The 72,089-nt window shown below is 46.2% G+C and overlaps 1 protein-coding gene and 1 non-coding gene across 2 annotated transcripts; one reads left to right on the forward strand and one right to left on the reverse strand.

Annotated features, from left to right (window-relative positions):
* Positions 1–11,663: 11,663 nt before the first annotated feature.
* On the forward strand, positions 11,664–11,793 carry LOC150009268 (small Cajal body-specific RNA 4). The gene has a single exon (XR_016511553.1).
* A 7,496-nt stretch (positions 11,794–19,289) lies between these two features.
* On the reverse strand, positions 19,290–24,486 carry RMI2 (RecQ mediated genome instability 2). Its single transcript, XM_090279149.1, has 2 exons — positions 24,139–24,486; positions 19,290–20,428 (listed from the first exon to the last, which is right to left on the reverse strand). Exons 1-2 carry the CDS (start codon positions 24,437–24,439, stop codon positions 20,280–20,282), a joined length of 450 nt encoding a protein of 149 aa, XP_090135275.1. The 5' UTR covers positions 24,440–24,486; the 3' UTR covers positions 19,290–20,279.
* Positions 24,487–72,089: the final 47,603 nt, after the last annotated feature.

Consider the following 72,089-nt stretch of genomic DNA (forward strand, 5'->3'; position numbering starts at 1 on the left):
TGGACCTTGGGTCTTGCGTTTGGCAAAGAAAGAATTCAGAGCCAGGAACTCAAATTGTAAGAGAAAGTTTATTTAGAAAGCTACAAAGGTAGAAGGAGTGAGCTAGCTGGGCTGTGTAGGCTCAGGAAACAAGTTAGAGAGGCAGAAAAAGGGTCCTTGGAGCTTAGGAGAAAGGCAAGGGTAACACGCCTGAGGGAAAGGAGAGGAACGGAAAGGCACAGGTGTGCTCCCAAGGAGGAGAGCACCCCTGGGTCCTTCATCTTGAGGCTGGGAGTCCAGGGGAGGTCTTAGGGAAGGATCTCAATAGAATATTCATCAGCTTTAAGCTGATGTACCAAAATGAGATTTATTCCCCTGACTTCATTCCTCCTTGGGTGTGGCTGGCACTAATGGGTTTCTGTTAGCTATCTCCCTCAGTAGGGTGATTTAAGCTATTTTACCCTCCGGCTAGGGAGGAGAAATATAAGCCATTTACTCTTAGGTGTCCTTCATTAGGGAAGATCGGATTTTGTGATGGCTGTAAACGCCTTAGCCTTTTAACTGTCTCAGTTTCCCTCATCTGCTTGTCCTGGCTTACTAGCCTGTCTCAACAGCTAATAGGTATGGAGTTTCTTTTTCAGGGAGAGATGAAAATATTCTGGAATTAGAATGCCTCGTGCCTACCACAAACCACTGAATTATATACATTAAAGGGGTGAATTTTATGCTATATTTCAATTCTTTAGAAAAGACTAGTAAAAAAGGAAAGCATTGCAAATAATATTTTTGTTTTGATAAGGAAACTCAAGAGTTAAAGATTTTAGCTGTCATTATAGTTGACAGGCTTAAGGGATTAATGCAGGTGGAAAGCTGTCATACAAGGAACTGGAATGCATGACCTAGGTGACTCCAGCAGGTCACCAAGCAACATAACCTTTGTGCCCCGGGGATTTTGCATGGTACCTGAGCCATTGTGTTCCAGGGAGGGAATGTCAGTGACACAGATAAAGAGCTGTTGATCAGCAGATAAAGGAGTACTAAGAAAATTGCTGCAGGACTGCAACTCTTAACTGATTAACCTTTTTTCTTTTCCCCAAACCCCTTACCTACCCTTTTCTTCTCCTTATAAAAATGTCGTCGAGATGGTGTGTTAACATGGTTTTTAGGGTATATGACCCGCCGCCTTCTCAGATCACCAGCATCTGAATAAAGCGCCCATGAAGATTCAGTCCTTGTCTCTACTTATTGGTTCTGGTGGTGACAGGCAGCATGAATGCTGACTTTCCTGGCTTCGTTTTCATAATAAAACGAGAGGTTATTTTCCCCAAGAAAAAGATAGAAAAAGAAATCTCTGCAGACTTCTTCAGGCCTGCATTCACTTACCCAGACAATCTTTTGTCAGATTTGCCTTTTAATTTGGAGCTTGGCAGGTAAATGAGAAAGGACCCCCCAAGTAAAAGGAGTCCTGCATGGATCTGAGCCTCCCACACTCCATGACTCACTTTACCCAGTCACAGGCTTCCCTTCCTGTTTACCATCTGTGAGAAAGAAGAAAGTGGCACTTGTTTTTTTCTTTTTTTGCCAGTAATTTATATAAGCCAAACTTTGCAAATAATGGTTTCCTTAGCAACCTCTGACCCATTCTCTTCAAATACAAATTGACTGTCCTTTTCCAGCCCACAAAAGTTCATTTTAAAATCTCATTTAAGAAAGAAAAGTTTAGGTTTTCACCAAGATTGGCCATGGGCAAAGCATTTGTAGGAATGTTGGTCTTCTGGGTTTTACTTTGAACTCTGTGACAGATGACCATGTTGGGTAGCCGTGCTCAGGGACCTCCTGTTCTAGAGAAAAGATGCTGCCTGGAGCCCTGTATGCCCTGTGCCGCCTCCCTCCGCCCCTCGTCACTGCCCATCACACTCAGCCAGCCTGTCAGCAGGGACCACAGCAAGCCCTGCTCATGTCACTAGCCTCAGTCAGTCAACAGTTTAGAAAGAAGTACGTCAAGTCACCCAAAGGGGAGGGTGACCAAATCGATCTGCCTGCCTTGAACTCCCCTGATCAGACGTCATGGACAGCCAGGGCCCTGCATCAGACAAGCCCCTACACTTGTCTGAGTGCTTTGCTGTCACCACCATGAATCTTAATTTATGAATGAGGGGTCCTGCATTTTCATTCAATACTGGGTCTGCAAATTATGTACGTAGTCCTGCTTCATAGCCACTTAACACAGGTTCTTAGGTTCTTACCAGAAAGGGGACCTGACCCCTGAGCAGGTCTGCCAAGGGCTGGCTGGTAGTATGTGCGTTCTTGACTTTGTGCAGATTTCACTACATGAATCCAGGTAATTTTTAGAGACATTTATTAAAGCTGGGGACAGTGAGCCCTGGATGATGAGGCTCAGTGAGTGCTGGTCTGTGAACCAAAGGGTCACTGGTGCGATTCCCAGTCAGGCACGTGCCTGGGTTGTGGGCCAGGTCTCCAGTTGGAGGCATGTGAGAGGCAACCATACATTGATGTTTCTCTCCCTTTCTCCCTCTCTTCCATTCTCTGTAAAAGTAAATTAAATCTTTAAAAAATATTTAAAAAACTGGGGACAGTGGAACAAGGAAGGGCCCAAGATAGAAGAAGCGACAGACGAGGGAGGTACTAAGTGGGGAAAGAAGCCTAGGCGGGGCTGCTTTAGCTCCCTAAAAAGTCAGAAAAAAGGGGGCCTTAGGGACGGGGACAGGGGGTTACCCCAGGATGAGCTGCCACTGCCCATTGCTCCCTGGTTGCAAGTCTCATGGGGTCCCTTAGAGTTTAGGAGACGTGTGTCTGTGGGGGAAGAGGAAGAGGGAGGAAAGGCGTGGGCTCGCCCCTCAGAGGGAGAGTGAGCGCTGGGACCTTCCTTCTGAAGGCTTTTAAAGGGTCAGGGGTTTAGGGGAGGTCTTGGGGAGGATCTCAATAGAATATTCATCAGCTTTATGCTGATATATTAAAATGAGATTTATTCCTTTAACTTCATCTGTCTTTGGGTGTGGCTGGCACAAATGGCACTAATTTGATTTCTGCTATCTCCCTCAGTAGGGTGATTTAAGCTGTTTACCCTCTGTTGGAGAGAAGTATAAACCATTTACTCTTAAGTGTACCTGGCTACAGAAGATAGGATTTTGCAATTTACCAGACTGCAGAGCGCTTGTTTATCTGTCTCAGATTCCCTATTCCGCTGGTCCTGGCTTACTAACCTATCTCAGGTGACAGGAGAGGTCAGTTTCCATAAAACAAGGGACTGGTTATCCATGGAGTCTCAGAGCCACTTCCTAATGCGGCCTTCAATGGCTTGGGGAACTGCCCCCACTATTTTAATAACTGGCAGCCCCCCTCGGCCAGAGCAGGTCCATTTCATATAACTGTGGAATTAATAGTAAGAAGAGGGGCGAGTGCCAAAGGGCTGGGGCCTGTTGTAGGCATTCTGTGCTAAAAATTCTTGGGAGGCACAGCACCCAGTCGGTCCTCATACTATAAGTGGCCTGTCCAGAGCACAGCAAGACCCAACAACCCTTTTTGTCACTGTCGGAGCACCTCCATGAGAAGAACCAGCCTTCTGCGCCTTGGTGGCCCTGGTGGGTGTAACCCACAGCCCAGCCCAGCCCAGTCACCCTGGGCTCTAGCCAGCCAGACTAACTCAGGACAGCCATTCCCAGCTGTGCTCTGGGATCTGAAAGTCCCTCCCTTTCCTGAGAAGCCTCTTTTGGGATTTCAGAAAGGAAGTGGAGGCAAGAGGAAACCAAAAGCATTTAAAACTCTAATAGCAGTATCATGTCCTGGTCCGTGGCTCCCTGCTGGAGGTGGTGGGAAGGGGGGCTCCAAGCGCTGCTGTTCGTCCTGAAGCCAGCCTGGGGAGGGAGGGTGTTGTTCCCCCATCTATGACACCACAGTAGTGCCGCTCTGAGATGCGGCGCAGTGACTGAGACCAATGCAAAGCTGGAACAGGGACACAGCGGTCTCTTTGACCTGGGGGCCTTAGCTCAGGCATTTTACTTCTACAGCACCTGGACCAGAGGAGCCCGTGGTGTCAGCCAGGGCGGCGTTCCCTCTACTGACAGAGGTTTCCCTGTTAAGGACACTGGTGGGGCCATGGCCCAGCCACCTATTTGTCCCTAGGATTATTTTCTTACAGAGAAACCCAATGAGGAAGAGAAAGCAGGAGCAGGACTGTCTGTTTTTTGCTTTTCTAAAAATAACTTTGTAAAAGGATGGAAAGACCCAAACACTGCTTATTATATTCAAAGAGTTAAAGTCCTCAGCTCAGTAAAAACATAAATGTTGGCTGCTTCCTTTTCCTGCCTGAGTCCCAAACTCTGCCTCCAGAACTTTTAGTTCTGAAAGCCAAATTTAAAGCCAGAATGAATCTCTTCTCTGCTATGCCTATCACCTACCTCTTTGCCCTGGCCAGGAAGCCTGGTGACAGACCCCATGCCTGCTGCCCCAGACTGAGCTGGCAGCACCTGAAGGACCCTCACATGCAGGCATGAGCTCTTTGCCTCTCATGTCACCACCCTGGGAGCTGATTACACCCCTTCAAACCTTCTGGGAACACTTAAGGCCCAGGCCCTGCAAAAAGGATTAAGGCAACTGAGAAGAGACATGTGTTTCCAATTAGCTATAAACGACCCATGTTGGAACTTTTGCAAAACTGGCTGCTTGCGTCCACATTACCCATGATTCCTCATGCTTTCTTTCCCCATTAATAAGTTCACAAAATTTTCAGGCAAACTGGGTACAAAGGCCCAAAACCATGGAATAAACAGGATTCTCATGGCAAAATGTCTCCCCTAGACACAATGCCAAGGGTCTCATCTTTCATGAGCTGTGAAAGGAGTGGGTGGAAATTAACTTCAGCCTACCAAACACTGCCTACCTTGGGCTCATTCACACACACCAACGAGTGCAATTATGTTTATGTTGCAATTGGATATACATTTTACTACATGCATACTTTTTTTTTTTAAAGATTTTTTCCCACTGACATTTCCTTCCCATGCCAAGTCTGGTCCAGCCTGCCAAATTGGGGAGTCTGAGATCCCAACGCAGTGAGCTCATGCTCCTTAAAGAGCCTTGACATGAGCCAGAAAGGTGGAGAATGTGGGGGAAACTGAGAAAATCCTATTCTCACGCCCGTGAAGACAAAGCTAGGCAGCTCTGGCCACAGGAAACTGAGAGGAGCATCAGTCTGTTAGGTACAGTCCACATCATAGGCTTAACAAGGTCATTCTCCCATTTGCATGCGAGGTAACAAAGGGTCAAGACGGCTGTGTGCTCCAGGCCACCCGCACCGGGAGCGGTGGTGGTGCTGGGGTTTGAAATCATGTTGTCCGTCTCTAGAACCTGCTTTACTCCTCATGCTCTTGCGTCTGCCAGGTCATTGTGGAGGTTAGCTCTAAGCTGCTCCCGCCAAGATTCCCACCCTGGTGAATATGCACCTTCTCAACCCAACACTAATGTAGGTGTTGCTGTGAAGGGAATTTGGAGGTATAAAGTCCCAAGTCAGCTGACCCTAAAGTGGGTGGGCTTGACCTTATCATATGAGTCCTTTAAATTGGGGCCTGGAGGACAGATGAGGGAATCAGAGATTAGAAGCTTAAGAATTTGATGCTGTTGCTGCTTGAAGATGGAGGGGGATCCACGGTAAGGAATGAAGGTAGCCTCCGGGAGTTAAAAGCAGTCCCCAAAATACAGATAGCGAGGAAATAGGAACCTCAGCCCTGCGATTGGAAGGAACCGAATTCTGCCAACAATCGGAAGGAGACTGGAAATGGACCCTTCCCACAGCCTCCTGAAAAGAGCTCAGCAGGTCAACACCTTGATTTTAGCCCAGTGAGGCTTGAGCAGAGACCCCAACCCTGCTGTGTTGGACAGATTGCCAGGTTTGTGCCGACTTGTTACTCAGCACTATGGTCGCTGACCGATGGCCTCGAGCACCAGTCCTAGGCGTCACAACCACCAGGCTGTGTCCTCATTGCATCTCCAGACTTCCAGGAGACCCAATGCTGCCATGCTGGGCTCCTACAGGCCCCTTAGAGCACTGTTGCTTCTCTGCAGGAACCGGGTTAAGTAGAATTAGAAGATTCTGAGCAAGTCTAGAACTTCTCAGGGTCTCAGTTGTCTAACCTGCTTTCTTAACTGCTGACCTGAAGGCAAGCCAGACAGCTCTGGCCACATGCAGATGTTTAAATTCAAATTCAGATAAAATATAGGATTTGAATTTGAATTTCAGATAAATGGACAATATTTTTAGTAGAACTAAGTCCCAAATATTGCATGCGACATGCTAAAAATGTATTAGTTTATGTGAAATTCAAACTTAACTGAGCAGCTTGCATTTTTTAATAAAATTCATTTTTCAGAACAATTTTAGATCTCCAGAAAAATTGTGGCAAGAGCACAGAGTCCCCATATACCTGACACTCAGTTCCCACTGTCGTTAACATCTTATATTAGTATGATAAATTTGTTACAGTCAATGGACCAGTGTAAATTATTATTATTATTATTATTAACTAAAGGACATACTCTACTTCAGATTTCCTAGTTTTTTCTAGTCCTTTTTCTACTCCAGGATTGCACATTACATTGGGCCATCATGTCTCCTTAAGTGCCACCTAATTTAAATAGCCACATGGGGCAAGTGGCTGTGGTATTCGTTAGCACAGATCCAGTTTGCCCTGACTGTGACGATTTCTCAAGCTTCCTTTGTTTTTGATGACCTTGACAATTTTGAGGAATACTAGAGTTGGGTATTTTGTAGAATTTTTCTCAATTAGGATTTGTCTGATGTCTTTCTCCCGAGTAGACTGGGGGTTACGGGTTTGGTACAGGTAGATCACAGAGGTAAGGTACCTTCCTCATCACATCACATGAAGGGCATATACTATCAGCATGATCTATAACTGTTGATGTTGACCTGGATCACCTGACAGATGTGTTTGTCAGGTATCTCCATTGTAAAGTTACTCTGTTCACTAGGCCTTTCCACGGTGTTCTCCTTGGAGGGAAGTCGCCATGCACAGCCCATGCTTAAGGAGCAGGAGGTATCCTGTACTTTTATTTACTAAATTGGGTAACACTAACAGTGAGCCAAGTACTCAGAAGCTACACAGGCTAGTGGCTACCGTTTCGGACAGTGCAACCATACTTTAGAACAGTGATTTTCCACTGGTATGCTGTAAGAATTCTTTAAAACATGCAATACATAACTGTTTAGTCAGGGGCACTGACCTCTTTTCCTTCACATTGTCAAATTTAAAAACTGACAACAGGCAACATAATAGCTGTCTGATGTGAATGCCCTGTCTTGAACCATAAATATATTGGTCATATAGTAAAGTTGCATCTTATTGGTCACCTCGCATAATAAGGTTGCACCTGATTGGTAAATTCTTGGTAATTTCTTGGCACTAGAAATCCTTATATACAAGTATAGGCACTTGATTTTTTTAAAAAGTCACTTTGGAGCAAAAAGTGTAGGTAATTACTATTACTATTTCTGTAAATCAATCAAAATTATACCTATTTTTGGTCAGATCAGCAAAGAACATTTTTTTGGTGAGCCACAGAATTTTAGTAATTAGTTTATGTGCCAAGAGATGAAAAAGACTGAAAATTGCTGTTCAAGAACACCAAGTAAAAGTGAACCGTCTACCCAAACATAGGTCATTCATGCACTACCCATACTATTTTTCACTTAATATTTTCCTTTAAGTGGACTCAGTTTATAAAGAAAGAACCTGATATCTCTACCTTGCATTGATTGCCCTCAGCAGCAGCCCAGCACCAAGGAAGGTCGAGGCTGGCCCGGAACAGCTGGTGGGTGGTCTAGCCCAGGTCCTTTGAGCTTTTCCATCCAGTTTCTCTTCCTGCTCAGGGAAGCTGGAGCACAAGTGGTCCCTTGGTCTTGATCCTAAGGGCTCCTGCGTTCTTCATTTGTCCTTCCTCTGGCTAAGGCCCAGTTCCTCAGAACTCCAGGGTCCCCATCAGAGGAGAGAAAGGGCTTAGCAGTCATCCAGCGCTGGGGCAGCTCTGACTCCTGGTCAGTTGCCTCCAGCCAGGAAACTGTAGCTAAATTGCTGCTACACCTGGTTGGTTATAAGATTCACCTGGAGAGCTTTCTAAACACTTAAGATTTTTCTGAGCCCACCTGCACAGATTTTAATTAAAGATAGGGTTGAGACAAGGTTGAAGCCTCCCAGGTGGGGCTGGAAACCAGCCACGCCCCCTCCAGGCCCGAGGCCCACGTGCAGGATGGCCAGGCTCAGTGGTATTTTGGGGAAGTATGCACCCAGAGGCAGCAACGTTGTGCACCTTAAGACTTGAGTCTTATTTACTTTCCAAAACAGACACTAAATATTTAATGAAAACTCTGACTCTGCTCTTTCCTCATCTCAATGAATAGGCGTAGGTGCTAATGTCACAGAGCGAAAGGGGGCTCTTTCACGTGGCGCGTTGGTGTAAAACCCAACAACTAGTGTTGAGGAAAATAGGTCTTTATTTACCATATTCCAACCTGGAACTAAGCGACGAGGGGAGGGCAGTGAGCACAACAGCTCAGAGCCCTGTTCTCCCATGGGACCCAGCACTTCCCTTGCTCCCCAAAGAGCTACAAACCAAAACCATGCCCAGAAGTTCCCCCTCCCTTATCTGCCAGCTCTCTCCTTCAGGATCTGGGGTACGATGTCATCAGCCTCCATATAATGGCCTGGTCCAGGAAAACACGTGCCTTGTTGCACTGGATCACGCATGGTTCTCCCTGCCCTTTCAAAGCTGCATGGATCTCTTCTAAAACCGCCATGTCGCTCTCTTTCTACTTCCTTGCAAACCACATGGAGTTCCCTCTACTTTCAGCAAACTTGGTGGATCTCCCTCTCCTATCTCTCTCTCAAATGGCTGCCGCCTTATTTTTAAGTCCCTGACTGTGGCCTGTGATGCAGTGGGCAGGGTAACTGGTTCTGACCCTTCACAGAACCTTGCACAGGCCCCTATGCTCTTTCCTCACTATTCTGTGGTCAAAGCCCCTCCCATCTCCTTGGGGCCTTGGAAGAACCAAACTCTTTGCATAACTAAGACACTAGCTACCAGCCATAGATATGCAAAGGCATCTTGAAAGCTGCCCCCTTCCCCCACCCCCCAACCACAGGCTATGGGGATTTGGGGGAGGTACCTGCTCTGTATGTAACACTAACAGACTGGTCTGAGAAACTCCTTTCCTTCTATGGTTTGCTCAGGAGGAAAGGAAACTTCATAGTTCGGTATTTCAAGGCACTAAAGCCTCATTACTTCTTCATCTTTCTTGCTCATATCATGTTTCTGGTCCCTTGGATCAGGGACAGAATCAGACTGCACCCCCTCTAGTTTGCCACCATTATATTTTGGTGACAGATTAATTTATTTCTTGAGTTCCACAGGTTCACAGGTGGATTATATCTAGACCCCGCCCACTCAGAAATAGATAATTTAGATGAAGAGATATGGGTCCTCTGTGGAGATGATGAGATTTTGGACTTTGAGTTGATGATGTAAATGGAATGAGAACTTTGGGGATGGTGGACAGGGTGAATGTATTTGGCATCTAGGATGGACCCGCATCTTTAGGGGCCAGAAGGCAGGCTGGGTAAGTAGAATGCCTCCCTCCCAGAGATGTCCACATCATCCATGGAACCTATGAATATGGTACCTTCTGTGGCAAAAGGGGCTTTTGTGATTTGATGTGATTATGTTACAGAAACAGGGGAGTCCAAAAATCCCCAGAGCTTGCAGCTGGGGGATGGGGAGAAGGAAGCAGCTTTTGGAATGCCTCCACATGCCTGAGGCTGGTGGCTAGTGTCTTTCTTGTGCAAATGGCTTTAATGCATCCAAAGCCTCAGGCAGATGGGAGGAGTCTTGAACCAGGGGACGGTATGGAAAGCACACAGAGCCTATGTAAGGGTCTGTGAATGATCAGAACTGTTTGCAACGCCCACTGCGTCAGATGACGCAGTCAGGGACATATAAGCAGCTGCAGACATTTTAGCTCAGACTCTCTCGCTCTCTGACTCGGGCTCTCACTCGCGCTCGCGCTCTGGCTCTGGCGCTCTGACTCTCTCTCTTGCGCTCCCGGGCTCTCGCTCTCAGGGTCTCGCTCTCTTGCTCCCTCCACGTGGCTTGGTGAAGGGGCCTTCTCCATGTGGCTTGGAGAAGGGGTCTCCAGGCTGCTTTAAGAGGCTCTCGCCATTCGGTTTTTGAGGAGAGGAGATCTGGGCGGTTTGCAGGAAGAAGGCAGTTTGCAAGGAGGCTGAGAATCCAGGCAGTCCTGCATTGAGAGCTGGAGGGCACCACAGCACAGAAAGGACCTCCCCAATCAGATTGAATGATTGGCAGCTGCTGGTAAAGCTGAACTGTGTTTGGAAAGTAGGGAAACAGTTTCTCTGACTTTCCTAAAACTAGCCTGGTTTGGAAGGGGGGGAGGCAAGGATATGTGTTTGTGGGTGTTTTAAAGAGCATAAGACTTAATAACAGAAATCTGCAAATAACTAAATCTATATAACTGTTAAATAATTCTTTTTCTTTTCACCAAACTCTGGTATTGAGAGTTATAATTTTGGCGGCGAGCAATCGGGCCCCTAACTAAAGAGCCCGTGGGTTTGTTTTCAATTGGAGCAGCCCAGGGGTTCTGTAACAATTATATAAAGGCCCTTGAGCTGGGGAGATTATCCTGGTGAGTCCAATCGAATCACCAGTCCTTAAGAGCAGAGACGAGGTTGTAAACAGGAGAGATGACACAGATTGGGAGGTCAGAGAGATTTGAAGGGTAAGAAGACACCGCGTTTCACAGGGAGCAGCCATGTGTCTTTTTTTTTGGTTCACTGTGTGTGTCCCCAGGGCCTGGAACCCAGCAGGTGCTGAGGAAGTGCTTGGTGACAGAAAGACCAATAAAGTGGACATTTTTGAGCACCTAATATTAGGGTGGCTGGTGATGTGGGCTGTGAAGGAATTCATAAAGAAAGTGTAGAGACACACCAGCACTGAGGGATAGGGGCTTTGAGCTTTTATTGGGTTATAATTGGATTAAAAAAGGGTGGTGGGTTGCTGTTGTGTGGCCCCTGGGCTGTTGGGGAGAGGCTATTTTATCTTCTGCCTGTGGCTGCGGTTAGTCACATTCTGTTCTTGCTTTCCAGTAATTTCCAGTCCTGGGGACAGAAGCTCAGAAGAGCAGAGCGGCAGTCGTGCTTGACAAGGCCATAGCCTGCTCAGCAAATGGTGCTGGTGCTGTCCTTTCGCCTGAGACTGACTGGATTCCAGTTAACAGCCATGTAGACAAGCTACTTCACCTCTCTGACTCCAAATCACCCCTCCACTACAGAAGACAGAAATAAGGCTCCGAGAGAGGGGAGTGACCCTCCTAAGGTCACTCTATTAATAAACAGTAGGGCTGGGGCTCAAAACAGGACCATTGGAACACATCTGGTTGTCCAACCCAACGCCATCCCCCAGCCCCTCCCCTCATGATGGGCTGGCCACAGTGGGCAACACCCCTGGGGTGAGCAGCTGTGGAGCCTAAGATGCTGTTTTGCTCCTTTGCTTCTTTCTGTGGTCCCCAGCTGCCACCCCATTTCGGATGGCACGGGCCAGCAGGGGGTGCTAGCACCTAAATGTAAAGACCCGGAGCTCTCACTGGAGGACTAAGAAGGCTGCTGAGTCTGAGGAAGCAAGGCTGCTGATACAATCCTCCTAGAAAAAAGCACCGGAGACAGCAGCCCTTACGGGAGAATATCACAGGGCTCACTGTACTACCCAACATTCTAAAGGAAGAAAAGAAAGGAAAAAAAGACCATGAGCTTCCAGAGCAGGTCTGAAGCGTTTCTCCATAAGAGCCATCTCAGAATGAAGGCCCTGGCCACCACCCCTGCAAGGAGGGACACCAGCTGGCCTGAGACCTGTCTCTGACACAGCCTCCCGGCCGGGTGCTGTTGGGCAAAGGACTATCCCCTTGGCTGCCGTTCCCACGGCCACACAGCGCCGGGGCGACAGCGCTGTGACGTGAACCCACACAGGGGGGCGTCTAGCAGGCCCTGGCACAGAGCTCTTGGTTGAGTTTTCATTCTTTATCCAGAGATGGTTAATGACTCCTGATTTTTGTTTGTTTGTTTGTTTGAACTCAGCTGTGTCTCTCCTTTTCCTCCAGACTTTCCTGTCTTTACCCAGTCGTCCTTATCCTTATCTCTACTCCAGAACACTCTAACACAGCTGTTCTCAACCTGTGGGTCGCGACCCCTTTGGGGGTCAAACGACCCTTTCACAGGGGTAGCCTAAGACCATCGGAAAACACATACATAAATATTGTTTTTTGTGATTAATCACTATTCTTTAATTACGTTCAATTTGTAACAATGAAAATACATCCTGCATATCAGATATTTACATTACGATTCATAACAGTAGCAAAATTACAGTTATGAAGTAGCAATGAAAATAATTTATGGTTGGGGTCACCACAACACGAGGAACTGTAGTAAAGGGTCGCGGCATTAGGAAGGTTGAGAACCACTGCTGTAAAACATTCTAGCAAGCACCCTCAGCCTGGTTACAAAATTCCCCGGGGGTACTTGACCTAAAAGGTACACTTAGGCATGGACTGCAACGGCTGCTTTCATTTGAAAGCTGTGTGTGCCAAGTGTAAATTCAAGAACATTGTGCCTGTGCTTGTATATTTCCTGTCTTCCTACCTATAAAACAACCATTCACTGAACATTTACTCACCGCCCATATATGTTACACAGGCCTGATGCTGGGTGGAGAAATAAATAAGCCACAATCACATCAGTGGAGGTCCCTCCGATGTAGACAGAGAATGTGCCCACCTACACACAGAGGTCTGCACTGACAATGGGATTCTAATCCTGTTTCCATGAACCCAGCAGGTACCATTCTGTGGACAAATTATCTACATTTCAGAGACTGACCTCCAAGCCCAGGGAGAGTCAGGAAAGGACCAGGACCGAAGCCTGGGTGTGGCTAAGTCTCTCCTTTACCCTAAGCAGGTAGGGGCCCTACAAGATGTCGTTTTCCACAGGCTACAAGATGTCTACTAAATGTAGGTCACTATGGCTGAAAATGCATTTTTTTCCCCTTATTCTTTCAATAAAGCAGCTTTTCAGTGACTTTGGACTGTGGCCTGAGTTTTAGCAACATCAACCTGGGCAACACAGGCCATCTGGTAACCTGACAGAAGTGGCAAGCAAGATGTTTTTAGAGGGTCCTTGAGCAAATATTTTGGAAATTGTAATAGTTATGACATTGTTGTTAATGAAAATGGAAATTAAAACATACTAACACATCAAACATGGGGTTTAGTAAATTTCATTGTTTAGTACAGGAGTCAGCAAATGTTTTCTATGAAGGATTAGGTAGCAAATATTTTCAGATTTGTCAGCCAGGCAATCCATACTCTACTGTTGTAGTGTGAAAGCATCCATGGATAGTACGGAATGAATGGGCATGACTGTGTTGAACATGACAAAAACAGGTGGAGGGCCAATCTGGCTAGAGGGCTATAGTTTATTAATCCCTGGCTTAACAGGCAACTAAGTAACCTATTAAGGACCACGCTGTCATGGCCAGTACCCCCGGGATTTGGAGATAACCACATAGAGTGCCTTCCACGTCCTTCTTCTCCCTGACCATTAAATCATACACAAACAGAACAGGAGGCAAAACACAACTAGTTCACATGGTCATTCTTTCCTCTTCCTGCTTCACTTGATACATAAGATTTTTGTGGTAAAACATAAGCTTTACAAGAATACGCAACAGAAAGAACTAGGGAACTCAGATCCAAAACCAGCTAAATGAGGGTTTTCTTTTTTTCTTCTTCTAATGTAAAGCAATTCTAAGAAAAGTGAAGTCACAGCCTAGGGTGCTTATTTTCAGTTCTTAGAAAAGAGCCAATTTCAAAAGGGAAGCAGCTCAGCCCGAGCACACAGCCTGCCCTTGTCTGGCGAGGGTGCTTGGTGATAAACCGACTTTGATTTGGCACCAGAACACTAAAACCTCTACCCGAGACGCGTTTTCATTTGGTGATGTCAATGAGGAAATGCTAGCCGAAACAGTGAGAGTTATTAATATTCAGGGAAACCACAAGAGCTCAGCTAACATGCTGAGGCGGCACACTTCCAGCACGAAGCCACTGGGGGCCACTGGCAACCTGTGGGGACTGTCAGCAAAGCACAGGGCACCATCCTTTTCCTACCTACCACACTCCTGAGTCATTCACTGCTCAGGAAGCAATGCCAGCCCAATTAGCAATTTCAATCAGGTGTTATTTACCAGAAGTTAGGGGGAACAAATGGGTAGGATATGGTGCAGGAGATCCTTGGCAGCCTGGCTCAGTTTTCTAGCAGAAAAGGTTTCAAGTAAGGGGAACCTCAGCCTGAGGTCTTAAGAGGCCTACCAAACACCCAGTGCAAGGACTACTATTGGGAACTCTATATATTTTGGAATAAAGCTTTAACCTAAGAATCCTATAACAGGTCCCATAGACTACATCAAAATTAAATGTCAATGTAATCAAAGCAAGTGACAGACTGTCCCAGTCAGGAGGAGCCTAAGAAGACATGACGAGTGAATGTAACGGGTTATCCTGGGTGAGATTCTGAAACAGGAAAAGGAAATTAGAGGGGAAAAAACTAAAGAAATCTGGACTTCCAGCCAAGATGGAGGCTTAGACAGACACCCTGCGTCTCCCTCCACAACTAAGAAGGAATATAACTACCTTAAAACTAGAGACAACCAGAAGTTTCAGAAAATCGAGCTTCATGGAAATTCAACACAGATATAAAGAAGAAATACTCATCCAGATAGAAAGGAGGAGTGGAGCCGGGGCGGAGAGGACGAGGTGCGGTGGTGGCAGCAGCTGTGGCAGCTGCAGGCCAGCAGAAAGTGCAGTCACACGTTTTAAAAAGTCAGGGGGGATACCTGGGGAATGTTCACAGCTCCTCACCGGACCTCGCAGCCCATGGTGCTAGCACCAGGGAAAATCAAGCCTCATTGCTTCTGACTGTGCAGACCAGTGGGGGTTGGGGTGGAGGCAGAAACTGCTGGTCTCGGCGGAGTCCGCTTGTTTAAAGGGCCCCTACGATCCTAGAACGTCCGTAGACCCACCCACTCTGGGAACGATGACCAGAGCAGCAGCTAGAAGGGTGCCCGTCTGGTGTGAAGGTGGGAGAGGTGCCTGGAAAGGGGGCAAGTGCTGGGCATGTGGCACTGTTCCCTCTCAGATCCCTCCCCCACATACAGCACCACAACATGGTGAAACAGGTTGCCCTGTACTGACAAATCCCTAAGGCTCCGCCCCTTACAACGTAACAGGAGCGACAGATCGACCTGGGATGCTGAGGCAAACAAACACAGGAGCCTATCAGAATGAGGAGACAGAGGAGTATGGCCCAAAAGGGGAAACGGATCAAGGTTCCAGTGGGAGAACCAAGTGACGAGGAGATAGCCAACCTAACAATGAGGAGATAGCCAACCTAACAATGAGGAGATAGACAACCTAACAGATGCAGAATTCAAAACACTGGTGATAAAGATGCTCACAGGCTTGACAGATATGCTTGAGTACGGCAAATGCATAAGAGAAATGAAGGCTATGCTAAGTGAAAGGAAGGAAAATCCACACAAAACCAGTGGTGAAGGGAAGGAAACTGGGGTTCAAATCAATGATCTGGGACGTAAGAAAAAAAGTCAACCAGTGCAGAATGAGGAAGTGAGAATTGAAAAAAATGAGGAAAAAAAAATAAAAAAGAAGACTATATGAAAAGGATGAAGCATGAGAGCTTGTATGTACGACCCATGGGCATGGACTTGGGAGGGGTTGCTGGGGGAGGGGGGGTGCTGGGTGGAGGGGAGCAAAGGGGAAAAATTGGAACTATTGTAACAATATAATCAATAAAACATACTTAAAAAAAAAGACAGTTACAAACTTAAAAAAAAAAAAGCAGAAAACTTCCCAAATTTTGTGAAGGAGATGGACATACAGGTCTGGGAAGCACGGAGGGTCCCGGGCCAGTTGGACCCGGAGGGGACCACACACCAGACACATCATGACTGAGATGCCAAAGGTGAAAGATAAAGACAGAGTCCTGGGGGCAGTGAGAGAGGCGGAGAGTTGCCTACAGGGGGTTGCCTATAGGACTATCAGCTGATTTCTCAGAGGACACTTTGCAGGCAGGAGGGGACTGGCAAGCAGTATTCAATGTGATGAAAAGCAACCTACAACCAAGATGACTCTATCCAGCAAAGCTATCATTTGAATGGAAGAGCAGATGAAGTGCTTCCCAGACAAGGTGAAGCTAAAGGAGTTCATCATCACCAAACCATTATTATATGAAATGTCAAAGGGACTTAAGAAAAAGATCAAAATTATGAACATTAAAATGACAACAAAGTCACAACTATCAGCAACTGAATCTAAAAAATAAAAACAAAAACAAACTAAGCAAACAAACCAGAATAGGAACAGAATCGTAGGTATGGGGATCATGGGGATGGTTATCAGCTGGGAGGCGGAAGGGAGAGAAATGGGGAAATGGTACAGGGGCTAAGAAGCTTAATCAGTTGGTACAAAATAGACAGGGCAATGTTAAGAATAATATAGGAAAGGGTGAAGCCAAAGTACTTGTATACACGACCCATGGACATGAACTAAGGGGGGTGGGCGTGCTGGAGGGAAGGGGGGTACTGGGCAGAAGGGAGCAAAGGGGGAAAAATTGGGACTACTATAACAACATAATCAATAAAATATACTTTAAAAAAGTAAATAAAAAGAAAAAAAGAAAAAGATCAAAACTATGAACACTAAAATGACAACAAACTCAAAACTATCAACAACAGAATCTAAAAAATAAAAGCAAAATCCAACTAAGGAAACCAGAATAAGAACAGAATCATAGGTATGGGGATCATTTGGAGGGTTATCAGCTGGGAGGTGGAAGGGGGAGAAATGGGGAGATGGTGCAGAAATTAAGAAGCATAATTGGTTGCTACAAAATAGACAGGGGCAAGTTAAGAATAGTATAGGAAAGGGTGAAGCCGAAGAACTTATATGCACGACCCATAGACATGAACTAAGTGGGGTGGATTGCTAGAGGGAAGGGGGTACTGGGCAGAGGGGAGCAAAGGGAAAGAGAATTAGGACTACTGTAGCAACGTAATCAATAAAATATACTTTAAAAAAAAACTAAGGAAATCTAAATTTAAAGTATAGACTTTGGTTAATAATAGCATCTCAGTATTGGTTAATTAATTTTAACAAATGTGCCATGTTAATGTAAGATGTTAATAACAAAGGAAACTGGGTGGGGTATGTGGGAACTCTTTGTACTATCTTTGCAATTTTCTGTAGAAATAAAATTGTTCTCTCTCTCTCTCTCTCTCTCTCTATATATATATATATATATATCGTCGTCGTCGTCGGCAGCCGTCCGTCTCGAGAGACGATGGTGTAGCTTCTTAAGAGTCTATCTGCACCGCCGAGAATGGCTGTGCAGTCCGACTCGGGAGTGACACGGTATCTGTCTCCTCCCGTGTTAAATCGACATCTTGCGATGACGCTGGAGTGTCCTCTCCAGTGAAGCTGAAGCTACAGAGCCTGGGCAGGGTGATATGGAGGGTCTGCTGTTGCCCATGCAACAGACCCCCCCTCTCTTTGCAGCTGAAGGGTCCAAGGGAAAGACGGAGTCAATACAGCTTGGCTTCAGGTGCGCCGCAGGAGTTGCTGGTGTTGACTACAACGTCAAACCGCCTTAGGGACTCCGGCTCCGGATTTTCTGTCAGGGTTTACTCCCTTAGCCTTTCCCCTGAAGAGGTATGCCGCAAGGCAGCGGAGGTTTTTTGGAATCAGAGTTTTCCTTCTCTGCTATATATATTTAAAAGGCAACTGATGGATGTAAGAACTTATTACTCCAGCAATAATCATTCGGTGGCCACCATGTGCCAGGCACATATGAACATGATTTAAATGCATCTTCATTTATTCTTCACATCAGTGCTATGAGCTGGGTATAATCTGCATCTTATAGATGAGGAAATTAGAGCACAGAGAGGTTAGGTAACTTGCTTACAGTCACACAGCAAGTTTAACAACAGATGAAGAACTCATATTAAGGTATAAGGCTGTGAAGTTCCAGAAACAGTTCATCAACATTGCCTGAAAATCCCCAAACTTTGAATATAAACCTGCTCAAAACAAGCTTCAAGTGGTCCACAAACCCAAATCAGTAATTTTTAAAAATGCATTATTTCCAATTTGCCCACCTTTAAAAGAAAATGCTATAGCTTAAAAACATAGCAAATCCAAAAACTAAAAATACCAAATACTGGTGAGGATGTAGAACAACAGAAACTTATACTGCTGATGGAAAAGCAAAATGGCACTTTGGAAGATAGTGCAATAGGTTGAATATGTGTTCCCTCCAAATCCCCATGTTGAAATGTGGGGTCTTTGGGAAGTAAACAGATCATGAGAGCAGAGCCCTCATGAATGGGATTAGTGCCCTGGTAAGAGACCCCCAGAGAGCTCCCCTCTTCTGCCCTGTGAGGACATGGAGAGGACAGCCATCTGTGAACCAGGAAGCAGCACCCTGAATCTGCCAGCATGTTGATCGTGGACTTCCCAGCCTCCAAAACTGTGAAAAACAAATTTCAATTGGTTTCAAGCCCAGTAGTCTATGGGGTTTGTCACAGCAGCCCAAATGAACTGAGATAGTTTGGCAGTTTCTTACAAGGCTAACCATTTGCAGGCTTACCACACGACCACCAGGTGTGCTCCCAGGCATTTACCCCAGTAAGTTGAAAACACGTCCACAGTCCTGACCAGTATGGCCCAGTTGGTTGGGCGTCATCCCACAAAGCAAAGGGTTGCCAGTTCAATGCCCAGTCAGGACACATGCTTGGGTTCCATGTTTGGTCCCCAGTCGGGGTACGTGTGAAAGGTGGGAAATCAATGTTTCTTTCCCTCCCTTTCTCCCTTCCTTCCCCCGTCTCTAAAAATTTCTATTAATAATTGCCAAAAACTGGAATCAAACAGATGTCCTTCAGAGGTGAATGGATAAACGAAGCATGGCACAATGGAATAGCCCTGAATTTTAGTTAATAATAATGTATCAATGTTGGTTCATCAATTGTAATAAGTGTATCATATGAACAAAAGATGTTAATAATAGGAGAAACTGAGGAAGGGGTTATACGGGAACTATATTTTTGCTCTTTTTTTCCTATAAAAGATGCTCTTTAAGAAAACATAGAGCATATAAAACAATTTATTAATGGTAGGTGATCAATAATCCAGCAAAAAACTACAGCAATGATGAAACAAAACCTAGCTCCTTTAACATTTACAATCTAAAGGAAAGAGAGGGTTGGTTTAGAAGCAGAGAGCAGAAACCCAATGTTCAATACAATCACAGCAAAAGGTTATTCCAGACCAAAAATGTAAGAACTCTATACCAGGAGGATGCTCCCTTGCAGTGTTTCACCAAAAATTAAGAGGCAGAAGTTAGAGGTTGCCTGAAAGTTGTTCTTAATCAATCTTGATTTTAGTTTCAACAAGAAATCTTGAAAGCATTTCAGCATCCCCTACCATCACCCCCATCTAAGGGAAAATGAACAGTAAAGGTCGAGTGGCGTTCAAAAGACAGCTATGTCTTTGAGAGGCTGCTGAACCATTTGACTTGCGAACTGGATGTGGAAGTTGTTGATGGAGAAGACACGGGGCCACGATGTCATTCTTCTTCCACGCAGTCTATTTTCCTGCCCATAACCACACTTGATTGAGATTCACTTTAACACCATGGGCAATGATTGAGATTCAAAGTCTGCATCATAAAATGGGGTCACAGCAGTAATGGAAAGAGTATCATCACTAGTAAAACTTGAAAAATGCAACATGAGATTTCTGTGTGCTTTAGAGAGAATTAACACACATAAACCAAGAGAGAGAGAGGGAGAGCGAGAGAGACAGAGAGAGAGACAGAGAGAGAGAGAGAGAGAGAATGGACATAACATCTGCTTTTCATTGGCAAACAGTCGTCAAAGCACAGGGGCAGCCAAGGGCTGAGTGAACTGGCGTGTGTGTCCCAGCAGCATTTAGAACAGAAACCCTACATCTGGACTCCTCGGGGAGCCAAAGCACAGCTCTCTGAGAAATTTTTGAGAAATACACATGGAACATGGTGTAAGAACCTAAGTCCTTTCAGAATTTCAGTTGTTTTCAATGACACTTCCAACATCATTTAAGGAATATTCCTGTGTAGATCTTCTACTTCCAGTGCCCACATGCTTTCATGGACAGGATTATCGGAAAGATCCGCCATCTTCACAGCCTGAAGGCATGGCTCAGGAAAGCAGGCATGAATCACTCCCATTACCATCACATACTTTCCTAGAAGAAAAAAAGGCCATGGTAATGCTCATATTGATAGAAAAAAACAAAAACAAAACAGATCCAGTTCCTTCCAAGGGTTTAACTTTATCGGAGAGGCAAATTAGAGACATTAAAGAAAAAAATGCAGAGAGCAGAGATCAAATTGTCAAGGTGGTCAGTGATCAATATGTATATATATTGACACTAAGTTCAATATTTAACTGGGAGCATGACATCTGTTATCTTCTTTGGTGTCTAATTTTCAAATATTAAAAAAAAAATTGCAGCAAGCTATCATCACGCACAAAACAATCATGCTCAAGGAATGGAAGAGACTCACATCACAGTATGAGCTACAATTAGACAGACTGCTCTCAGGAAGGGGCAGAAAACCCAAGCTTTCCTCTTGTCCTTGTTCCTTGCTCAATGCCACAGAGTATGTGACTAGTCTTGGTGCATGGGACCAGCCCTCTTTTCTGCAGACACCCCCCTAACAACCCCAAAGCAAATCCAATTTTCCCTCGATGTTGACAAAAGATCTGGGCAGGCTACAGCACCCCCCATGCTGCCCTGCCACCTCCCGCTTTATCCAGACCACCAGCTGGGTACACATAAGCAAATCAACAAGAGGGCAGGCTGCCATCAGGATGATCTAATGACCTATTAACTGCAACTCTCTTCCCATTCCCATGGGGAAGTGGCTCTCCTTGAAAGCAAAACTTGGCAGGTCTTAACCACACAAAACTCAATTGTGTAAAAAACCCCAAACACAGCAGGAAGGGCAGGTGCACTGCCAGCCCCCACTGCATGCCCCTTTGAGGCCACTTTAATCACAAGGCTTCCAACAGCATGGCTGAGTTTGCACACGGGCCCCAAGGCTCTGACTGAAGGAAGCCAGGCAAACTGACACCTGACCCTCTGGTTTTCAACTCCTGGAAGGATGTACTTAGGTTTATTTGAACTCATCTCCAGATTCTACTTGAGCAAGTAACGTGGGGTTCCTCAGTGACAGAGGCTAGCTCTAAAAATACACTTGCTATGCCCTCTGAATGGTCCTAAAGTGCTGGTAGAGAGCAAACCCTCAAAAAAAGGATGACTAAAGACCTAGGAAAGAAAGAACAAGCCCAAGGAGATCCCAACAGGAGACGTTAGCAGCAGGCCTACTATGAAGATTCCCATAGAGGGATGAGCTCAAAGGCATGTGTGCCTTCCTCCACAAGAACAGACAACCTGGCTACTAGTCCTGTTCATTCTTCCCATACACTCTCCCTCGAGTGTCTCTCCACTGTCTCCCCTTCCCCTTCCCTCACTTTGGTCAGGCCTTCATCCTCTGGCCACTTCAATGGCTTCCAGTCAGTCTGCTTCCTCTTCACAAACATCCCTATGGTGCTGCCATAGCGACCTTTCTCAAATGCAGGTCTTGCCTCCAGACCCTCTGATGAGAATGCAGTCTAGGTCATTGTTTGTTTCTCCCCTCTCACCCCGCAGACTGGGAGCAACTTGAGGGCAGGGAGAGATCTGACTCAGTTCTGCACACGCAGCACCTGGCTTTTATGGAAACAAACTGCTGGCTGTTCCAGGGAAGAAAGCAGCGGGGATACAGCTCCGATGTGGTGAACATAGCTAAAGGCTACCTTGAAACAGGCAGGTTCTTTCACAAACAGCTCAGCAGGATGGGAGCCCTCCCACCTTTCACTGCTGCTCCACATTATGTCTCAGGCTTCCCAAAGGCACAGGGCTCTCAAGCTGTTCCATAGACCTGGACAATCTCCTGCCTCAGATGGACATAGGGTGACCAGCTATTCTGGTTTTAAAATGGAAAGTCCCGCTCTGGCCAGTGTAGCTTGGTTGGTTGGAGTGTCGTCCTGTAAACCGAAAGGTCGCAAGTTCAATTCTCGGTCAAGGTATATATCCAGATTGTGGGTTTGATCCCCAGTAGGGACACGTATCCAGATTGGGGCATGTACAAGGCAACTAATCTATGTTTCTCTCTCTCTCTCTCCTTTCCTCTCTAAAAGCAATGGAAAAAAAAAAAAGTCCTCAAGTGAGGATTAAAAATATATATATAAATAAACTGAAAGTCCCACAGCCCAGGATCCCCTTAGTCCTAGGGCAACAACCTGGGAGGGTTGGTCCAACACATCCTTCAGGGTCACCTCCTCCAGTAAGCCTTCCCTGACCCTACAAGCCTCAACCAGTTGTTCCTCCTCTGCTCCTCTGGCAACCTGTGCTCAAGCCTAGATATTACTGCTTTAGTGGCCTGTTTACTTTCCTAGCTCCCTGCCTGAAGTCAGTTAACTAGGCTTTGTCAATCAAGACTTGGTATTAATTAACATTGCCCCTGCCCGCAGGCATTCAGGCAGTAAGTCAGACAGGTTCAGGTGCCTGCCGGTGCCAACCTCATGCCAGGGCTGGGACCAGGCACGGGAGACACCGAGCAGCTCGGGCTACATGCTAGGCTAAGTAAGGCTCAGCAAACCTTTCCTGTAAAAGGCCAGAGTAAAAATTTCAGGCTTTGCAAGGCCACAGGGTGTCTGTTGCAACTCAAGTCTGTAGTTGTAATGTGAAAACAGCCCTAGATATTATGTAAATGAATGTGTCGTGATAAAACGTTACTTAATAGACACTGATACTTGAGTTTCATGTACTTTTCACACATCAAAAAATATTAAAAAAAATTTTTTCAACCACTTGAAAATGTAAAACTATTTTTAGTTTGGCAGCCTCGTGAAAAGAAGAGGCAGCCTGTAGTTCACTGATCCTGTGTCGGACTAAGGCTGCTGCAGGGTGCATACGGGGAGGGAGGCTGAAGAACCGGGCAGGGGCTAGGGCACAAGGGTCACGATTTTCCGAACCCTCACTATGAGCCAGGAGCTGTGTGAAGGCGTTTTATGTATTAAACCCACATAACAGGCAGAAATTATGAGCTCCTTTTGACAGAGGCAGGACGGATCTAGAAAGGTTAAGGTAAGTGCTCCAGGCAGCTCAGCTGGAAAGAGGCAGAGCCAGGAATTCAACCTAATGCTGAAGATAGTTGTCAGAAAGGCACAGTCTGATCTGTCCCTTAGCTTTCTGGCCCAGTGGTTCTCAAAGTGTGAGCCCCAGGCCAGCAACGCCCTACAGCTCAGTGACAGCTCAGCTGGAGCTGGTGAGAAACGCAAATCTTCTCCCCACCTACTGCTCACAGAAGCATGAGGGGGGAGCCCAGCCAAGAGTTTTCACCAGCCTTGGGGGTGAGCCCGATTCGTTCTCTAGTTTGAGCACCACTGGTTTTAAAGACAAAGTTTAGTGACCTACAGAATAAGGCAGTTCATGAAGGACAGGTACAGGTGGGGCTCCCCATTCCTAGGGGTCCAGCAGGGCTTCCGAGACATAAAAGATAAACAGACGTCTTCTAGTGAAGTATTTCCCAAAACCTGATGGGAGGAAAAATCACCTACCAGGAGGGGGCTTGTTATAAATACAAATGCTGGGGGTCCCTTTCCTGGGGATTACGACTAGGAGGACTGGGGGAAGGGTGTCCTAGAAACTCTACACTTAAAAAAATCCTCTGAAAGGGATGCTTATCATCAGATCAGTTTGGATGACGCTTGATTGGGGCTGGGACAGGAAGACAGGGCCCCGAGGCGGCGAACCGGCACCGGCAAAGGCCCGGCAGAGGGACGACCAGGCCCTGCCTCTGGCTGCACAAAGCAAGAGTCAGTCCCGAGTCAGACTCTGGCCATTACCTGGGGCGAGGCAGGGCCGCCCGCGCGGCACCCGCTCCAGGCCGCACACCGAGAAGGCCCCGCTGGGGTCCCGCAGCCGCGCCTCGCCGCCGCTCGCCGCCACCACCGTGCCCTGCATCCACACGGCCGCCAGCTCCAGCGACTCGCGGCCCGCCGCCGCCCGTGACAGTCGCCATGCGCCCGGGCCGCCTTCCGCGTTGCGCAGCAGCTGCTCCGCCAGCACCTTGAGTGGTGGGGACGACGGCAGCCTCACCGCCGCTGGGCTGCCGCTGGAAAATGAGTCAGCCACAGCTGCCGCCATTATACTAGGCGGGCTGTTTCCCGCCGACTTTGAGAGGCAACGAGGCCCGGCCCACGAACACCAATCAGAGGCAAGCTGGTGGGGCCGGCCAATGGCCGGACAGAAGGCGGGACCTCCCGGCTGAGCAGCTCTCCCACCCCCGCCCGCCCGCCCGCCGACTAGCCGCCGGCGGTGTGCCAGTGTACGTAAAGTAAGTAACCGTCCCCAAGCTAGGAGGACGGATGAAATGAATGAAAAGAAAATAAATAAATGGAGGGAGGTAAAGAACTCCCTGTTTAACGCACTTCAAAATTTGGCTGCATGCAAATTACCTGGGATGTGAGTAGTCGTCTTTACATCTCTGCATAGGAAGGTACTGGGGTTAATTTAGTAAATACTGTACTGAAAGGAATAGTAGCATGATGAGCCCGTGTTTATTGGGAGTGATAAGAATTGAGTCAAGAGAAAAGGATGCGAAGAGGGACAGGGATAGCTAGTAAAAATGACATTCCTTAATAACATTATAAAATAATTTAGAAGTTAATACATATTTTACTATATTTTTTCACACACAAAAAATGCACATTTGTAGAAAATTTAGAAAAGGAAATATAAATTAAGAAAGAAGGTAAAACCCACTCAGATATATCCACTGTTAACATTTGGGTGTATTAGCATCCAACTTTAAATATATATAGATAGAAAATTATGATATACAAATAGTTTTTTAATTAATTTGTTTGTTTTATTTTTAGAGAGAGGGGAAAGGAGAAAGAGAGGGAGAGAAACATCACTGTGTGGTTGCCTCTCACTCTCACCCCTAACTGGGACCTGACGTGCAACCTAGTCATGTGCCCTGACTGGGAATCGAACCAGCGACACTTGGCTCGCCGGCCGACGCTCAATCCACTGAGTACAAATAGTTTTGTATACTGTTTTCACTTAATAATAAACATGTTTACATGTTTCCTCTTGAATGACTGCATAATATTCTACTTGTTTCATCACCCATTTAACCAATATGCTAGAGGTGGGCATTAAGGCTATTTCCAATTTTTCAATTTATAAAATTGTTACTGTGTACCTACTTAGAGCTAACTCTTTGTGAACGTTTCAGATAAATTCCTAGAAGTGCAACTGCTCCCTAAAAATTGCATGTCCCCAGTCAGCAAAATCCACAAATCCTAAACCAATCCTTAAAGTCACAAAACCAGTCCTTAGGAGACTATTCTCAGGGCTTCCTGCAATACCAAGCATTCAGAGGGTATTCAGCAAGAACTTATTTTTATAAAGCAGCTAAGATATATTGAGCCAGACCCTGTCCTAAGAGCTTTGTAGGCAGTATCTCATGGATCCCCACACCCTGCAAAGACTGTTCTACACAGATGAGGAAACAGGCTTGGAGAAGCTGAGTGACTTGCCCATGGCCTCTCTAACAATAACCTCTGTTGGGTCATGGCCTACATACCTCAACCCAGAGCTGTAGAGTAGCCAGGTTCCTGGTTTGAGAATGGAGCAGGGACATTAACCAAAACATAATCCCACCCCTTCATTCATGGCTCCTCAAAGCCGGAGAAGTGATGGAGAAGGGAGCTGAGGTAAAGACAGGCTCCTGGGCCTCCTGTTTGAGCCTGGGAATATCCCACGATTCTCTTGGCCTTCAACTTTACACACACGCACACACACACACACACACACACACACCCTCATGCCCCATGCCTTGTTGCTGGCAGAGTAATCTTTCCAAAACACAAGCCTGAGTATATCGATGCCTGGTTTATAATCTCCTGATGGTGTTATCCATATGCCTGGAATGTGAGCATTACAGGCAGAGGGAACTAGTTGCATGTGGGGAGCCCAGAGAGGAGAGAGAGAGAATGGGAACATTGGGCAAACTGCCAGTATTTCAGATCAGCGGGGATGCAGAACACCAATGAAGGAGTGTGGATAGACAATGCTATACCCACATCACCTCATTAGTTATCCCCATTTTTCAGATGACAAAACTGAGGTTCAGGCCAATGACAAGCTGGAGGCCACATGGTGTACAGCCGTGACTAAAAGCCAAGTCCATCTGACCCCAAACTTTATCTCCTTGAACCATACATGCCATCTGGCTACCCAGACTGTCGCTCACCTCCCTCATCAAAGGTTCCTCCATACCTTTGCTCATGTATAGATGCCAGCAGAATCCCAGCCCCAGGCTAATTGACTTCATGTAAATGGCAGCAGGTTGTCTATTGTCACCAGCGTGGCCCAGCCTGAAAACACAATTTCCTCTTCAGGGGCTCTGCCTGGAGACCCAAGAAAGTGCAACAGTGTACAGGTTAATGTTTAAAGTATACTGAGGGGTGAGGAGTAGGGTGTGGCTGCTTAATGGGCACAGTGTCTCCTTTTGGGCTGATGGAGATGCCTTGGAACAAGACAGAGGTAGTGGTTGCACAATACTGTAAGTGTACTAAATGCCACTAAACTGTATACTTTTAAATGGTTAATATGAGAATTTCACCTTTTTTTTTTTAATGCTCAAACCAGAAAAAAAGAAAAGTGTCCTGAATTTACAACTAAGGAACCCAGAGAGGTTAAGTAACTTGCCCAAGGTCACACAGCCAATAAGAGGCAGACCCTGAATTATTCTGCCCCCAAAGCTTGAGTTCTTTCCACTGGACATATGTGATAAAATGGGTTAAATATCACCCCAAAAAGCGACTGGTTATTACCTGGAAGCTCTGACCAACTGTTCTGTGCCACGGATGACTTCGAATCTGTGTACATGTGGCTTCTAAGAACATCTTTTCCAAACCGAAACTGGAGACAGAGTCCAGTCCAGGATCCCTTTTCCCCTGAGCAATGTGACCTGATTGATCTTCCAGAGGGTAAACAAGAAAATGGGCCCATGTATTGTACCTGTAATGGACCCCTTTTCCTGAAATGATGACAGTTCTGGGAAAGTGTAACTGTTCTAGAAAATTGAGACTGAGTGAGCACCATCGTGCATGTTTGCACAGAAAAGAAACAAATTAAAAAACCTTTGAACAAGGCAGTGAATAGGGATAACTTATTTCGTGGTGCAGGAAGGAAAAGTGGGGGACACGGGGCATTTCAATGACCTCCCCTTGAAGGCAGGAGGTACATCCTCTTGGTGGGTTTCAGGCAGGCTCAGGCTGGGAGGCAGAGGGATGGACATGACGACCATGCGTCCAAGTCTAAAGCTGTTTCTCCAAACCAGTATACCCTAACTGCCCAAAAGAGGTAGTTTCTTAACTGTCTTGGGGCTGAGTTTTTCTGGGGGTGAGGAAGGCATGACCCTCCTGGTAGGCTCACTGAGGCCTGCAGCACTGTCACCTGAAGGACTCAAAAACCTCAGCCTTGCAGATCAGCCTTGAGTGAACCCAGCTGGGGACAAAGGAAGTGTGACTCAACCCCTAAGAGTTTCTGAAGAAAAGGCTGCATTAGGATACCACAGGGAGTGGGGATGGGAGGCCACATTTACATGAGGTTGGAGCTGGGCTCTGGGTGCCAACCCCCCAGCTGTTCTTGGGGACCAGTGAGGTGGGCAGAGGCCAGCTGTAGAGGAGCTGAGCAGTGCTAGCCAGGGAGCTCACAGGAGGACCCTTGTGCCTGGGCACAAGGACAGGGGGATTGGGGAATCTGGAAAGAACCAGGCTCCAGGAGGGGTGGCCATGGGGAGCCCTCGGATGAGGGGAGAAGAACCCCAGCTGTGTGCAAATGTTACCTTGGAGCCACACCACCACCCTGCCAGGGAGGCTGGATATGGCCCCATTTTATAGAGAGAAAGACTGAGTCTTTTCTTTTTAAAAAAATACTGCATTTATTTATTTTTAGAGAGATGGGAAGGGAGGGAGAAAGAGAGAGAGAGAGAAACATTGATGTGTGAGAGATACATCGGCTGGTTGCTTCTCTCACACCCCAAACTGGGGACCTGGCTCAAAACCCAGGCATGTGCCCTGACAGGAACCTTTCGGTTCATAGGTCAGCACTCAGTCCACTGAGCCACACCAGCCAGGGCTGATCTTTTATTCATTTCTTCATTCAACAAGTATTAATATTTACTGAATGCCTGTTGTGTGCCAGACACTGGGATGCACTAGTGTATAAAGCAGACAAGGCTCCTGATTTATGAAGTTCATAGTTTGGTGAGGGACAAGAAGGGAGACAGGCTGTTTTTGGTGATGTGTATGCATGTAAAATAAATAAACCAGGAGGGGTGCAGATTGGCTCTTTATCTGGAAAGACTGGCAGCTGGCAATGCTAGTCTGAGACCTGAAGGAGCCAGTGATCCAGGGAAGGGCGTTCTGGACAGAGGAAACAGCAAATGCAAAGGCCCTGGGGTGGGAATGACCCTGTGTGTTTGAGGAACAGAAAGCCTAGTGTGGGTGGGTATAGTGAGTGATGAGGGGGGTTGTGATTAGGCAGAGACTCACTTTGTTCTAAATGCAATAGGAGAGAGAGAGAGAGAGAGACTTTGGTTTTCATTTTGACTAGAAGCTGTGCAGAAAGTGGACAGTGGGGGCAGAGAAACGGAGACCAGCCCAGAGGTGGTAACTGCAGTAACTGGAGGTGGCAGAGGCTAGAAGCAAGGTGGTATGGGGCAGATGAAGACAAGTGGCTGATTTTAGTGTCCACTCCCCCTGCCCCAGAGGCCTGATGAAGGGTGACAAAGAGGAGTCAAGGATAATGCCCTGGGTTCGGGGTCTAAGGAACCAGGTGAATGCTCTCTTAACTGAGACCAGGATGACTTGAGCAAGTCAGCAGCCAGGAACTGACTTATCACCCCAAAGGAAAGCCCAGGGTGCTCACACCAGCATTCTGGGACCTCTGTCCTCCTCCCTCCTCTTGCCTTTCCTCCTGGCCTCACGCTGCTCCCCAAGGCACAGAGCTCTTCCCATTCTCTCCCCTGATATGTCATGCTTGGGCCCACCTCCATACCTTTCATTACCCCATTCCTCCTGCCACAGGGCCCTTCCTCCTCCTATAGGCTGAGTGGAAGCCAAATGCTCCTCTGAAGGGCTGTGTAGGGCAATGGCTCTGAAGGCAGTACTTACCTGATTGAAATTCCAAATTTAGCACTTGACCACTTTAGCACGTGATCCTGAGGAAGTTCCTTAACAAGACTCAATTTCATCTACAGAGGGAGATTGAAGATATAAGTGCCAACCACCAGGGGCTAGCTGCAGGGTTAAAGAAGGAGCTCACACTCACTTAGCTCTTAGGACATAAGAAATGTCCAACAAGTGTTAGCCAGTGTAATTTTCAAGTGGAACAAAAATGCATGGGGAAGCAACCACTCTGATATTTCTGTGTGCTAACTCAGGGAAGCACACAGGGGCACATGAAAAGGCTGGGCCCACCATAGGACTGTCCCATTCATGAAGGTCTCACCCGGTGGGCCCATGAATGACTGCCTGCATCACCTGGACTTGTGTTGTGAAATCTTTCCTACATGAATCAAGAACCCACATACTACAGCTGGCCCTAGGCAGACCTACTCAGGCCATGCCCCTGTCCAATAACACCTGGTGCACTTCATCCCTGCTCCCTGCACAGAGGACTTCCCACCCCAATTTTACAGGAGGGGAAACAGAGGCCCAGGCCCACACAGCTGGATATGTTGTGAGTAGATTTCTTCACGAGTTTTTCTCCCTTGTCAGTCGGGCCCTGGTGATCCCTGAGACAGGTCCCCAAGATGCACCCACATTTCCTGAGGCAGCTCTGCCGTCACCAGCTCCAGTAGTGCATGACCTTCCTCAGGCCCCTGTGGTTGGCTTCATGCCACAGATGTCCCAGCCTCTGCAGCTGGCAGTGGGGCCAGATGTCCTGCCTTCATTTACATCCCCTCCACACCCTGCAGCCTGAGGAGCAAGAAGGGGAAGCCACAGGCCAGACCAAACCTAGGTCACAGTGCCCATCACTACTGCTGTGCAGTGTCTTCTGGAAACTAGACCATGAGATTTACAGGAATCAGGGCCCCTGAGCAGCACTGAATGTGAAAGCAAAACTCACACGCACACGCACACAAGTAGTTACCCAGAGGCACATATACGTGTGCACACACATACACCAGTGCCCACAAGGCACACACACACACACATAAGGCACACACGTTCCTCTCCCTGAAACAAATGGCCAACTCTCACTACCCCCATCCAGCAGGAAGCAACCACCCAACAATCACAGCTGATCAGAAGTGAGGGGGGGGAGACCTGGGCAGAGTTCTGGCTCTGTCTCTGCTGGCTTGGTGCCTCTATAAAGGGTGTAACCTCTCTGAACCTCAGTCTCCATAATTACTAAAGTGGAGATAATCATAATACTCACAACCCGATTCCTTGAGAGGGGTAGTATGGCCAGCCAAGCACTTAGTAAGTGCTCAGTAAAAGCTCATCAAAGGAATGGAAATGAATTCGCAACAGATTGAGGGCCTGCCATGTTTACAAACAGAATCCTTCCCCACTCCCCAGGAGGCAAGAGGGCTCTCATTTTACAGAAGAGGAAGCTGAGGCCCTGAGGGTAATGACGTCTTATCTGAGTCTCTAAGGTCTGCTTCAGAGCCCACATCTCCTGATCCCAGCCCAGATGGCAGGTCTGTGCGGGGAGGCAGGTCCCACTGGGGCCAGCACAGAGCTGTCCCATCGGAGGCTCTCTGGCCCACCATGCTCCCACAGGTCCTGGAAAGGTCCCTGGCTAACTGGCATTAGGGGACAGGGAGCAGGGAACTCAGGGGCTGAGTGGTGGGTGCTGAGGTAAGGATAGAGAAGCCCAGAGAGGGGAGGGGAGTTGCCCAGGATTACCCAGAATACCAGTTTCCTAGGACTGCCATCACACATTACCACACACTGGGCAGCTTAAAACAGTAGAAATTGCTTTTCTCACAGCTCTGGAGGCCAGAAGTTTGAAATCAAGGTGTCAGCAGGAGGGTCTGGAGGGTCTAGGGGAGAATCCTTCCTTGACCCTTCCAGTTTCTGGTGACCCCAGCCACTCTTTGACTTAGAACTGCATGATTCCAATCATACTCACGTGGCCTTCACCCCCATGTCTGTGTGTCTAAAATCTCCTTCTGGCTCTTTGTGAGAGGATTATTAGGTAAGGATTGTCTTATCCTCATTTTACAGGTGAAGAAACCGAGGCACAGAGAGGATGAGTTACTTACCTGAGGTTTCACAGCAAATAAGAGGTAAGATCAAGATACCAAGCCAGCGCTGGTCGGGTTGCTCAGTTGGTTAGAGCATTGCCCCAATATGTTAAGCTTGTTGGTTTGATCCCCAATCAGGGCACATACAGGGTCAACCAGTGAATGCATAAATAAACAGGATAACAAATCAGTCTCTCTCTCCCTTTCCTTCCTCTTTCTCTAAAATCAATCAATAATTTTTTTTTTTTAAAAAGATAGCAAGCTGGGAAACTCCACAATCTGATCCTTGTCCCAACCCTGGTCTTGCTAATGATATTCCAGATCAGGGCTAGGATGTGGGAAGGGCTCTCTGCCTCATACTATCCTTGGCTTACTGGTACAATTGGTTAAATAATGGTCCCCCAAATGACAGGTCCACATCCTAACCCCCAGAACCTGTGGATGTGACCTTATTTCAAAAAACAGGTCTTTGCAGATATAATAAAGGATATCCAGATGAGAATGCCTGGATTGAGGGTGATCCCTAAACCCAGTAACGGAATGGAAATTAAATGAGTTGACAGATGTAAAGCCTCAGAACAGTGCTTACCTGAAACCTAGAAAGCTCTCAATAAATATTTGATAAATAAATACATAAAATCATGGCTGGCACACTATGAATGCTCAATAAATGCTCAATAAATGCTAACTATTGTCTAAAGGCACCTGGTATAAAGGATTCCTCACCAAGTGACAACCTGGGTTCTCCTCCTCACTCCCCTGTCCCCATACAGAAAGGCAGAGAAGGTAACAGCTGTCTCACTTGTCAGGTGGCAACACTGAGGCCCAGTGCAGGGGCAGCCCCAAACTTGGTGTCCTGGCCCCAGTGAAGAATCCCATGTGCTGACTGGGTCTGACCCCTGACAATATCTTCCAAGCAAAGAGAGAAAAGCAGGACAAGTCAGCAGGTGTTCCATTAGCTAAAGCCAAAGTGAAGCCTGGGAACAGTCTGACAAAGAGCAGCGGTTCTCAGAGGGTGGACCGTAGGCTGGCAACAACAGTGTCACTAGGGGCTTGTTAGGATGCATATTCTCAGGCTGCCCCAGAGTTACAGGAGCTGATGCATGCTGGAATTTGGGGACCGCTGGCCTAGGGAGACAGCCTCCTGCGCTAGAATCCTGGATCTGCTACCTAACAGCTGTGTGGCCTTGGGCACAACACTTCATGTCCCCAGGCACCCACTTCCCAGCTGGAAATAGAGGTAAGGCTCACGAGGCTGGCCCGAGGCCTTAATGAGCTTGTACCTGGCAATGTGCAAGTCCCGATCACTGAAATTATTCCATTTTAGTGACTAGCTTCCATCTGACAGTGCGAACTTCTGTGTGTGTGTGCATGCACATGTGCACACTAAATATCCTTTATAGGAAGGGATGAAAATGTAGATATCAGTTGATTTCTGCAAAACTTCATACTTTAAAACATTTTTAATGTTGGTAGTTAATTCCACCAATCAAGTCTGCTGATTCTTGAAATTCTAAAACCAGGTAACCAGTGCTTTAAGGTCAGAGGTCACTGAAGCTTTTTCACAACTGGGTAAACTGAGGCTCCCTGACTGCTTCCTGGGAACTCAGCTGGCATCAGGAGCTTGTTCTGGGCCCTGCCAGGAGTGCCAACCCCACAGGAAGTAACACTGGCTTCCATGGAAATTTCACTGAGCTGCCCCTGCCAAGGAAACAGGAGCGGGCCATCCCCGGGCTCCTGTGGGTCCTCAGAACCTCACATGGGCAGAGGGTGCCCACAGGAAGCCAGGACATGGTACTGCAGGGATAATGACAATGATAGCTGCAAACTACCAGGTGCCATTCACGGTGGCCTGCTCTGCAGAGGGGGAACGCTCCCACTTTACAGCTGAGGACACTAAGGCCCAAGGTCACAAAGCTTCTACATGGCAGAGCAAGGATTCAACCCAGAGGTGTCAAACCTGAAAGCCCTAGATATTTCCAGGTTTGGGGTCCTCTGGGAACTCCAGGCTGCCATTCCCAAACCCCACAGTCTGACCTGACCAGAGCTGAGGAGGGGGTAGGCTATGGCTCCTGACACGCCCCCTCCATCTCTCTCCAACGCCAAAGTTTCAGTGCTGACAAAGGAAGTAGAGCAGAGGGGCAGAGCACAGCAGGTTCACCATCTGTCACGGGGGGTTGAGGGGCCCCTCCACCCCACTTGATCTCAGGCAGACCGCCCCAACACAGTCGTTCTGGACATGGGACCAGGTGCCAGACCACTGCCCCGGAGACTGAAGGGCAGGCATGCTGCCTTGTTTCAGTCACAGACCCCTTCCGGCCTCAGCCTCTGCATCTGAAAAATGCTGGCCTCTGCCAACAGGCAAGGCTCTGGGACCTGCAAGAGGGGTTGCTGGGGCAAGTTCAGCTCCCCAGCACTAACCATGGCCCTGATGACCCTTTGGGGAGGGACAGAGCATAACCAAACATCAGGGGAGTGAATGACTATATGGACACCAGCTGGGCGATACTTGGCACTTACTACTGTGAAGAATTCTAAGGGCTCTACTTGTATAGGCTTATTTCATTTTCACAAACAACCCCATGAAGTTGTTTTTTACAGGCAAGGAAACCAAGGCACAGAAAAGTTAAGTAGTCGCCCACAGACACACAACAAGTAAGTGTGGAGCCAATTCTGACCTCACACACTGGTTCCGGAGCCAGAGCCCACACTGGACTACGCAGCTCCTCAGCTCTGGGGAACGAGGGACTCGGTAAGGAAATAAAGAAGTCAAGTGAGGCAGTGGGGGCGGGTGAAGGAAAGAGCCAGGCGGGACACAGAAAAGGCAGCCAGAGGGCGGGGTGGGGGGGTGGGGGGGGTACAGGGGGCGGTGGAGTAGGCAGAGAGCAGAGGCCACTCACAATAGGGCGCAGGAGTCACCAACAGCAAGGGAGGATTGGACAGCAGGAGGGTGGGCCCTGCTGCAGAGTCAGTGGGTTCCTAGGCCATGCGAGCAAAGGAGGGAGTGTTGGGGGCCCCTCCAGAAAGCAGCACAGCAATTATCAGCCGCCTGAAACTGCGCACTCCCTTTGAAGCAGCAATCCCACTTCTTGGAACCTTTCCTAAGGAAATTCTCCCCTTTCCCTTCCTGGGGGCCAAACAATAATGTGGGTGGCTTTGTCTCCCTGGGCCAGGGACCACACGCATTTCCTGAGAGAGGCAGGCTGGCTGGGGTGCGCTGCTCTCCCATTCCCCCCAGCACCTGGTGGGAAGAGCACGTGTGTTGGGGTGGGGGTGGGGGTGGGGGTGGGGTTACTAAGAGGACAGGGTGGTGGAGAGGAAGGCCGAGGGGCACTGTGTGTGGCCAGGCCCAGGCTATGGTTCATTAATTATTCTGGGTTCCTCTTAAGACCGCTCTGGATTTCTTTCTCAATGTTATTTAATGCTAATTCCTTGTCCATGTGGCACCCAAAATCATCTGTGTGTGCATGTGTGTGTGACCTTTTTCTTCGAGGTATAATCCACATACAGTAAAGTACATTCATTTGAAGTACAGAACTTGATGAATCTTTACACATGTGCACACACACATAAGCCTCGACCCTGACAAAGACCCTGGTTACTCAAAGTGTGGTCCTCGGACCAGCAGCACCCGCCCCTCTCCCCAGGGAGCTTGTTGGACATGCAGAACTGCAGGCCCCACCAGCACCTTGTGGACTGAGCAAGACCCCAGAGGATTGATGTCCTGAGACCTGGGAGGAGGCCATCACCCAGATCAGGTGCGTGGAGGCCCAGCATTTCACAACTCCCCAGAGAGCCTTTCCAATTCAGGAGGGGGGAAGGGAGTCACATAGCAGGTGACTAACTGGTCTAGGCCAGATGCCCCAACCAGGCCTCTCACCCTAGACTTTGCTACATTGTGCCTCAACTTACCATCAGCAAACAGACATAAAGATCTCTGCCCAACCTGTCTCCTATAGCAGTGGGCACCTTTGTATACTGGGGGCTTGTGATATTTCTGGCACTTTCTCAAGCATGTCTGTGCACTGCCTCATTTAAGCCACACAAGCTTGTAAAGCAGGAACTATTATATTAATATCAACATCATATGAATATGAATATGAATACCAATAATGTGCCATTTTATAGAAGAGAAAACTATGGCTCCGAGAGGTTGGACAACTTGCCTGAGATAGCTCAAAGTGAAGCAGCCCAGATTTGAACCCAGATTGTTTGAGTTTAAAGCCCTAATTGATTTTGAGCAACACATGATGTCCCTCCACCAAGCTAGTCTAGGAAAGAAAGCTTCTTTCTTTTCTTTATTCCTGTTTTAAAAAATAACAATGCATGCACATGATTTAAACAAAAATTCAAAGTACCCGAAGACTTTGCAGAAAAAAAAAGTAAGCTTCCCTCCCACCCCACCCCCTGACTCCCGTTGTCCTCCCTGGAGGCAACCGCTGTAATCAATTTCTTGGGGGCCTTTTCAGAAAGATGCTCTGTCTATACCAGTAAGTGGAAACCATACTGGCTTTTCTCATGTATACAAATGGCAGTGTAGTTTACACCCAGACCTGCCCTGGCTTTTATCACCTTGTACTTTGTCTCCTATCAGCACATAAAACCTGGATTATTGTTGTGGATGTACCATAACTCGCCTTTTCACTTCAGACTGCTGGGCACACAGGTTGTTTCCGATCTTTTACAGCTACAGCATTGCTGAGCCAAGTCACCTTGCACTTGGCTTCCTTTGCGCTACTGTGAGCATTTCTGCAAGATGCCCCCCAGAGGTGGGACTGCCCAGCCCTGGTGTGTGTGACTGACCTTGGCAGATAGAAGGGGCATTTCTTATCTGCCAGCCTTGAACAGGGCTCAGTATTTCCGGCACCTCCTGTGCCCGGATCCTGGGTGGGGGCTGAGAGGAGGGGCCCAGAGGAGGGAAAGTTAGGCTTTCCAAGAAACTGAAAGTGGAACCAGAGAAAGGTGTCAACAGGGCTATAGGTGCCTTGAGAGTGAGGGCCCACTTCTCCAGAAATAAGGGCTGAGGACCTCACTTCCTTTGAACATCCTGGTGTGACAACCCTGCCCCATCCCCAACACACTCACATACCTCTAAAGCAGTGGTTCTCAACTTTCCTAATGCCACGACCCTTTAATACAGTTCCTCATGTTGTGGTGACCCCCAACCATAAAATTATTTTTGTTGCTACTTCATAACTGTAATTTTGCTACTGTTATGAATTGTAATGTAAATATCTGATATGCAGGATGTATTTTCATTGTTACAAATTGAACATGATTAAAGCATAGTGATTAATCACAAAAACAATATGTAATTATATATGTGTTTTCCGATGGTCTTAGGTGACGCCTGTAAAAGGGTTGTTTGACCCCCAAAGGGGTCGCGACACAGGTTGAGAACCGCTGCTCTAAAGCCTCTCAGACTTGAGCTTTGCCTTAGACTAGGGCCTGGGAGGCAGCCGAAGCCTTTCTGTGTATTCACTTAACAAACAGTTTTATGCCACCAATGCATCAGGCCAAGTTGGTGCCAAACTCCCTTAGGCCAGGCAAAGCTTTGTCTGTTAATTTTACAACGACTTTACTGAGTGCTAGCTGGGTATCAAGGAGCGTCTGAAGCAGAGTATAGGCATTCGTTCACTTAAGGCTTGAAAACATACTGTGAAGGGGTATGGTTATTATGTCCATAATACAAATGAGGACCTGAGGCCAGGTAGGTTAAGAACCACATCCAGGAGACACAGCTAGTGAGGGACAAAATCCATATAAACATCAAGCTATGGGCAGTGGCTCCAGCACCCCTGGGGAACTTGCTGAAACACACTGTGCTGGGCCTACCCTCAGAGCTCCTGACCCTGAAGGTGCGAGGCGGGACCTCAGAAGCTGCATTTCTAACAAGGTTCAGGTGATGCTATGCTACAGATTAGACACCACGCTATAAGGACCATTGCTGTATGTCATTCTCAGTACAGGTTGGTTAGCGGTAGCTCTCTACAAGTCATAGGGTCCTTCACTAGATGAGCGCTGGTCGTCAAGGCCTCAGACCACGATTCTTCATGAAAGGTCTCATGCAGCACACCCATCAGAGGCACAAGTGAAAAAGAAGAGAACAGGTATGGTGAGCACGGGGCACCACGGGGGCACCAAGGGGACTCCTGTGAGCAGCTGCTGGGAGTGTGAGTTGGTACATTGCAGAAATCTGTTGGCAGCATTTACTGAGGCCGGACATGCACGCGGCCTTTGATCCTGCAACCTCCCTGCCGAGTATATGCCCCAGAGAAATGTGGTTGCATGGTTGTCAAGACAGGTACAAGAATGCTCAGATCAGCACTTTTCTTAACAATCTAACCTGGGATACGGCACTCATGAATAATAGAACAGATAAACGAGTTGTGGTCTAGTCATACAACAGAATATCATACAGTGATGAGAATGAGTGAATACAACAGCACGTGTGAACAGAATGAGCACACACATATAGCGTTCAAACAAAGAAGCCAGATGCAACAGAGAACATGCTGTATGACTGCATTTATGACGTTTGAGAAAAGCGGTAGGGTTCTGGTGACAGAGTCTGGTCAACAAGGACCTACTGGGGAGAGAGGTGTTGATGGGGCAGGGCCTGCAGGAGCTGCTGGGAGCTGCATGTTCTCTCAGTCTGGGTGGTTGCCACATGACTGTATCCACATGTAAAATTCCATCAGAGATTTGGGGACTCTACTGCTCATATGTTATAGCACAATAATTTCTTTTCGTTTTACACTGTAGTAAAATATACGTAACAAAATTTATCATCTTAACCATCTTTAAGTGCACAGTTCAGTACTGTTAAGTACACTTATATTGTTGTAAATCTAATCTTCAGAGCTGTTTCCATCTTGCAAAACTGAAACTCCGTCCCCATGAAATAATAACTCCCCATTCCCCTGACACCCACCATTCTACTTTCTCTCTCTGTGAATTTGGCTAGTCTAGGGACCTCATAGAGGTGGAGTCATATTTGTCCTTTTGTAACTGTCTTATTTCATTTAGCATAATGTCCTCTAGGTTCATCCATGTTGTAGCATGTGCCAGAATTTCCTTCCTTTTTAAAGCTGAATAATATTCCATTGTATGGGTACACAGTAGTCCCCACCTTGTATCCCTCGGGGATATTTCCAAGACCCCCAGTGGATACGTGAAACCACAGATAGTACTGAACCCTACATATACTATGTTTTTTCTATACATACATACTTATGATAAAATTTAATTTATAAATTAGGCATAGTTAGAGATTAACAATGACTTATAACAAAATAAACAATTATAACAATATACTATAATAAAAGTTATGTGAAAATGGTTTCTGTCTCAAAATATCTTTTTAAAAAATAAATATTTTATTTATTTTCAGAGAGAGGGAAGGGAAGGAAAAAGAAAGGGAGAGAAACAATGATGTGTGAGAGAAACATTGATTGGCTGCCTCTTGCACACTGCCCAACCAGGGACCTGGCCTGCAACCCAGGCACATGCCCTGACCCAGCGACCATTTGCTTTGTGGGACGATGCCCGACCAACTGAGCCATGCTGGTCAGAGCTCTCAAAATATCGTACTGTACTGTACTCATTGTTCTTTTTGTGAGGATGTGTTAACTGCAAGTAACTGAAACTACAGAAAGCAAAACCTCAGATTAAGTGGAGACTACTGTGCTACATTTTGTTTATCTGTTCATCTGCTGCTAGACACTGGGCTGCTTCTACCTTTTGGATATTATGAACAATGTTGCTATGAACATGAGTCTGCAAATGCACAATTCTGTTTTATTTTTCCCACACACAAATGAGGAGAGGGCAGGACAGAGGTTCTGAAGCTGAGTTCTGGAATTTGACTGGAAACCAGCTAGGCACTCACTTGCTGTGTGACCTTGGGCCAGGCACCTTCCCTCTCTGAGCCTCCTGTCCTGGTCTGTATTGTGTGAATAATGGAGAGCACATAGCCTGGACCTGGCACAGAGGAGACAGACAATCAATCTATATTACCTGTTGCTATCATTCTCATCATTATCACTCCCCACAGAGTTTCTGCACTCAGCTCCCCAGACCCCAGAGGGAATTTTGACCTCCCGAGTGCAGTCGTTCCACAGAGCAGGGCAGTAGCCAGGAGGATCCCAAAGAATCTCGAAATGACCCACAATGCAGAAGGGGCCTACTTTTCCCAAAGGTGAGCAGCTTTCAGTTCCAGGATCTAACCACGTTCAGTAGGGTGAAGGGCGTCTGACAAGAAACTGTGTGAATGAGGGTCCATTACAGGGAGACAGCTTTAACTTGCTTATTTCCCCTCTGATTTTTCATCATCACCAAGCTGATTTCTCAAGGGTTACCTCCCATTACAAGTTGTTTGCCACTTGTGTCCCATGTCCCCAGGTGTCTTTGACCCCCTGAAATTGTGGCAGAATGCTGTGTGCATATTCTAGACAGAGGGTCCATGGCATGAGCGGCATGTCCAACGGCACCTGCACCTGGGCCCCGCAGACATACACTGCTGTCTTAAACCAGGGGGTTTAGTCCTTTCAACTCTGACATTTGTTAAAATCCACATTCTCGGCCCACATTCTGCACAGCATGGGATTCACTGGGAGGGCCCAGAACCTGCATTTTAATAAAACTGTGGGAGGGGCCACAGTCCACACATTGAACTACCCTGTGCCCACCTTGCCCCAGCTTCCTCAGCTGTTAGGAGCCTATGGGGGGGCTGGGTCCTCTTTGCTCATCACCCAGCTCTGTGATTCTCAGCAGAGGTGAGAAGTTTTTCTCTTGTGGAAATTTTTTTTTAACAGCTCTATTGATATATAACCAATATTCCATGCATTTCTCCCATTTAAAGTGGTTTTAGTATATTCACAGACTTGGACAGCCATTACCACAACCAATTCAAATCTGCTTGGCCACGCCAAAGACACCCTGAAACCACTGACAGTCACTCCCTATTCCCCTTTCCCCCAAGCCCCAGGCAACCACTAATCTACTTTCTGTCTATGGATTTGTCTGTTTAAACATTTCATACAAATAAAATCCTACACTATGTGGTCTTTTGTGTCTGGCTTCTTTCGTGTAGCATATTTGCAAGGTTAATCCATGTTCTAGCAAGTATCATCAGTACTTCATTCTTAAAAAAAAAAGATTTTATTTATTCAGTTTTAGAGATGGGGGAAGGAGGGAGAAGGAGAGAAAGAGGAACATTGATGTGTGAGAGATCTATAGATCGGTTGCCTCTCACACCCCCGTAGCTGGACCTGGTCTGCAACTGAGGCATCTGCCCTTACTGGGAATTGAACTAGTGACCTTTGGGGTCACAGGCCGGCACTCAATTCACCGAGTCACACCAGACAGGGCTTCATTCCTTTTTATTGACAATAATATTCTGCTACATGCCAGGGAAGTTTTTCTTTTCTTTTTTTAAAGTATATTTTATTGATTATGTCATTACAGTTGTCCCAATTCCCCCCCTCTTTGTTCCCTCCGGCCAGTACCCCCCTTCCCTCCAGCAATCCCACCTCCCTTAGTTCATGTCCATGGGTTGTGCATATAAGTTCTTTGGCTTCACCCTTTCCTATATTATTCTTAACTTCCCCCTGTCTATTTTGTACCAACCAACTATGCTTCTTAATCCCTGCACCATTTCCCGTTTTCTCCCTCTTCCCCTTCCCAGCTGATAACCCTCCAAATGATCCCCAAACCTATGATTCTGTTCCTATTCTGGTTTGCTTAGTTGAATTTTGTTTTATTTTTTAAATTCAGTTGCTCATAGTTGTGACTTTGTTGTCATTTTAATGTTCATAGTTTTGATCTTCTTTTTCTTAAGTAAGTTCCTTTAACATTTCATATAATAATGGCTTGGTGATGATGAACTCCTTTAGCTTTACCTTATCTGGGAAGCACTTTATCTGCCCTTCCATTCTAAATGATAGCTTTGCTGGATAGAGCAATCTTGGCTGTGGGTCCTTGCTTTTCATCACATTGAAAAGCCTGCAAAGTTTCTTCTGAGAAATCAGCTGATAGTCTTATAGGCACCCCTTTGTAGGTAACTCTCTGCTTTTCTCTTGCTGCTCTTAAGATTCTTTCTTAATATGAACCTTTGACATTTTAATTGTGATGTGTCTTGTTGTGGTCCTCCTTGGGTCTAGCTTGTTTGGGACTCTCTGTGATTCCTGGACTTGTATGTCTATTTCCTTCACCAAATTATGGAAGTTTTCCTTCATTATTTTTTCACATAAGCTTTCAATTTCTGCTCCTCCTCTTCTCCTTCTGGTACCCCCATGATTCGGATGTTGGCATGTTTAAAGTTGTCCCAGAGGTTCCTAAGCCTCTCCTCATTTTATTCAATTCTTGTTTCCTCATTCTGCACTGGGTGATTGTTTTTTTCTACCTTATGTTCCAAATCATTGATTTGAACCCCAGTTTCCTTCCCTTCACCATTGGTTTTGTGTGAATTTTCCTTCCTTTCACTTAGCATAACTTTTATTTCTCCCCTTATGCATTTCCCATACTTAAGCATATCTGTCAAGTCTGTGAGCATCTTTATCACCAGTGTTTTGAACTCTGTGTCTGTTAGGTTGGCTATCTCCTTGTTTGTTAGGTTGGCTATCTCCTCATTTCTTAGTTCTCTCACTGGAACCTTGATCTTTTTCCCCTTTTGGGCCATACTTCTCTGTCCCCTCATGCTGACAGGCTTCTGTGTTTGTTTGCCTCTGTGTCTTAGGTATAGCTGTTGCTCCTGCTACTTTGTAGGGGGTGGAGCCTTAGGTATTCATCAGTTTAGGGCGACCTGTTTCACCACGTTGTGGTGCTGTATGTGGGGGAGGGGTCTGAGAGGGAACAATGACGCTTGCTCAGCACTCGCCCCTTTTCCAGGCACTTCTCTCACTTCTGTATGGGACTTGTGCCTCTCTAGCTGTTGCTCTGGCCGTCATTCCCAGGGTAGGTGGGTCTGCAGAATTTCTAGGACCTTGGGGACCTTGAAACAAGTGGACTCTGCTGAGAGACCGGCAGTTTCTTCATCTGCCCCAACCCCCACTGGTCTGCTCAGTTAGAAGCAATGAGGCTTTATTTTCCCTGGCGCTGGAACCATGAGCTGTGTGGTCTGGTCTGGTGCTGAGTGCACTCCCCTGGTATTTCTCCCTAGTTTTTAAGACATGTGACTGCATTTTCTGCCAGCCTGATGCTGCCACCACCATACCGCACCCTCTCCTCCCCAGCTCCGCCCCTACTTTCTGTCTGGATGAGTATTTTTTCTTTGTATATTTGTTGGACTTCCATGCAGCTCGATTTTCTGGAACTTCTGGTTGTCTCTAGTTTTGAGGTAGTTGTATTCCTTCTTAGTTGTGGAGGGAGATGCAGTGTGTCTGTTTAGGCCTCCAACTTGGCCAGAAGTCTTAGCGGGAAGCATCCCGATTCTGGTGCCCCAACCCAGACATGCTGATCTAATTAGCCAGAGGGTTCAGGGCAGAACAACAAATTTGTAAAGCTCTCCCGGCAGTCTCTGCTGCCTGAACTTAATAAATGTAAGGTTCCTACTTCGCGCATTTTCACTTATCACGGGGCAGGGGGCGGGGGGTGTTCTAGAACTTAATACCCACAATAAGTGAGGGATCACTGTATACACTACTAACATAGTTAAATTTTTGGGAGAGAACTGCATAATCCCTTTTTTGTTTTTTGAGGAGATTTTTTAAAGTATGATGGGCTCTTTCCACAATGGCCTGGCCTGTTTTATGTTTAATATTCCATCTTTATAGAAATTCCTGGGTGGAGCGAGCTATATAGCCTAGTCCATTATCAGTTTTTATTTGTTGCAGACGTCCTAAGTAGCTGACCGCCTCAAACCAATGTGTCTGAATATGCTTTGCTGACTCCTGCAAGAGCAGTGGCATGTAATGCTCCAGAATAGGTGTCAATTGAAATATGAATATATTTAAGTTTTCCAAAAGGAGGGTAATGAGTGATGTCTGTTTGCCAAATTATTTGTAGGGCTAGTCCTCGAGGGTTTACACCCGTTTGGGGTGGGGTGGGGAGGGTGCCTTGCCCACAGCCTGACAGTCTGCACATTCTCTAATAATTTGCTTAGCCTGGGAGCATGGAAGGCTAAATTCTCAGTGAAGCGGACGACTATTTTGATGATAAAACTGATATGAGGCAACTCTCTTTTGAAAGGTAGTTATGATGCTTACTAAGGTGTCAGCTCAGCTGTTGCCTTCTGCCATAGGGCCAGGAAGGCCTGTATGGGAGCAAATATGGGTGACAAATAAACAGTGCTCCCTTTTATCCAATAGGTTTTGCAAAGACAAAAACAGATTAAGTAATTGAGGATCAAGAGATCCTTTAATTAGTGCCCAGTCTAGATGTATATACAGTATATCCTGAATTACAAACTAAATTTAAGGGCTGATATAGCTTTCCAATCCCTGCCTTTTGCTGCTTCCTGGAGGCAGCTATGCATAGCTGTGGGGTTTTATCAACTAGTGGGGCGGAGGCGGTGGGGCTGGGGGCGCTGGCTCTGGCCTGGGCCAGCTTTCAGGTTCTTTGTCCCAGGGCGGGAGAGGCGCCGTGGGCAGAGTGGTCCTAGCTTCCACCACCCCAGTGGGTGGTGGATCTAATGCTTTCTTGGCAGAGTTCTCATTGTAGATATTTAGTTTCTCCTTTTCCTTCTCCTGAATATTTGAGATGGCAGCATTATCCTCCAAACTGGAAATTTCCTCCCTGCTTACTTTGCTTTTAGTTTTTACTGAAGGAATATGCAGGGGGAGTTAAAGCTGTATGAACTACACCTCAAGTAACTAAATTCTGATGACCTATGGGGATCCCATTTTCCTGGAGACATTTAAGTTTCTGTTCTACTGTTTCCCAAACTTCTAAATTATATGACTCTTTATCTGGGAACCAGGGGCAGTGCAGATTCACTGCTTGTAAAAGACTAAGTAAATTCTTTTTTTCCACCTGACATCATGCACCTTTTAGGAACCGAAAGAGCCGGCAGAAATAAACATCCTGTTCTTTAGAAAGACTCATCCCCATGATAGAAAGAAAATAGAAACAGAAATATTATGAAAGAAAGTTATTTAGCTCTCTCTCTTTCTCTTATATATAAATCCTAAGTTGGGAAATGCCACGTGGATGGGGCTGTGATTGTTTTTACAGTGTGCCTACCATTGCGCAGACTTTGTCTTCCGGCTGGTGGGAGACCTAGTGTTTCTGTCCCGGTCCACATTCTAGCTTATCTTGTCACGGGAGTCATGTATAACAGTGAGTACCCCTAGCGGGCATGTTACCTACTCGTCCTGTGCCTGCAGTGTTGTGGTGATTTTTTTGAGAGAAGAGAGAGAGTGAAAATGAACGTGAGTATATAGACAGGAACAGAATAGCTGAGAAATTTTTAGAAGAGGAGAAATTTTAGGAAAGAAAAAAAAGCTCCCTTCCTTTAACGAAGCGCGCCGGCGGCCTTACCAAAAAAGCGGTGCTGCTGTCCCTCTGAGATGATTTGGCCAATTTTTCCCTCCGTCTAGGCGTGCTGTCCACAGTCCTCGGCTCATAGCTGGTGCACTTCAGCGAGTCCTCTGCCCCATGGTGGGCGCCACCTGAGAGAGACTCTGGGTCCCTCGGAGTGAAGAAACTACTCAGACACTTGCCATCTGAGGAAGGAAGGGAGGGGGTTTTCTCTGAGGAAAATTGCCCTTGTTTCTTTATTAGCCAGGGTTTTTATCTATTTTCTACATGGGAAATGCATAAGAAAAACATGCAGCCCTTCACCAAATGGTTGGGAGTAATAACAAAGGGAAATGCAGATCAATACAGTGTTGAGGTGCCCGAGTATTTTACACAAATTCAAAAACATTTACTCTTACTCAATCGTTCTGTTTTTCACAACCTACTGAAAAGAGTTTGGGGCTGTTTAGAGAGAAACAGAGCAGGTTCCCTTTTCCTTAAAAGCCTCTTTGTCTTTCTATTCTATCTTTAAAATCTCTCAGAGGGTGGGATTCAGAGCAGGGATGGAAGACAACCTGCCAGCTAAGGGCCCAGCAGGGGGCGGGGGGGGATGGGCGGCTCCACACAGTGGTCAGTCTTTTAAACCCAGCCTGTCTGTTTCCCACAACTCCCCATGCCTGTTCCCCACAGGTGAGCCCTATCTCCAGTGACAAGTGTCTTTATAAGAGAAGGCTATGTGAAGATGGAGACAGAACTGGAATGAGGCATCTATGACCCAAAGAACAAGGATTGCTGGGAGAGAGGTAGTGAATGGATCCTCCCCTAGAGCCTCAAGGAGGAACCTGCCCTGCTGACACCTGGGTTTTAGACTCCTAGCCTCCAGCATGGTGAGAGAATAAATTTCATTTGTTTTAAGCCACTTAGTTTGTGGAAATTTGTTACAGCAGCCTTAGGAAACTAATACAACATATATAATTTATTATCCAGGTCGTATACATGAAGATTCTTGCTGATATATTATATGATATGGGGAAGGAGATAAAAATCTTTTGGGGACCCCTCGCATAGCCTGCCTGGTTTTGAAACTACCACTAACTGGACAAGTTCTGTGGAGTCTCTGGCTTCATTTCCTCATCTGTCTGAGATGACCAATGGATGCAATGAAATACTAAATGTGAGGGTAAAGGTGCCATGCAGGCACACAGTAGGCCTCCATCAGAGCCAGCCTCTGGGATTTCTACTGCCGTGGCTGTAGTATTAGTCTCATGGCTTCAGCAAGCCCTGTGGGACCCTGTAATTCTCCTCCCCGCAGGAGAGGGATGGAGGCTGAGGAACAAGAGGGCTTGGTCAGCCCAAGCAAGGAGTTTCACAATCCAGAACAGCATGGGAGCAGACGCCCAGTCCAGAAAGCAGTGCTGACCAGGCCCACCCCTCCTGCCTTCCTGTCATCCAGCAGCACTCTGGGAGGCCACTGGTCCTAGAACAACAAACCAAGCGCTCCCTCTCCAGGGAGCGCTCAGGCTTCACACGTAAGATGCTATTTAATCCTCCCAACAACCATGTGAGGATCTTTATTCCCATTTGGCAGATAGAGAAACTGAGGTGGAGAGAGCCCCTGCACATGCCTGGCATGCCACAGATGCTCAGTAAACACCTGCTGCATATGAACGGAATGGATAAAAGGGAACTTAAGTCTTGGGCCCAAGCTCACAGTGTAGCAGAACCCCTGGGCTGCTCTGATTCAAAGAGAACCCACAGGCCGTTTAGTTAGGGGCCAGATTGCCTGCCGCCAGAATTACAACTCTGAGTACTAGAGTTTAGTGAAAAGAAAAAGAACTGTTTATTTAACAGTTAAATAGATTTAGATTATTTGCGGATTTCTGCTGTTGAGTCTTATGTTCTTTAAAATACCCACAAACACATAGTTCTGCCTCCCCCTACCAAACCAGGCCAGCCTTAGAAAAGTCGGAAACACCGTTTCCCTACTTCCTAGGCACAGCTCAGCTTTACCAGTAGCTGCCAGTCACTCAAATCTGACTGGGGAGGTCCTTTCTATGCCGTGGTGCCCTCCAGTTTTCAATGCAGAACCGTGTGGATTCTCAGCCTCCTTGTAAACTGCCTTCTTCCTGCAAACCATGTGGATCTCCTCTCCTTCTCAAAACCACATGACGAGAGCCTCTTAAAGCGTCCTGGAGAGCCCTCTCAAAACCACACGGAGAACTCAGTTTCTTTAATCCGCATGGAGAAGGCCCCTTCACCAAGCCGCATGAAGGGGGTACAAGCGAGAGAGCGAGCCCGAGAGAGCGAGTCTGAGTGAGAGAGAGTCCGAGTGAGCAAGTCAGAGAGAGCCAGAGAGAGCGTGAGACCCTGCTAAAATGTCTGCAGCTGCTTATATATCCCTGACTGCATCCTCTGACGCAGTGGGTGTTGCAACCAGTTCTGACCATTCACAGAACCCTACACAGGCTCTGTAGGCTCCTTCCATACCATCCTACAGTTCAAGACTCCTCCCATCTTCTTGGGCCTTGGAAGTATCAAAGCCATTTTGCATAACAAAGACACTAGCAACTAGCCCCAGGCATGCAAAGGCATCTTAAAAGCTGCTTCCTTTTCCCCATCCCCCAGCCGCAAATTCTGGGGTTTGTTTTTGGACTCCTCTGTTTCTGTAACAACAGGACTGGTAAGGGTAGAGCTGGGATTTGAACCCAAGTAGCCTTGCTCCAGATCCCTGGCCATAACCTCCACCTTTTACTGCCTTTTGACACATGTGCCAGGCCTTTCTTTGGGATTGTGTCTAATCCTTACATAGAACCTATAAGGTCTAGCTTACCAGCCTTTTTTCCAGATGAGGAAACTGAGGCTCAAAGGGCTGAACACACCGGTCCAGTTTCCACCTGACTTAGTAGGTGGCTGCCTATTCCTCCCTCTTCAGAGTCCTTTGCCTAAAAGTGGGGTTTGAGGTTGGGGAGCCAGGGGTGAGCCAACAGCACATGTCCAGGAAGTCCAGGGTGTTGGTATTTACATAGCACCTGGTAAACTGTTTACCTGAGGGTTAGCTGACCCTTGCTAATTATCCCAGCAGGGAAATGAGGGATGGCCTCCCATTGTCCTGACAGTCAAAGGTCTACCATCTGAATTTTCAGGCCAGGACTCCCCAGGCTGCGGTCTGGAGAAATCAGGCTTCAGGGCAAGGCAGAAGGGTCTGGGAGGGTAAGACCATGGATTCCCTTGTACCAGGTTTACCCAGGTGGATGAAAAGAACCTCAGGCCCAAGTTCTCCCAGCTGGCCCTCACCTTAGGGTAAGTCAGTTTGTCTCCCTCAGCCTCTGCTGATCCAACTGCAACATGGGGGCTTCCAAGAGGGGCTCTGTGGTAAGAGAGCCAGCTCTGATCCTCCTGACTGTAGGCACTTAGGCCAGTCTCAAAATGGTGCTGATCTTAGTTTCCTCATCTTCAAATGAGATAGTGATGCTGATCCCGAGGGCTTCTCCTAGAGAGCAGATGTGGGAAGTGTCAGCAGAGCTGCCCCATCAAAGATGCATTTGGCATTTCCAAGACATGTAGACTCCTGCATCCCAAGAGGTGCCTCGAGAGGTTCTCACCACAGGTCTGGGGACTATAAATAGTTCTCAAAGCACTTTTCTCTCTCTCGTTTTATTAACTTTTTCTTTTTTAAAACCACAAAACTACTACCCCTGCTTGCTGAAACATGCCACCCAGTGTAAGGGATAAAGAAGCCAGTAACTCTCAAACCAGTAGGAGATAATAACAGATGAATCATGGAAAAGGGGTGAGGAAATGGCATTCCGCAGCTCCTCACACATATCTCTGGGATCAAAAGGAGGAAGACTGTCATCACCAAACACAGAAATGGGAAAATGTAGCTAGATAACTTCGAAAGTAAGTTGGAGATAGACCTATAACCAGATTCCGTCGTCGGCAGCCGTCCGTCTCGAGAGACGATGGTGTAGCTTCTTAAGAGTCTATCTGCACCGCCGAGAATGGCTGTGCAGTACGACTCGGGAGTGACACGGTATCTGTCTCCTCCCGTGTTGAATCGACATCTTGCGATGACGCTGGAGTGTCCTCTCCAGTGAAGCTGAAGCTACAGAGCCTGGGCAGGGTGATATGGAGGGTCTGCTGTTGCCCATGCAGCAGACCCCCCCTCTCTTCACAGCTGAAGGGCCCAAGGGAAAGACGGAGTCAATACAGCTTGGCTTCAGGTGCGCCGCAGGAGTTGCCGGTGTTGACTACAACGTCAAACCGCCTTAGGGACTCCGGCTCCGGATTTTCTGTCGGGGTTTACTCCCTTAGCCTTTCCCCTGAAGAGGTATGCCGCAAGGCAGCGGAGGTTTTTTGGAGTCAGAGTTTTCCTTCTCTGATGTGCCCTGACTGGAAGATCGAACCAGCGACACTTAGCTCACAGGCCGACGCTCAATCCACTGAGCCAAACCAGCCAGGGTATAATTAGATTACCCTTAGCTAATCACACCCTGAGTTAAGTAGTTAATCACCTTAGATTGTGAACCCGAATTAACCAGCAGTGGAGAAACAGGGGAGAAGGACAGGGGAAGGGGCGCTAATCGCATTAGTATAAAACCATTTTTCTTTGTCACTTCGTGAGCGCATGCCCCTGGATGGCTGTATGCCTGACTCTACAGACTCGTGAATAAATGACTTGCTTTGTTGCTGAAGTCCTGTGTCCGGGTGTTTTATTGTGAGCATTTCTCACACCAGGACAAAGGTAGGTGTGCTTAAGTGCTAATATTCTCCCCTTCTTTAATCCAACCTTATGGGAAAAACCAAGTTAACAATTTGGTATAATCCAAATTTCACATTTTCTCAAACAAATTTGGACAGAGTTTGGATTTCCTTCTGTTTTTTTTTTTTGTTTTTTGGGTTTTTTTGAGCAGCAAAGCGAGGCATTTATTCACAAATCTGCAGAGTTGGGCGCACAGCCAGCCAGGAACATGTGCACTCGAAGTAGACAAAGAAAACTGGTTTTATACTAATGTGATAGCTCCCCCTCCCTAACGCGATTAGCTCCCCCTCCCCTCTCATTCTCCCCCATTTCTCCATTACTGGTTAACCTGGGTTCACAATCTAACATGATTAACTACTTAACTCAGGGTGTGACTAACTAAGGGTAATCTAGTTATAGGTCTATCTCCAACTTATTTGCAAAATTATCTAGCTACATCTTCCCATTTCTGTGTTTGGTGATGACAATCTTCCTCCTTTTGATTCCAGAGATATGTGTGAGGAGCTGCAGAATGTCATTTTCTGGCCCATTTTCCATGATTCATCTGTTAATTATCTCCTACTGGTTTGAGAGTCACTGGCTTCTTTATCCTTAACGATTTCCCCTGTCTCTTTTGGAAAATTGACTACTCAAACCTCTAATTTGTCCCTTTTTAAAAGAAATTGTTTTATTTATTTATTTTTAGAGGAGGGGAAGGGAGGGAGAAAAAGAGGAAGAGAAACATCAATGTGTGGTTGCATCTCGTGCACCCCCAACTGGGGACCTGGCCTGCAACCCAAGCATGTGCCCTGACTTGGAATCGAACCAGCAACCCTTGGGTTTGCAGGCTGGTGCTCAATCCACTGAGCCAAACCACCCAGGGCTCTAATTTGTCCCTTTAAAACTCATGAGGATTTCTTGACTCTCTGCCTCATAGCAAGGATTCTTTTTAGCCTCCAGGAGGAGATTATTCTGTTGGTAAATTACTGGCATCTGTTTAGTTAGTGCAGTCTCAATTAATCTCTGAACTTAACCTCTGATGCAGGGAATAATACAGCAGCCTAAAGCAGTGAAGATGCCTGCTACTACTATGAGGGAGGGGAGACAAGAGCTGACATGATCTTTCCTTCCCAATTGCCAAACCAGTTTTCTAACCATTCTGTTATAGGATTCTTGATGCCTGAGTTCTTTTCTGCTAGTTCATTTGCTAGGGTGGTCAGTCCCTGTAGAGCCTTAGTGATAGTCCCATCAGGAGCTGTATTATTGGGGATAAAAGTGCAACACTGTCCCTTGAGTATTACACATACACGACCTTTTTCTACTAGCATCATATCCAGTGTCATCCTATTCTCCCAGTTCGTTCGACTGGTGGCATCTAACTGTTGAGCTATTTCTTCTACAACATCCCTGGTATAATTAATAAGTCTTTGCTGATTATAATAAATATAGTTTACCTAATCAACATTCTTATTAACTATTGACCACCAGAAGAGGATTGACTCAAACCCTGCCGCTATTTGATTCCTAGCCTTAAACTCATCTGGAACTCCTTTAGGGACCCCAGCAGCATTGATATAGATGTGAGGATCAAATGATCCACCAAGGGCTGTTGACCTCTTTTTCATCACCATTTTATAGTCAAAATCCCTCCCATCTCCTTGAGGCCTTGAAAGAACGAAAGCCATTTGCATAACTAAGATACTAGCTACCAGCCATAGCTATACAAAGGCATCTTGAAAGCTATTCTCTTCCCTCACGCCCCCCAGCTGCAGGCTCTGGGGAATTTGAGGGGACCTTCCTTTGTAACAATTACCCCCTCTCAGACTTAAGGCCCTTTGCAATCTTATAAAGGACAGTGGGTGAAGATCTTGTGCTCCTCTAGCTGCTTCAAGCTGGACATGGCTGTCGTCCTACCTACCCTTGGGTCTAGGAATCCCTAATAGAGTGTGAGTGAGGAGGAGAGGGTGGCCTTCCCACACGGGGAAAGGTTTTGTAAAGTTCAGGTCAGTTCGCTGTCCCCGGGCAGTGGCATGCTCAGTTTCCAAGGGCTGGCACTGCTGAACAAATTGGCATCTTTGTCATATTCTGGGGGCAACAGATTTGGCGACAAGGTTAAAAGGCATAATTAAATTATAACCACTAGATGACAACAGGCAGAGATTAATGTTTAATGTCCTACATTAGGGAAAAAAATTGGCTTCTTTGGCAGAAGGTGTGCAAGGCCTGTCACACCTGTTCAAAGCCTTTCTGCCCACTAAAAAGTATGGGCTGAGGGAAATATTTTAGGATTTTCCCCTTCTCAGATCTCTGGACCCTTTCTGTCTGAGCTGTGGGACAGAAAAAGAGAAACCAGTTTTAAAGTGAAGCCCACAGACTGTCCCACACTTTACCAACCCAACCACTTGTTTCAGCCAAACCACTGAGTCTCAGGAGGCGATGATGCAGATGGGCTTCTTAAGTGAGGCCTATATGTACAGACAATTATTCAGGTACAGTAACTAGATTATAGGCTTATGTCCTATGCAAACAGAAGGAAGAATGCACATGTTAATTCACACAACATAATCCACAAACCAGCCTCTGAATCTGTAAGACTGTAGAGACATCCAGCCACAGGACTTTTGCTGGAATGATATTTAACAGTGGCAATTTGACAGGTCCTCCTAGCCTGTAGATTGAACGTTTTTGATGATGTTACAAACCTCGTTTTAACTTCTAAATGAAAACAAACTTTAAAGACAATTAGCTGCACTAGTTTATAGTCTACCACTCAGCATTGTGATTTTCCTCAAATCATGATTTTTCTCCTTAAGATTACCCTCCTTGTTATTAAAGGGACTGCATTAAGTCCAGTTTTAATTTAGCCTGTTCATTTGCATAAACACAACAAGAACAGCAATTGATTATATATAATCTTTTTTTTTAAGTTTAACAATTACAATTTATTTGAAGATCACGGCTTTTTCATCCTAATTACATTTAAATATTTTTTTAAGTATATTTTATTGATTATATTGTTACAATAGTTCCAATTTTTTCCCCCTTGCTCCCCTCCACCCAGCACCTCCTCTCCCCCAGCAATCCCCCGCCAAGTCCATGCCCATGGGTCATACATACGAGCTCTCCCGCTTCACCCTTTCATATATTCTTCTTCTTTTTAAAATAAATAAATGATTAATTAATTACTTTAACAATAAAAAATAACAATCCCTCCCTCTCAGACTTAAGACCCTTTAAAATCTTATAAAGGACAATGGGCGAAGGTCTTGAGCTCCTCTAGCTGCTTCAAGCTGGACATGGTCGTCGTCCTACCCTTGGGTCCAGAAATCCCTAATAATCTTTAAGTCTGCTTGCTGGAACTCACACAAAAAACCTCAGTTGACCTTCAGTCTGCCCCTCTGAGCACAGAAGCTGAGCCACACACCTGCCATCTGGCCTTGCCTGTAAAACCTATGCTTTTTACAAGACTCTCAGGTTTTCTATTGTGCCTTAAGGTTTCTCCTAGCCATCTCTCAGGAAAGCAACCTTCATCCCTTCCCTAGAAATATTGCCATGAACTGCACAACTAACCAGGGTATCAGGCTTTCTCTTCCTTGGCTTTATTAGCCTTGAAAGTCAACTCCCATTCCTCAGGGCTTTCTGGTAACAACCAGAGCCTAGGCATGCTTCCTTCAGGCATGACATCCCAGTCAAAGCCTCAGCTGACAAAACCACCATTAGCAACTGGTCTTATTAGTTTTACGCAAAGGAAACCTTATGTCATTCCTTACTTCTTTAGGATGCCAAATACTGGAGGGATCAGGTAGGGAGGAAAATATAAAGGCCTGAAGGAAAATCCTTGTCCTTCAAAACTGCATTTCCATGCATTATACCTTCCATTACTAAAACCATACAATTTCTTTTCAAAACCTTTATAAACTTCTAACAAACCTTTTTCATTTTCATGCCTTATACTTTCCCTGGTTCCCTTTCTTTCATGTGAAGTTTTAACTTTCCCTGGGAAACCTCAATTTTTCCTTTCAGAGCATAAACAGAGCAATAATTCAAAACACAGATAGCTAGGCCCTCTCTCTCCAGTATGTCCACTGGCCTCCTAGAGAGATGTGCCTTTGGCAGAGACACATTCATTGGCCCAGGATGGAGCACTCATCAGTCCTGAATGACCCTTCCTGGGTCCCAGGTGGCAAGAGGAATTTTCGCTGACCAGTTTACAGATGACCTTTCCTAGGTCTCATTGGTCAAAAACAGATACAGAGAATTCCACAGCAGAACAGACCAAAATACACTTTTATAAAATCAGAACACAAGCAGCTGAGGTTTCCTTTTCCCAGGTTTAAAACTTCCATGACTGCTTCCGTTTTATCATTACGACTTTCCACAGACCTTCTGCAATATTCGAAAACCTTCGAAATACCCTTTACTTCTTTAGATTTAACCATAACATGTTTCTAATCCTTGTTCTTTTCCACACTGTGAAGGACTATACTGGAACTCAGTATCTGGTAGCTAAAAGTTCCTAGGTTTGCAGAGATATCCTGCAGCTTTTGAAGTTCCTGCTTCTCCTCCTCTCTTCTAACATACACTTTCTGAGCTTTCCCGAGGAGTTTTTCAATTGTTCTATCTGGCTCATTCATCTGCCTTCTGCAATTTCTTACCAGTTTCTGTAACAACAGTGACTTTTAAAGTCCCTGCCCTACAGCATTCTCTGGATTTAGACCAGAATACTTTCTCATCTGGTCCCTGAGCTTCTGTAGGACTGCCGATGGAGTTTCACCTCTTTCTTGCTGTATCTCGAATGCCTTTGAGACATTCTGTGCTTGGGGAATGGACTCCTTGATTCCCCTGATGATGAGGCTCCTAAGGTCTCTCATCTGAGCCCTATCCTCCAGCCTGTTATTATCCCATTCAGGGTCTATATTGGGAAACTTCTGTTTGGCCAGGACAATTCCATGGCCAGGAGGATGTTCACTTTCCCATATCCTCATAGCAGCTCGTCTGACTATTCCCCTCTCTTCCCCACTGAAGATGTCTAGTATAGACATTAATTCCATCCACGTGTCTATGCTGGGTCCAGGGAACTGATCTAATTGTTCTGCCAATCCAAAGGGATCCTCTACCAAGTGCTTCATATCACACTTGAAGTATCTAACTTCAACGCTTATTAAAGGAGCATTTGACATATCCAATTTGTCCTGGGCCCATGGAGACCTCCCAAAGGGGAAGTACTGGCTGCTCTGAGGGAATGGGAAAGTTCTTCAAGTCTTGCTTACATTGTTCTAATTCTTTTCTTTATCTAGAGTAAGTTCCCGCCAGTGCCATGGGGGTCATGGGCACAGCTACCAGTTGGGCAGCTGTTAGGTGTCCCTGGCCTGATTCGTCTGTACTGTCTGTCCATGGTGTCTGTGCCTGGTTGGCCGCTGGCTGGCCAGGGCCATAAGGCAGCAGGAGACAGGACAGAGGGTCCCAGGCTTTATCTTCTTTTTCTTTTACAGGGAGGAGACCTGTAGACCTGCCGGTAGGTTATAACCAGCAAAGAGCATATTCCTCCTCTTCCTTAGAAGCTGATGCCTGATCACTCACATAAAAGATCAGGGCTTGACAAAGCCAAGTTTCATCAGACCCAGTTTGGGGCCAGATAACAGATTGCCCCTTATTGGGTTCCTTTGGCCAAAGGAGATAGCAGTATTGTACCATTTTCTGTTTTTTCTCATTCTGGGTCCAGGGATCTTCTCCCCAGTGCTCTAACACTTTCCCTAATTCTTTAGTTTCCCTAGGTTTAGAATTTTTATTTCCCATCCTCAGTTGATTCCTGTGGCTGTGGCTGAATCTGGTTGTGTCCTCAACCCCCCACAGTGGAGATTTCTTGAACACGAACCTGTGAGCTCAACACCCCCATATTGGAAATTTCCTGCTCACACCCTGTATACTCAACCCCTCGTACTGGAAGTTTCTTGTATACAGACCCCAAATACTCAACCCCCCTTAATGGAGATTTCTTGTATATGGAAACGCCGTAAGCTCAACCCCCTGTATTGGAGGTTTCTTGCCTATGGTCCGTGAACTCAGCCCCCATACTGGAGATTTCCTGCACACAAACCTGTGAGCTCAACCCCCCATATTGGAAGTTTCTTGCTCACAGCCCTCAGCCACACACACACATTAGATCTCCAAGGATGCCCAACCACCAAGCCAGTAATTAACCCAATTTTCTTACCTTGGCCCATGCATGAGGTTGCCTGGTTACAGTGGTGTTTGCTTTTGTTTCCCCCCGCGTCAGTTCTATTGCTGTCCCAACAAGAAGTCTCGGGATCGTTTCCGGACACTGTGAGGCAGGCAGAGGCGGATTTAATGGCGGGTGCACAGGCACACACCCTGGGCCCCGACTTCTGAAGGGCCCTGCAAAACCCCAACTTTACACTTTTTCCTAATGACACCAAGTTTGGTTTAATTACTACGCTGCATAAAATATGGTTAACATGTATTTTTATTTTCTCTGTCTCTCTCTCTTTTTTTAAGGGGCCCAATGTTTTCATCTGCTCCCAGGGTCTCAACTGACCTTAATCTGCCTCTGGAGGCAGGTGGGCCCTGGGTCGAGCGGGCCACCCAAAAACGAGTAGGACGCGTCTCCCCATCTCAGCTCAGAGCCCCTTCCCGCACACAGGCGGAGGGTCCCAGACGAGCCCCCAAATTGTGAGAAACGCTCACAATAAATCTCTGGGACACAGGACTTGAGCAGCAAAGCGAGGTGTTTATTCATGAGTCTGCAGAGTCAGGCGCACCGCCAGCCAGGAGCATGTGTGCCCTTTCTGTTTTATTTTTATTTTAATTTAAAAACAGAGGCTCATAACCATGTTTCCTGAATTCTTTTTTTGACAGCCCCAACATCGAAACACAAAGTGCAAACACATGCTGTAAACATGCTTTGATTCCCTTTTGCAGATGGGGAAACTGAGGCCCCCGCCTAGAGTGAGCTGAAGCAGAGGGCTGCAGCTGAGATCATCTCAGGGACCAGGGCCAGAGTATGGCACTCATGTGGTACTCCAGCCTCCCAGCGCAGCCCTCCTGGGGAGGGCATATGCAAGGAGCCGCTGGTGTGGGTGCTGCAGCCTCGAGTGCAGCCTCCTGTGCCAGGCGGGCGGCCACTGCGCAGCCAACCACAGACCAGGCAGGAAAGCGAAAACAAACCCTGGGTGGCAGCCGAGTTTCTCTTTCCCAGCAAACAAGTGCCTTATTGCACCCAGGACTAGCTGGGTGTGTTATCAGGACCAGCTGTGTGTTATCGGAGCCCCCAGGGCTGTTTTTTATTTTCTTGATGAGTAACATTTACATAATAAAGTCATGAACTGTATCAACCCTATAGGTCCAGCTTAATGTTTCTGGTAATAGATATGTATCCACCACTTGAATAATGATGAAGAGCATTTCCAGCCTCCCAAAGGTTCCTTTATGCCCCTTCCCATCCCCCAACCCCCACCAAGGTAACCACTGCTCTGCCTTCTGTAAATATCAAGAAATTTGCCCGTTCTTAAACTGCATACAAAGCAACAAACAGCCACACAGTGTGACCCTTCCTTGACTAATTACTTTCACACAACGTGACAGGAGGGTCACGTGTAATATTGCGTGTAGTGACAGCTTGCTCTGTTTTTTTTTTAAGTATATTTTATTGATTATGTTGTTGTAGTAGTCCCAATTTTTTTCCCTTTGTTTCCCTCTGTCCGGTACCCCCCCTTCTCTCCAGCAATCCCACCCCCCTTAGTTCATGATCATGGGTCATGAATAGAAGTTCCTTGGCTTCACCCTTTCCTATATCATTCTTAACTTTCTTCGTCTATTTTGTACAAACCAATTATGCTTCTTAATCCCTGCACCATTTCCTAATTTCTCCCCCTTCCCCCTCCCGACTGAAAACCCTCCAAATGATCCCCATACCTATGATTCTGTTCCTATTCTGGTTTGCTTAGTTGGATTTTGTTTTTATTTTTTAGATTCAGTTGCTGATAGTTGTGACTTTGTTGTCATTTTAATGTTCATAATTTTGATCTTCTTTTTCTTAAGTAAATCCCTTTAACATTTCATATAATAATGGCTTGGTGATGATGAACTCCTTTAGCTTTCACCTTGTCTGGGAAGCACTTCATCTGCCATTCCATTCCAAATGATAGCCTTGCTGGATAGAGTAATCTTGGCTGTGGGTCCTTGCTTTTCATCACCTTGAATACTTCTTGCCAGTCCCTTCTTGCCTGCAAAGTTTCTTCTGAGAAATCAGCTGACAGTCTTATAGGCACCCCTTTGTAAGTAACTCCGTTTTTCTCTTGCTGCTTTTAAGATTCTCTCTTTATCTTTATTTAGCCTTTGACAATTTAATTATGATGTGTCTTTGTGTGGTCCTCCTTGGGTCTAGTGTGTTTGGAACTCTCTGTGGTTCCTGGACTTATATGTCTATTTTCTTCACCAAATTTGGGAAGTTTTCCTTCATTATTTTCTCACATAAGTTTTCAATTTCTTGCTTTTCCTCTTCTCCTTCTGGCACCCCTATGATTCGGATGTTGGCACTTTAAAAAATTTCCCAGAGGTTCCCAAGCCTCTCCTCATTTTTATCAATTCTTGTTATCTCATTCTGTACTGGTTGACTGTTTTATTCTTCCTTATGTTCCAAATCATTGATTTGAACTCTGGTTTCCTTCCCTTCACCATTGATTTTGTGTGGATTTTCCTTCGTTTCATTTAGCATAGACTTCACTTCTTCCCTTATGCTTTTGCCGTACTCAAGAATATCTGTCAAGTCTGTGACAGATATGCTTTATCACCAGTGTTTTGAACTCTGCATCTATTAGGTTGGCTATCTCCTCGTCACTTAGTTCTCCCACTGGAACCTTGATCCGCTCCCTCTTTTGGACCATACTTCTCTGTCTCCTCATCTTGACAGGCTCCTGTGTTTGTTTGCCTCTGTGTCTTAGGTAGAGTTGTTCCTCCTGTTATGTTGTAAGGGGCGGAGCCTTAGGGATTTGTCAGTACTGGGTGATCTGTTTCACCACATTGTGGCACTGTGTGTGGGGGAGGGTCCTGAGAGGGAACAATGCTGCTTGCTCAGCACTCACCCCTTTTCCAGGCACCTCTCTAGCTGTTGCCCTGGCTGTCATCCCTAGAATGGGTTGCTCTGTGGATGTTCTAGGACCATGGGGGCCCTTTAAACAGGTGTACTCTGCTGAGAGACCAGCAGTTTCTTCCTCCGCTCCAATCCCCACTAGTTTGCATAGTCAAAAACAAAGAGGTTTTATTTTCCCCGGCACTGGGACTGTGAGCTGCGTGGTCTGGTCTGGTGCTGAGAGCGCTTCCAGGTGTCCCTCCTGACTTTTTAAAACGTGTAACTGCGCTTTCTGCCAGCCTGCCATTGCTGCCACCACCACACCACGTCCTCTCCTCCCCAGCTCCGCCCCTCCTTCCTGTCTGGATGAGTATTTCTTCTTTATATTTTTGTGTTTTGGACTTCCATGTAGCTCAATTTTCTGGAACTTCTGGTTGTCTCTAGTTTTGAGGTATTTGTATTCCTTCTTAGCTGTGGAGGGAGATGCAGCATGTCTGTGTAGGCCTCCATCCTGGCCGGAAGGCTCCAGCTTGCTCTGTTTTACTGCTAAGCCCATGCTCTACTGTGTGGATGTACCTCGATCCATTTATCTAAATCCTGTGGGCTCTTAGGGACAAAGTTGCTGCGAACATTTGTGTACAAGTCTCTGTGTGGAAATACACTTTCTTTTCTCTTGGGTAAATACCTAGAAGTGGGGCTGCTGGGTCACAGGGTAGGTGTATGTTTATAAGAAGCTGCCAAATCATTCTCCTCCCTGGCTGTACAAGTTGTTTTAAGACTTCAGAGGCCCCACTGCACATCACAGAAAACCTACAAATGACCTGTGAACCACATGAAACATATTTTTTTTTTAGTGTAAAAATACTTTTACAGAGGCTTTTCTAATTTTGCTTTTTGGAATTATGATATTTGGGCCCAGAGCACTTGCTCTGTGGGTCTGCTGGAATTTCTGAACAATCCGAGTTGGGCAATCTGACAAAGAAGAAAACAGAACCCTCAAACTTTTTTTTCCTTTGGAGTGAGATTTTTATGAATAATACACTTAGCACCTACATGAATGTTCTTTCCTTCCTCACTGGCTTTGTGAACTTCTATTAACCCCTCAAAACCACAAAGGCCCACCCCTCCATGAAACCCTCTAGTTATAGGGAACTGCAGCCTCCCTCCTGACCCCTCATGAAGTGCAGAACCTGCATGTGACCCAGTGTCGCACTCCCTTGGAGGAGAGCACTGGGTACTGTCACAGTTAGTGCACTTGAGGAGCCCACAACAGGGCACAGGGCCTGCCTCAAACCTTCCTGTATGCCTAGCCTATACTGGACACTTGGCACATGTTTGTTAACCAGATTTTTCCAGAATTATTTGTATAGCAGCTGTCCTCACCCAGAACTGCAGGGCAGGGTGGCAGAGAAACTGAGACCACCTTGAATGTGTATGCAAAATACTGAGTGCTGGGAGCAAGGGCCATGGTTTTCTTCCAATTCTCAGAGAGGTTGTCTATAAGCCCCCAAAGGGTTGGGAAGGAGAATCTTTGATGGCCCTGGAAGGAATGTTCCTGGGAAAGGACAGCAGTCACTTATAACCACGGAGAGCAAGAGAGGGGGCATAGCACATTCATCCAATAAGCATTAGAATGACCTTTGCTCCCTGAACTGGGCTCTGGGGATGTGTCCGGGAACAAGACAGACAAGGTCTAGGGGTAGTTAACACATGAAGATGACTTCAGATCACAATCAGGGCTATGACGGATGAAACAGGGAATGTGATAAACATTAGGAGGAAGAAGAACATCAGATAGGGAGACCAGGGAGGATGTCTTTGAAAAGCTAAAGACCTGCATGACAAGAAGTAGTCAGCCAGGCAAAGCTATGGGGCCAGGGTGTTCTAGACAGAGGAAACAGCCAGTGCCAGGGCCCTGAGGCTGGAACACCTTGTGTTGGAAGACCAGCCAGGAGGCCCTCAGGACCCCAGGTTTATGCAGCATGCAGAGTGAAGGGGGTCAAGATGGGTGTGTGCAAGGGAAGAGGAGGCGGGCTCTCACTGGTCCTCTGACTCCCTTAACTCTCTCTCAGGACGCCTCTCCCCACGCTCCTCTCAGCCAACTCCTACCTGCTATGTGGGGTCTCAGCTAAATGTCACATATCAGAGATGTCTCATACTATACCCCCAATTTAAACTAGGTACCCCCTCCCTCTTATAACCTTAACTATATGAGTAAAAGACCTGGATTCTGAGTCCATCCCCCTGAGTCTCGTCTCCCCACCCCAGCCTCCTCCACACAGGGGACCCCAAGTCCCTTTCCCTACCCTATCCTAGGACCCCAAAACGTAAAAGCCCAGGCCATCTCTGATCCTGCTAGTTACAGCGGCCACAATGGGAGGGCACCCACCCCAGGGCCTGTAGGGTTGACAAACCCCATGCTTCACCCAGTTAGCCATAGAAACCCTGGCTGGAGAGGAGCGAAACCCTCTAAGTGGAGCCAAGACACTGGCCCTCTAGCACTGCCCCTCCCCCACTCTCACTGAAAACATCTGCACTTATGGGGTTTCCCTGAGGTCTGATTATTTGATTAATTTTAAAAGGAATACACTAAATGCAATGTGGAATTCTAGTTTGGATCCTGGAACACAAAAAGGACATTAGTAGAAAAACTTGAAATCTAAATAAAGTCTGTAGTATCCGAATACAGGGATGGACAAACATAGGTTTACAGTTGTGAATCAGGACAGAGAGTTAATACAGCTACTGCAGTAATCACAACCGGCATGTTTTTTTCCTTACAAACAACTGTAAACCTACTTTGGCACCCTTGTGGTAATGTACCAATCTTGTGTTTCTAGTTTTCATACTAAAATGGGGAATCTTGGAGGGTCTCAGGTAATGGTAATGGAAAAACTCAATAAAGATTAAATTAGAAAATTAATAAAATGGGGAAATTTGGTGAGGAGTAGATGAGAACTCTCTGTACTAACCTTGCAACTTTTCTTTAAATCTAAAATTATTGCAACGTAAGTTTAGCTTAAAAAATAAATTAAAGGATAAAAAGAGGAATGTAAACCACCCAAGATACTAGTTAAAACCTGATACACACCGGGAAGATGATGTGAAGACACATAGCAAGAACCTCACGTGGCCATGAGGCAGAGACTGGAGCGACGCAGCCACAAGCCGAGAACGCCCAGGATGGCCAACAACACCAGAAGCTAAAAAGAAGGCACGGAGCAGGTCCTCCTTGAGAAATGTTGCTAATATGTGGTTAAGTGAACAAAAGTAAGTTGCAGAAATGTGATGGGATTTACGATTTCTTCTTTTTAAAAAAACAAGTGTGTGTGTGTGTGTGTGTGTGTGTGTATGCACCAGCAAAGGTCTGGAAGGATCCATGAAATGATTAAACGGGCTCTCCAGGAGAAGGGGCTGGTAGAAGGGGGACTACTGCCACTTACTCCACCTCCTTCTTAGTGGTATCAATTCTTTTTGATAAGAATACCCTTATTTACTGAATAACAAAAAGTTGCCTTGGAAAGAGACACACATTTAAAAGTGTGGCTGAGCTCCCAGTTTCAGGCAATGGCTCTCTAAGTGGAGGTTCATGTGGCTCTGAAGCAAACAAGACCTGTGTCTAAGCTAATACCTCCGTCCTGGTGGGTGGAGTGATGGCTGGGGTTGGAACCATGAGCAGGGGCTGACTTCCATCTGAGTTTGAATCCTGACTCTCTGAGACCCTGGAAAACTCCCTAAACCTCTGAGCCTCATTCCCCTTTGATAACATGAAACTAATCCTTTCTGTCTGCACAGAGCTGCAATCAACCGATGAGCCAGAAAGGAAGGTAGAAGCCTGGCAATGGGCATAATAGACTTGAACTCTGTCCTTCACTGGGGAAGTGGAAGCCCTCAGCGGGGAACTTCTGCCATGCCAACCCACATTTGCCTGCCCTGAAGCACCTGCTCCCACATTCCCTCCTTCCTTCCAGGTACTTGGATGATCACCCCACTCCTCTCTAAAGCCAGTCCAAACACTTGTCTCCGGCTGTGTCCATCCCTTCTCTCATGCTCAGGGATAGGGTTCTAATAAGTCTTAGCTCAGTCTCATCATTTTTTGTTTTAGAAAAATGAGCATAATTATTCCCACCAGGATTGTTCCCATTTCAAAACCAAACTTAACCAAACCTCCTGTGGCCCCAGTTCCTCTGCCAGCTACATTCCTGTTTTCCTGTTCCCCTTTGCAGTGGAAATCCCTGAAAAACCTGTTAGTCTGGCTCTCTCCAGTTCCTCTTCTCTCCCTCTCCCTAAAACCTACTCCCATTGTTACAGAAACAGGGGAGTCCAAAAACAAACCCCAGAGTTTGCGGCTGGGGGATGGGGAAAAGGAAGCAGCTTTTAAGATGCCTTTGCATGCCTGGGGCTAGTTGCTAGTGTCTTTGTTATGCAAAATGGCTTTGATACTTCCAAGGCCCAAGAAGATGGGAGGAGTCTTGAACTGTAGGATGGTATGGAAGGAGCCTACAGAGCCTGTGTAGGGTTCTGTGAATGGTCAGAACTGGTTGCAACACCCACTGCGTCAGAGGATGCAGTCAGGGATATATAAGCAGCGGCAGACATTTTAGCTCGGGCTCGCGCTCTCCCTCCATGTGGTTTGGAGGAGGGGGCTCTCCAGGTTGCTCTCTCTTGCGCTCCCTCCATGCGGCTTGGTGAAGGGGCCTTCTCCATGCGGATTAGAGAAGCTGAGTTCTCCATGCGGTTTTGAGAGGGCTCTCCAGGCCGCTTTAAGAGGCTCTCGTCATGTGGTTTTGAGAAGGAGAGAAGATCCACATGGTTTGCAGGAAGAAGGCAGTTTACAAGGAGGCTGAGAATCCACACGGTTCTGCATTGAAAACTGGAGGGCACCACACAGAAAGGACCTCCCCAGTCAGATCTGAGTGACTGGCAGCTACTGGTAAAGCTGAGCTGTGCCTAGGAAGTAGGGAAACGGTGTTTCCGACTTTTCTAAGGCTGGCCTGGTTTGGTAGGGGGAGGCAGAACTATGTGTTTGTGGGTATTTTAAAGAACATAAGACTCAACAGCAGAAATCCGCAAATAATCTAAATCTATTTAACTGTTAAATAAACAGTTCTTTTTCTTTTCACCAAACTCTAGTACTGAGAGTTGTAATTCTGGCGGCGGGCAATCGGGCCCCTAACTAAACGGCCCGTGGGTTCTGTTTCAATTGGAGCAGCCCAGGGGTTCTGCTACACCATGAGCACTTCTTGCTACATGATTCACACAGACTGTTCTGAAGGTTGTCATTGTCTGCCATGCTGCTAACTCATGGATGAATTCTTAATAGGAATACCCCTGGCGGCCACAGTTTCCTAACTGGGTTCCCCACCTCCACCCCTGCCCCTACGTCTCTCTCGACAGCAGCAGAAAATGTCACTCCTGTGGTCCCCATCTTATTCAGAATAAAAGCTAATCCTTAGAGTGACTGACAAAGCTGCCCTTAATTTGGTGCTCCCACTTCTATGACCTTGTCTCCTACTGACCCCTCACTTCTCTATCCTAGCCACACTGGCCTCCTTACTATTCCTTGAACACAGCAGATACGTCCCTACCCCCGGGGTCTTTGCATTGGCTGTTCTCTCTGCCCAGATATCAACATGACTGACCCTCTCACTGCCTTCAGGATTTGTTCAAATACTGCCTTATCAACAAGGCCTGCCCTGATCACCAGAAATGCTGGCAACTTGTCCCCACCATCCCCTGCTTGCCCAGCCATCCTCATCCTGCTGTACTTTTTCTGTTTTCCTTTCGACCTACTACACAATTCACATATTTATCATGCTTATTGATCTATCTCCTGCTCTAGAATATAAACTGCATGAAGGTAGGGAGCTTTGTTTTGTTTTCTGTGCTTAAAACAGTGCCCAGCACCAAGGACATTCAATAAATATTAACTGGATAAATTCATGAATGAAAAGGTATCCAGGTAAAGGTCAACAACTCTATGACCCCTACATGTATACTGCACTGGAATAATTAGGTAAATGGATGGTGAATGGCAGAAGCCAGGGTCTCGGCTATTGGGCTAGGAAGTTATACCTAAGCAAGAAGGAAGGCCAGAATGACTCATGTGATAGTGGATTAGAGTTGGAGACATCAGGATGAACTGTTGTTTATTTTAGGAATAATAGATAGTTGTGTATAGAATATTTATAGATATGTATATATACTGAGGTTAATATATGTACATATATTTCCTTGCTCTGTCAGCCAAGAAGGCCTAGAAACAATACCCCATAACAACACCATTCTCCGATGAAAGGACCAGGGCTCCTTGGAGAAAGAGCTGATTCTAGGTCTAGGACAGGAAATATACAAGATGAGCCTGGAGCATCTCATAGGGCCTGAAAGTAAGTAAGTGCTCAAAACCTCACATGATTGGGAGGAGGGTGGGGTCAAGGGGACACAGGAGGTCCCAATGGCCAAAACTGGAATAACTTGAGCAAAAAAATAGTACTGGATTATAACCCAAAGTATGACATTTCCATGAGTCTATGCTGATATAAATATATGACTAAATAAATAAATGAGGGAGAGGAGACAAGTATCCAGTGCAGAAAAATTTCAAATACTTTATGCCCTCAAGGAGGTGGGATATAATTTCCCATCCGTTAAGAATGGGCTGTGCAGAGTGACTTCCTGCCAAAGACTATTGAATAAAATGGGGGAAGAAAAGGAGTAATTCCACAGTAGAGAAACCTGATAAACACATCTCACCCAGGTGATCAAGGTCAACATCAATCATAAGTCATCTGAGAGCATGTGCCCTTGACAGAAGGTGAGAACAGCCCTTCTGCTCAGTCATCTTCCTCTCAAAACACACAACCCCTAGTTAACAGTAGTGGACAACCATTGGTTTCTTAATTGTGACATATGTGCTGTGGTGATGTAAAATATTAACAGTGGGGGAAAGTGGGTGAATTCTCTGTAACCAACTTTTCAACAGTTACCAAAAGAAAAAGTTTATTAAAGGAAAAAAATTATAACCTCACAACTAAATGAGATCATGAGACACAGCAATTATTCAGATAATACAGTAATGTTTATTATTATTTTTCACTGCTTTTTTTTTCTGATCATAGAATAACATTCAGCAACGCCTTGGACCCTAGGTAAAAGTTTTCAAACAATACCAAAATGAATAAAATAGAAAGTGAAACCTTCCATAATTCCACTCTCCACTGCTAAATCAATGTATTATATTCTGGACTCTTCCCTAGGCATATGTGAATGTTTATTTAAAAGTTTTTTTTACGAACACGGGATGATGACCTTCACTTTAGTAACTTGCTTAGTGTTGCTATATCGTGGACTTCCTTCTGTATTATTAGTGCACCTCCCTCTACAGTGTTCTTCTGAACAGCTTAAGCCATTCTGCAACATGGATATAACAAGTGACTGACTATTTCCTTAAGATGAACATTGTTATTGCCTATGTTCTTCCCACAAGCACTGGTCGAGTGAAAACCCTCCTACACAGACCTTTATGAACACGTGCGAGAACTTTTGCAAGACAGGTCCCTGGCTATGGAACTGAGGATGTGATGGCACATTTAAAACACTGTCATCTTACTGCTAAATTGTCCTCTCATTGTCCTGAGAATTAACAGCCTGGCTCCAACCCCTGCTATCACCTCTTTGGGGACAACTCCTCTTGAACAAGATGGCTGGGGGGTGGGGGTGGGGCACTGTGACAACACAGATGTGGGGGGTGGGACAATACACACTGTGTGATTAACCAGGCAGCACCTCAGGGGACAGTAACACCCATCCTTCTAAGTTTCAGCGAGTGATTGAGATGACAGCAATCTTGGTGATTAATGCTGCTTCTCAGCTTGGGGTTGTAGCCAACACAACGAGGGCAGAGGGCAGGGAGAGGGTGTGTAATATTTCAAAAATCAAATACAATACCATAACTTAATATTTGGGAAGGGACAACCAAAGAATTTTCTCATACAATGCATCCATTTATCATTCAGTCCTTCAAGAAATATTTGAGTTTATGTACTGATCACTCTCAGTACGAGGACTGCCAGAGTGAACAAAATTAAGTTCCTGATCTCACAGAACTTACATTCTACTTGGAGACAAATAAACACAGTAACTATCTGTTAGTACAAGTGCTGCATTATTTAGGATAACAGCCAACTGCTAGAACAAATAAACCTCAACACTTCAGAAGGCCACCAAAGTACTCCCAACTTCAGACTAGGCCCAATGCCCCACCTCATAGCTCCAAAGGCCTCTTCTTCCAAGATATATAACCTGTTTCTGTGATGATTTGATTAGTCTCCCTGACTAAACTGTAAGGCCATCTTTCAGTTCCCAGCTTTTTTCCTGTCCCCCTGCTGAGGCTTCAAACCAAGAGACCACTCCCATCAGCCAAGTCCCAGCTCACCTGCCCCTTCTACAGAGCAGCCTCCTCAGACCCCTTGTGGTGCTAGTGCCCTGCCAGCCGCCCCTCTCACCACCAGCTCTTGCGTCCCTTCAGCTCTGTGGCAGAGGGAGAGAAGTGTGCCGAAGAGTCTTACTCCCCTTTCCACAGCACATTTCCGGGAAGCCACACTCCACAGACTTGACTCCAGGCCTTCCTTGTGCACCACAGGATCATATGACTAGCTCATCAATGATACAGGAACAGAAATGAAGTGTGTCACTTCTGAACGAAGGCTTGAGAAACAGAGGAGGCTTCCCTACTCTCTCACCCTCTGTTCAGTGACCAGCGACTGGATGTGAACATCCAGGACATGCTGGAAGCTGTATGTCCAAGAAGGCAGGGCTGTGGTCAGCCTGAATCCCTGAATGCCTGTGTGGGGCAGAGCCACTGGCTCTTTCCCTGATGGGTACACCACACTGAACAGAAGTTGTCACAACTGGCTCCTTCTTATCACTCAGCTCTCATCTCAAATGTCAGAAAGGCCTCTTCCAACACCCTCCAGCCATTCTCTGGCACATCAACTGATTCGAGGCATATTTGTGATAAACTTTAAAGTCTTTTTGTTCATTTATTTGTTTAACTTGAATACTGTCTGTCCCAACTGGAATGGAAGCTTCTTTTTTTCTCTTTTTAAAATATTTTTTAAAGAGTTTATTTATTTATTTTTAGAGAGAGGGCAAGGGAGGAAGAAAGAGAGGGAGAGAAACATCAATGTGTGTGGTTGCCTCTTGCGTTCCCTCAACTGGGGACCCAGCCTGCAACCCAGGCATATGCCCTGACCGGAAATTGAACCAGCAACCCTTTGGTTCACAGGCCGGCGCTCAATCCATTGAGCCCCACCAGCCAGGGGTAGAATGTAAGCTTCTTTAGGAACAAGAACTTTCATCTCTCTTGCTCATGCTGCATTCTCACGGTCTAGAATAGTGCCTGGCACATAATAGATGCTCAATAAAAATCTAAATGAATGAGTGATCCAGCCCATACATTTCAAATACCTCATCTGTAAAACGGTAAATACCAAATTCCACCATTTCTTGGGACTCCTCTAGGACCATGTAGGTTATCTCCAAAAAGTATTAAGTGTTACAGGATTGGGAGAGATAATTTATAGTCAATCTAGACATATATAAATTTTAAAAATGTATTGTTAAAACCCACTATGTGCCAGGTATAACCCTCTTAGCAACTCAGTGGGCTTTAGCTTCCAATTCATGGTTTTCCTACCTTCTTGTGAGTTCGGGGATAGGGTTCTAGAAATTTCTGGTTGTTAACACCACTGGGATAAAGACTATGAACTATCTAACTATCCATTGACTTCTTTCTCCTTCCTAAGAGCTCCAGCTTTATGCTGAGGAGCAGGATGCTCTCACAGTAAGGCAAATGGGAAGGGGAATTTGCTGGGTGTGGTGTCGGTGCAACTCTTCACAGGGTAATGACTCCTTTTAGCCCCTTCCTCTTCTCCCTTCAAGCTTGGAGAGTAAATATAGATGAATTTCCAGGAGGGTCAAGGCTAACCCTTAGTGTGCCTTTCTTCAAATTAGAAAAAGACTTCCAATGTGAGCAGTCAAATTAGAGAAAAAGACAGCTCCTATGGACAGACACACATCTATAGGCGCTGGGCCTGTACTTCTGCCCCACCCAACCCCTAGGCTGAGAGCTCTGAGAAGCACACCTATTACAAAGCCGTCCACGGCAGCCCTGATTTTGGACTATGAGACAAGTTTGAGGATGGAAAGAAGCCCTGGGCCCTTGATAACAGTGGAGCCTCTACACCAGCCCTGGAATGCCTTCATCCTGAACATTTTTTCTTTCTGTAATTTTTTTAAACTCTTTTTAAGTATATTTTATTGATTATGCTGTTATAGTTGTCTCCCTTTGCTCCCCTCCACCCAGTATGCCCTTTCCCTCCAGCAATCCCACCCCCCTTAGTTAATGCATAGAAGTTCTTTGGCTTCACCCTTTCCTATATTATTCTTAACTTCCCTCTGTCTACTTTGTACCAACCAATTATGCTTCTTAATCCCTGTACCATTTCCCCATTTCTCCCTCTTCCCCCTCCCAACTGATAACCCTCCAAATGATCCCCTTACCTATGATTCTGTTCCTATTCTAGTTGTTTGCTTAGTTGTTTTTTATTTTTATTTTTTACATTCTGTTGTTGATAGTTTTAAGTTTGTTGTCATTTTAATGTTCATAGCTTTGACCTTCTTTTTCTTAAATAAATCCCTTTAACATTTCATATAATAATGGCTTGGTGATGATGAACTCCTTTAGCTTTACCTTGTCTGGGAAGCACTTTATCTGCCCTTCCATTCTAAATGATAGCTTTGCTGGATAGAGTAATCTTGGTTTTAAGTCCTTGCTTTTCATCACTTTGAATACTTCTTGTCAGTCCCTTCTTGTCTCAGAAATCAGCTGATAGTCTTATAGGCACCCTTTTGTAGGTAACTCTCTGCTTTTCTCTTGCGGCTTTTAAGATTCTCTCTTTATCTTTAACCTTTGGCAATTTAATTATGCTGTGTCTTGGTGTGGTCCTCTTTGGGTCCAACTTGTTTGGGACTCTGTGCTTTCTGAACTTGTATGTCTCTTTCCTTCACCAAATTAGGGAAGTTTTCCTTCACTATTTTTTCACGTAAGTTTTCAATTTCTTGCTCTTCCTCTTCTCCTTCTGGCATCCCTATGATTTGGATGTTGGCACGTTTAAAGTTGTCCCAAAGGTTCTTACGTCTCTCCTCGTTTTTCTGAATTATTGTTTCCTCATTTTGTACAGGTTGATTGTTTCTTTCTTCCTTATGTTCCAAATTGGAACCCCAGTTTCCTTCCCTTAACCATTGGTTTCATGTGGATTTTCCTTAGCTTCACTTAGCATAGCCTTCACTTCTTCCCTCATGCGTTTGCAGTACTCAAACATCTCTGTCAAGTCTGTGAGCATCTTCATTACCAGTGTTTTGAACTCTGTGTCTGTTAGGTTGGCTATCTCTTCATCACTTAGGTCTCCCACTGGAACTTTGATCCATTCCCTGTTTTGGGCCATACTTCTCTGTCTCCTTAACTTGACGGCCTCCTGTGTTTGCCTCTGTGTCTTAGGTAGAGTTGTCACACCTGTTATGTTGTAAGGGGTGGAGCCTTAGGTATTCATCAGTACAGGGCAACCTATTTCACCACGTTGTGGTGCTGTATGTGGGGGAGGGGTCTGAGAGAGAACAATGCTGCTTGCTCAGCACTAACCCCTTTTCCAGGCACATCTCCCGCTTCCTGTATGAAACTGGCACCTCTCTGGCTGTTGTGGATCCCAAAGTGAGTGGCTCTGCGGACATTCTAGGACTGTGGGGGCCCTATAAACAAACAGATTCTACCGAAAGATTGGCAGTTCCTTCCTCCACCCCAACACCTGCTGGTTTGCACAGTCAGAAGCAATGAGGCTTTCCCCAGTGCTGGAACCGTGAGCTGTGCAGTCTGGTTGGGTGCTGGGAGCACTCCCTAGGTGTCCCTCCCCACTTTTTAAAAAAATGTGTAACTGCACTTTTGCCAGCTGGCCACAGCTGCCATTGCCCCAACCAGCGCCACCTCCACACCACATCTTCTCTGCCCCAGCTCCGCCCCTGCTACCTGTCTGGATGAGTATTTCTTCTTTATATCTTTGTTTGCTGGACTTCCATTCAGCTCAATTTTCTTGAACTTCTGTTGTCTCCAGTTTTGAGATCGTTGTATCCCTTCTTAGTTGTGGAGGGAGATGCACCATATCTACCTACCTAAAAAAAATTAAATGATTTAATTTGAAATAACTTCAAAATGACAGAAAGGTTGCAAGAACTATGGGAAGAACTCCCCTTCACCCAGACTGGTCAATTGTTAACATTCTGCTCCATTTGCTCCACTGCCCTCTCTTCACCCCCTTCTCTCCCCCTTTCTCTATGTAGATTTGAACCCATAGTTCCTCTTCCTCTTCTGAGTTACCTGTGAACACTTGGCAAACATGATGCCCATCATACCTAAATGTTCCAAGTGAGTACCACAAAAACAAGGACAGTCTAACGACCATCCAAGTTTCCTCTGACTTCTGAAGCAAAACATAAAACTTCTATCCAAAAGTCATTTATTTTGGTTTCCTATTAAAAGTAACCAAATCTACAATGTCACCCCAATAAATTCAATAAAAAGAGGGGGGAAAAAAGTAACCAAATCTAATAACTGCCACCCTCTGTATTTTTTAAATTCTCGGGGATATGGGAAAGATCATAGGAAGCTTGGAGCTGTCGGGCCTCATGTTGCCCACCTCTCTGCCCCAAACTCATGGGTCTTCCTTTGACTCCTTATACCTGCCAAGCACCTTTCAGCCTCAGAACTGTTCAATTAAGCTAAAATTACATAAAACAATCATTTTAAAATGAATCATTCCATGGCATTTAGTACATTCACAATGTTGTGCCACCACCACCTCTGTCTAGCTCCAAAATACTTTCATCATCTCAAAAGGACATCTGTACCCGCTAAGCAGTCACTCCCCATCCCCTCCTGGCAACCACCAACGGCCTTCTGTGTCTGTGGATTTCCCTCTTCTGGACACTTCATATAAGTGAAATCACACATTCTGTGCTGCCTCAGAACTCTGCACCAGCTGTTCCCTTTTCCCAGATGCTTTTCTCTCCTCCAACTCTAGCTCGTCCTTTAGGAATTCACTTCACCAGTACTTCCTCAGGGGGCTTTCCTAGGGCCTCCCATGAGATCAGGTTGCCCCAACATATATCCTCATAAAAATCT

Source organism: Furipterus horrens, unplaced genomic scaffold, assembly GCF_987537825.1.
Source record: "Furipterus horrens unplaced genomic scaffold, mFurHor1.1.pri manual_scaffold_5, whole genome shotgun sequence".
Classification (NCBI taxonomy): Eukaryota; Metazoa; Chordata; class Mammalia; order Chiroptera; family Furipteridae; genus Furipterus; species Furipterus horrens.

What these genes read in the sequence shown, in the direction of transcription:
- RMI2 (XM_090279149.1), bottom strand. Translation starts at nt 24,439, where the DNA reads ATGGCGGCAGCTGTGGCTGACTCATTTTCCAGCGGCAGCCCAGCGGCG. An exon ending in GCGGCCCTGCCTCGCCCCAG is followed by an intron (nt 20,429 to 24,138) that starts GTAATGGCCAGA and finishes TTTTTCTTCTAG; the next exon opens with GAAAGTATGTGATGGTAATG.